Below are 72089 nucleotides of genomic sequence, written 5' to 3'. Positions count from 1 at the left end.
TCAAGTCAACCTAAGTGTTTCGCATGTGTCCCGAGGCCATGTCTGTACATGCTAGGCTCGTCAACACCCGTTGTATTCGAACGTTAGAATCTATCACACCCGATCATCACGTGGTGCTTCGAAACAACGAACCTTCACAACGGTGCACAGTTAGGGGGAACACTTTTCTTGAAATTTTAGTGAGGGATCATCTTATTTAAGCTACCGTCGTTCTAAGCAAATAAGATGTAAAACATGGTAAACATCACATGCAATCAAATAGTGACATGATATGGCCAATATCATTTTGCTCCTTTTGATCTCCATCTTCGGGGCTCCATGATCATCGTTGTCACCGGCATGACACCATGATCTCCATCATCGTGTCTTCTTGAAGTTGTCTCGTCATCTATTACTTCTACTACTATGGCTAACGCTTTAGCAATAAAGTAAAGTAATTACATGACGTTTATGTTGACACGCAGGTCATAAATAAATTAAGACAACTCCTATGGCTCCTGCCGGTTGTCATACTCATCGACATGCAAGTCGCGATTCCTATTACAAGAACATGATCAATCTCATACATCACATATATCATTCATCACATCCTTTTGGCCATATCACATCACAAGGCATATGCTGCAAAACAAGTTAGACGTCCTCTAATTGTTGTTGCAAGTTTTTACGTGGCTGCTATAGGTTTCTAGCAAGAACGTTTCTTACCTGCGTGAAAACCACAACGTGATATGCCAATTTCTATTTGCCCTTCATAAGGACCCTTTTCATCGAATCCGATCCGACTAAAGTGGGAGAGACAGACACCCACTAGCCACCTTATGCAACTAGTGCATGTCAGTCGGTGGAACCAGTCTCACGTAAGAGTACGTGTAAGGTCGGTCCGGGCCGCTTCATCCCACGATGCCGCCGAATCAAGATAAGACTAGTAACAGCAAGTAAATTGACAAAATCGACGCCCACAACAACTTGTGTTCTACTCGTGCATAGAAACTACGCATAGACCTAGCTCATGATGCCACTGTTGGGGATCATAGCAGAAATTTAAAATTTTCTACGCATCACCAAGATCAATCTATGGAGTAATCTAGCAACGAGAGGAAGGAGAGTGCATCTACATACCCTTGTAGATCGCTAAGTGGAAGCGTTGCAAGAACACGGATGAAGGAGTCATACTCGTAGCGATTCAGATTGCGGTTGATTCCAATCTAAGTGCCGAACCACGGCGCCTCCTCGTTCAACACACGTGCAGCCCGGTGACGTCTCCTACGCCTTGATCCAGCAAGGGGAGAAGGAGAGGTTGGGGAAGACTCCGTCTAGCAGCAGCACGACGGCGTGGTGTTGGTGGAGGAGCGCGGAACTCCAGCAGGGCTTCGCCAAGCACTGCGAGAGACGAGGAGGGAGAGAGAGGTAGGGCTGCGCCAAGAGGGAGATTATCTCGTGTATGTTGCAGCCCCCAATACCTCAAGTATATATAGGAGAAGGGGAGGGGCTACGCCCCCATCTAGGGTTCCCTCCCTAGGGGTGGCGGCAGCCCCAAAACCCATCTAGGGTTGCGGCCAAGGGGGGAGAGAGGGGGGCGCACCTAGGGTGGGCCTTAAGGCCCATCTGGACCTAGGGTTTGCCCCCTCCCGCTCTCCCTTGCGCCTTGGGCCTTGGTGGGAGGCGCCCCAGCCCACCTAGGGGCTGGTCCCTTCCCACTATTGGCCCATGTAGGCCTCCGGGGCCCGTGGCCCCTCCCGGTGGACCCCCGGACCCCTCCGGTGGTCTCGGTACACTACCGGTGATGCCCGGAACACTTCCGGTGGCCAAAACCATACCTCCTATATATAAATCTTTACCTCTGTACCATTCCAAAACTCCTCGTCACGTCCGGGATCTCATCTAGGACTCCGAACAACATTCGGTAACCGTGTACATACTTTCCCTATAACCCTAGCGTCATCGAACCTTAAGTGTGTAGACCCTACGGGTTCGGGAGTCATGCAGACATGGTCGAGACAACTCCCGGTCAATAACCAACAGCGGGATCTGGATACCCATGTTGGCTCCTACATGTTCCACGATGATCTCATCGGATGAACCACGATGTCAAGGATTCAATCAATCCCGTATACAATTCCCTTTGTCTATCGGTACGATACTTGCCCGAGATTCGATCGTCGGTATCCCGATACCTTGTTCAATCTCGTTACCAACAAGTCTCTTTACTCGTTCCGTAACACATCTTCCCGTGATCAACTCCTTGGTCACATTGTGCACATTATGATGATGTCCTACCGAGTGGGCCCAGAGATATCTCTCCGTTTACACGGAGTGACAAATCCCAGTCTCAGTTCGTGCCAACCCAACAGACACTTTCGGAGATACCTGTAGTGAACCTTTATAGCCACCCAGTTACGTTATGACGTTTGGCACAGCCAAAGCACTCCTACGGTATCCGGGAGTTGCACAATCTCATGGTCTAAGGAAATGATACTTGACATTAGAAAGCTTTAGCATACGAACTACACGATCTTTGTGCTAGGCTTAGGATTGGGTCTCGTCCATCACATCATTCTCCTAATGATGTGATCCCGTTATTAACGACATCCAATGTCCATGGTCAGGAAACCGTAACCATCTATTGATCAACGAGCTAGTCAACTAGAGGCTTACTAGGGACATGGTGTTGTCTATGTATCCACACATGTATCTGAGTTTCCTATCAATACAATTCTAGCATGGATAATAAACGATTATCATGAACAATGAAATATAATAATAATAACTTAATTTATTATTGCCTCTAGGGCATATTTCCAACACAACGCTGGCACCAAATAACAATTATTTAGGTCTAAAACTAATCCGAAGGTAGATGTAGAGGTAGCGTTTCAACGGCAATCACATCGACTTTGGAACCATTTCCCATGCGCATCATCACCTCGTCCTTAGCCAATCTTCGCTTAATCCGTAACCCCTGATTCGAGTTGCAAATATTAGCAACATAACCATTATCAAATACCCAGGCGCTACTGCGAGCATTAGTAAGGTACACATCAATAACATGTATATCAAATATACCTTTACATTTGCCATCCTTCTTCTCCGCCAAATACTTGGGGCAGTTCCGCTTCTAGTGCCCAGTCCCTTTGTAGTAGAAGCACTCAGTCTCAGGCTTTGGTCCAGACTTGGGCTTCTTCACTTGAGTAGCAACTTGCTTGCCGTTCTTCTTGAAGTTCCCCTTCTTCCCTTTACCCTTTTTATTGAAACTGGTGGTCTTGTTGACCATCAACACTTGATGCTCCTTCTTGATTTCTACCTCCGCAGCCTTTAGCATTGCGAAGAGCTCGAGAATTGTCTTATCCATCCCTTGCATATTATAGTTCATCACAAAGCTCTTGTAGCTTGGTGGAAGTGATTGAAGAACTCTGTCAATGACACTATCATTAGGAAGATTAACTCCCAGCTGAGTCAAGTGGTTGTGGTACCCAGACATTCTGAGTATATGTTCACTGACAGAACTATTCTCCTCCATTTTGTAGTTGTAGAACTTATTGGAGACTTCATATCTCTCAATCCGGGCATTTGCTTGAAATATTAACTTCAACTCCTGAAACATCTCATATGCTCCATGACGTTCAAAACGTCATTGAAGTCCCGGTTCTAAGCCGTAAAGCATGGCACACTGAAATATCGAGTAGTCATCAACTTTGCTCTGCCAGGTGTTCAAAACATCTGGCGTTGCTCCTGCAGTGGGTTTGTCACCTAGCGGTGCTTCCAGGACGTAATTCTTCTCTACAACAATGAGGATAATCCTCAAGTTACGGACCTAGTGCGTGTAATTGCTAACATCATCTCTCAACTTAGCTTTCTCTAGGAACGCATTAAAATTCAACCAAACAACAACACAGACCATCTATCTACAACAACATAGACATGCAAAATACTATCAGGTACTAAATTCATGATAAATTAAAGTTCAATTAATCAAATTACTTAAGAACTCCCACTTAGATAGACATCCCTCTAATCATCTAAGTGATCACGTGATCCATATCAACTAAACCATGTCCGATCATCACGTGAGATGGAGTAGTTTTCAATGGTGAACATCACTATGTTGATCATATCTACTATATGATTCACGCTCGACCTTTCGGTCTCAGTGTTGCGAGGCCATATCTACATATGCTAGGCTCGTCAAGTTTAACAAGAGTATTCCGCATGTGCAAAACTGGCTTGCACCCGTTGTATGTGAACGTAGAGCTTACCACACCCGATCATCACATGGTGTCTCGGCACGACGGACTGTAGCAACGGTGCATACTCAGGGAGAACACTTGTACATTGAAATTTAGTGAGAGATCATCTTATAATGCTACCGCCGAACTAAGCAAAATAAGATGCATAATGGATAAACATCACATGCAATCAATATAAGTGATATGATATGGCCATCATCATCTTGTGCCTTTGATCTCCATCTCTAGAGCACTGTCATGATCACCATCGTCACCAGCTTGACACCTTGATCTCCGTAGAAGCATCGTTGTCGTCTCACCTACTATTGCTTCTACGACTATTGCTACCGTTTAGTGATAAAGTAAATCAATTACATAGCGATTGCATTTCCTACAATAAAGCGACAACCATATGGCTCCCGCCAGTTGCCGATAACTCTATTACAAAACATGATCATCTCATACAATAAAATTTAGCATCATGTCTTGACCATATCACATCACAACATGCGCTACAAAAACAAGTTAGATGTCCTCTACTTTGTTGTTGCAAGTTTTATGTGGCTGCTATTGACTGAGCAAGAACCATTCTTACCTACGCATCAAAAACCCCAACGCGGTATAGTGATTGCTTTTTGATCTTCAGACAGAACCATGTTCATTGAATCCAATTCAACTAAAGTTGGAGAAACTAACACCCACCAGCCACCTGTGTGCGAAGCACGTCGGTAGAACCAGTCTCGCGTAAGCGTACACGTAATGTCGGTCTGAGCCGCTTGATCCAACAATACCGCTGAATCAAGAATCAATTAGTGACGACAAGCAATATGTATATACCCACGCCCACAACTCCTTTGTGTTCTACTCGTGCATATAACTTCTGCGCATAGACCTGACTCGGATGCCACTGTTGGGGAACGCAGTAATTTCAAAGAAATCCTACGCACACGCAAGATCTATCATGGTGATGCATAGCAACGAGAGGGGAAGAGTGTTGTCCATGTACCCTCGTAAACCGTAAGCAGAAGCATTATGACAACGCGGTTGATGTAGTCGTACGTCTTCACGATACGACCGATCCTAGTACCGAAAGTATGACACCTCCGCGATCTGCACACGTTTGGCTCGGTGACGTCCCACGAAATCTTGATCCAGCTGAGTGTCGAGAGAGAGCTTCGTCAGCACGACGTCGTGATGATGGTCATGATGATGCTACCTACGGAGGGCTTCGCCTAAGCACTATGACGATATGACCGAGGTGGATTATGGTGGAGGGGGGCACCACACACGGCTAAGACAGATGTCTGTTGTGTGTTCTAGGGTGCCTCTGCCCCCGTATATAAAGGAGCAAGGGGGAGGCCGGCCGGCCCTAGGGCGCGCCAAGGAGGGGAGGAATCCTCCTCCTAGTCTCTACTCCTAATGGAGCAGTTGGTAGTCTTGCTTCCAGGTTTTTTTGTCCCACCTCCCATGGTTTTTTGGTACCTCCTCCCACCTCACACTGAGCCGCCACGAATCAAAAAAACCTCATACCGAGGCCCCCACACGCCCCCACGCACTCTAGGGCCTAACCTCCGACCGCACCCAAGACAGATGAAGTAAATAAAATCTATGAAAAAAACCAACAAAAATTAACGGGCGAAAAAACCTAAACCAATCGCCCGCACGAGAGGCCACCCCTCCCATCGTTTGTACTTTGTTTCATTCGCTCGTACCCTCCCCCTCCCATCAAACGAGAGGCCACCCCTTGATCCCATCCCACTTCCACCGATTTTTTTGATTTTTTATTAACCAAGACAATCCCCAAATAAACCCCACAAAGGCCAAACAATATTAACCGATGGCATCATTTCCAAACAATATTATCCTTTCGAAATAATACTTTCCATACACAACAGGAATCAAATATTAACCGATAGCATCCTTTACAAATAATACTTTCCATAGACAATAGGAATCAAATCGCATCGCAGTCGCAAACAGATATACAACACCAATCAATATTTCTGTTCTTTCCATCTTACACCTCCCTTGCACAAAAAAAACTTCCATACAATATGATCCTTTCCATCTCACACCTCCATGCCCAAAAATAGCTTCCATAGCGGATCCCTTCGCCGCCACCGAGGTCCTAGAGGAGTCACCACCGCCTTCATTGCGGACCTCCAGGTTGCCGTTGTCCGCTGAGGTCCGAGAGGGGGCCGCCGCCACCTTCATTCCAGAAATGGAGGTCTGCACCAAACCCTAGGGAGATTTGCATGTCCATACATCCATTAACCCCAGGCAAAGCGGCGTTAGGTATTTTCATGCACGCGTAGGTTTCTCGCTGCCTTCATTATGTGAGCCATCAGCCATTAACCACAGTACATCTGGAACATCTGAAACTGGCTGGGTGCTGATGTGTTGTGTTGTGAGACCTGCTGGCTATTGTGTCGACCATTTTGTCCACTTGATCCATTCTCAATCTGATAAGTCTACCTGGAGATGAGAGTACCAAAAACTGTATCAGTAGGTAATACACTCTTTTTGTAAATAGCATAAAGTCTGTTGGGGACTTTAATTTGCAACAAAGAGCATGTATCAATCCATTAGGGTACAACTTTATTTTGTTTCATATATCAAGCAATGTTTTTTTGGTCTCATGAAGCTTCAATTGATAGGTATGTATGGGGAATTCAAAAGGCAAGGCAACTGAACATACAACATCCTCAGATATACCTACAGGTATATGTTCCGCTATCAGATTTTGCTATACATGGCAAACATCATGCCCTTCTCACAATGGCATTGTGTATACATAATGTGTTACAGGCCATATGGATGGGACAAATGTTGGCGAATACAACACAGAGATTATACCCGTAGCTGGCAATGTTGACAAGAGTTACCCAATGGTCCAGGTATAAGTCTCTGTAAATATTGTCAACATACTTTTTTACCTGTATCAAAGACTTTGTATGTGATCAATCATACCTTGCAGACTTGGAGGGGGGCAACAACACATCAGATGGATCAAGCGTGCTACATGTAGGAATGCATAGTACTGAAGGAAATATGCCCTAGAGGCAATAATAAAGTTATTATTTATTTCCTTATATCATGATAAATGTATATTATTCATGCTAGAATTGTATTAACCGGAAACATGATACATGTGTGAATACATAGACAAACAGAGTGTCACTAGTATGCCTCTATTTGACTAGCTCGTTGATCAAAGATGGTTATGTTTCCTAACCATAGACATGAGTTGTCATTTGATAAACAGGATCACATCATTAGGAGAATGATGTGTTTGACTTGACCCATTTCGTCAGCTTAGCACTTGATCGTTTTAGTTTACTGCTATTGCTTTCTTCATGACTTATACATGTTCCTATGACTATGAGATTATGTAACTCCCGATTACCGGAGGAACACTTTGTGTGCTACAAAACATCACAATGTAACTGGGTGATTATAAAGGTGATCTACAGGTGTCTCCGATGGTACTTGTTGAGTTGACATAGATCAAGATTAGGATTTGTCACTCCGATTGTCGGAGAGGTATCTCTGGGCCCACTCGGTAAAGCACATCACTATAAGCCTTGCAAGCATTGTAACTAATGAGTTAGTTGCGGGATGATGCATTACAGAACGAGTAAAGAGACTTGCCGGTAACGAGATTGAACTAGGTATTGAGATACCGACGATCGATTCTCGGGCAAGTAACATACCGATGACAAAGGGAACAACATATGCTGTTATGCGGTTTGACCGATAAAGATCTTCATAGAATATGTGGGAGCCAATATGAACATCCAGGTTCCGCCATTGGTTATTGACCGGAGACGTGTCTCGGTCATGTCTACATAGTTCTCGAACCCGTAGGGTCCGCACGCTTAAAGTTCTGTGACGATCAGTATTATGATTTTTTGTGTTTTGATGTACCGAAGGTAGTTTGGAGTCCCGGATATGATCACAAACATGACGATGAGTCTCGAAATGGTCTAGACATAAATATCGATATATTGGATGACTATGTTCGGACACCGGGATTGTTCCGGGTGATTTTGGAGAAAACCGGAGTGTTGGAGGGTTACCGAAACCCCCGGGAGAAATAATGGGCCTTATGGGCCTTAGTGGAGAGAGAGAGGGCTGGTGAGGGAGTCCTGGATTAGGGGGTGTTCGGGTAGCCGGACTATACCTTCAGCTGGACTCCTGGACTACGAAGATACAAGATTGAAGACTTCGTTCCGTGTCCGGATGGGACTTTCCTTGGCGTGGAAGGCAAGCTTGGCGATGCGGATATTCAAGATCTCCTACCATTGTAACCGACTTTATGTAACCCTAACCCTATCCGTTGTCTATATAAACCGGAGGGTTGTAGTCCGTAGGCAATCAACTCCATACACAACAATCATACCATAGGCTAGCTTCTAGGGTTTAGCCTCCTTGATCTCGTGGTAGATCTACTCTTGTACTACCCATATCATCAATATTAATCAAGCAGGAGTAGGGTATTACCTCCATCGAGAGGGCCCGAACCTGGGTAAAAAACATCTTGTCCCTTGTCTCCTGTTACCATCCGGCCTTGACGCACAGTTCGGGACCCCCTACCCGAGATCCGCCAGTTTTGACACCGACATTGGTGCTTTCATTGAGAGTTCCTCTGTGTCGTCGCCTTTAGGCCCGATGGCTCCTTTGATCATCAACGACGATACGGTCCAGGGTGAAACTTTTCTCCCCGGACAGATCTTCGTCTTCGGCGGCTTCGCTCTGCGGGCCAATTCACTCGGCCACCTGGAGCAGATCGAAAGCTACGCCCCTGGCCATCAGGTCAGGTTTGGAAGCCTAAACTACACGGCTGACATCCACGGGGACTTGATCTTCGACGGATTCGAGCCACAGCCAAGCGCGCCGCACTGTCTCGATGGGCATGATATAGCTCTGCCGCCGAACAGCGCCTTGGAGGCCGCATAGACATCGGTTTCGACCATTGATTCGGAGCATATTGCGCCGATCGAGGATCAGCGGTTAGACGCTGCCTCAGGGGCTGCAATCTTAGAGGCGATCGAGCCGAACTCCAGCCCCGCACTCCGCATGGCCCGTGACTCCGAGGATCCGGACTCCTCCCCGGACTCTGAACCCCCCGCGCCCCTGCCAATCGAATCCGATTAGGCGCCGATAATGGAGTTCACCGCCGCAGACATCTTTCAGCATTCGCCTTTTGGCGACATCCTGAACTCTCTTAAGTCTCTCTCTTTATCAGGAGAGCCCTGGCCGGACTACGGTCAGCGAGGGTGGGATACGTACGATAAGGAAATTCAAAGCCCACCCACCACCCACTTTATAGCCACTGTCGACGATCTAACCGACATGCTTGACTTCAGCTCCGAAGACATCGACGGCATGGACGACGATGTAGGAGACGAACAGGAACCAGCACCTGTAGGGCGCTGGAAGGCCACCTCGTCATATGACATATATATGGTGGATACTCCAAAAGATGGAGATGGTGATGGAATAGTGGGGGATGACGCCCCCAAGAAACAGCCGAAGCGTCGGCGTCAGCGGCGCCGCTCTAAATCCAGCCAAAGCAAAAACGGTGATTCTGGCACGGGAGATAATACTACCCCGAATAACGCCGAAGAACACCCACCTTAGCAAGATTCGGCATAGGAAGATGGAGAAGCCAGCCCTCATGAGAGAGCGGCAGACCGAGAGGTCGAGGATGATAACTATACGCCTCCCTCCGAAGACGAGGCAAGCCACGATGACGACGAATTCGTCATACCATCAGACCCCGCCGAACAAGAGCGTTTTAAACGCAGGCTTTTAGCCACGACAAGCAGCCTCAAGAAAAAGCAGCAACAGCTTAAAGCTGCCCAAGATTTGCTAGCTGACAGATGGACTGAAGTCCTTACGGCCGAAGAGTATGAACTCGAACGCCCCTCCAAGAGTTACCCGAAGCGCAGGCCGCTACCCCGATCAGAGGAGGAAGCACCTACATCACCAGCGCATGACATGGCAGACCGGCCACCTCGCGGCCGCGACAGAGAGGCCTCTCGGCCCTCCACCCAAGCCATGCCCCGATGCCGCTCAACTAAGGCACGGGAAAATCCGCCCGACCTGCGAGACATACTGGAGGATAAGGCAAGACAAACAAGATCGATCTACGGATCGCGCAGGCGCCCTACGGCATGTGACAATGACCTTCACTCCGGATACAACAAATCCGGCCGGGCCGAACACAACAGACATAGCGCTTCCGAGCTACGTCGTGATATAGCCCAGTATAGAGGCGCCGCACACCCGCTATGCTTCACGAATGAAGTAATGGATCATAAAATCCCAGAGGGTTTCAAACCCGTAAACATCGAATCATACGATGGCACAACAGACCCGGCAGTATGGATCGAGGATTATCTCCTTCACATCCACATGGCACGCGGCGATGATCTACACGCCATCAAATACCTCCCGCTCAAACTTAAAGCACCGGCCCGGCATTGGCTTAACAGCTTGCCAGCAGACTCAATCGGTTCTTGGGAGGACCTGGAAGCCGCATTGCTCGACAACTTCTAGGGCACTTATGTGCGACCGCCGGATGCCGACGACTTAAGCCACATAATTCAGCAGCCAGAGGAATCGGCCAGACAATTCTGGACACGGTTCCTAACAACAAAAAACCAAATAGTCGACTGTCCGGACGCAGAGGCCCTAGCAGCCTTCAAGCATAACATCCGCGATGAGTGGCTTGCCCGGCACTTGGGACAGGAAAAGCCGAAATCCATGGCAGCCCTCACGACACTCATGACCCGCTTTTGCGCGGGAGAAGACAGCTGGCTAGCTCGCAGTAACAACTTATCAAAGAACCCTGGTAATTCAGATACTAAGGACAAAAGTGGCAGAACACGTCGGAATAAGCAAAAACGCCGCGTTAACAGCGACAGCAATGAAGACACGGCAGTCAATGCCGGATTCAAAGGCTATAAATCCGGTCAGCGGAAAAAGCCATTCAAAAAGAATACTCAGGGCCCGTCCAGTTTGGACCGAATACTCGATCGCTTGTGCCAGATACATGGCACCCCCGAAAGGCCAGCCAATCACACTAACAGGGATTGTTGGGTGTTCAAGGAGGCAGGCAAGTTAAGGGCCGAAAACAGAGACAAGGGGCTGCATAGCGACGACGAGGAGCCCAAGCCGCCGAACAACAATGGACAGAAGGGCTTTCCTCCACAAGTGCGGACGGTGAACATGATATACGCAACCCACATTCCCAAGCGGGAGCGGAAGCGTGCGCTATGGGACGTATACGCGATAGAGCCAGTCGCCCCAAAGTTCAACCCATGGTCCTCCTGCCCGATCACTTTTGATCGAAGGGACCAACCCACTAGCATCCGCCATGGCGGCTTCGCCGCATTGGTTCTTGACCCAATCATCGACGGATTTCATCTCACAAGAGTCCTCATGGACGGCGGCAGTAGCCTGAACCTGCTTTATCAGGATACAATGCGGAAAATGGGCATAGATCCCTCAAGGATTAAGCCCACAAGAACGACCTTTAAAGGCGTTATACCAGGTGTAGAAGCCAACTGTACAGGCTCAGTAACACTTGACGTGGTCTTCGGATCCTCGGACAATTTTCGAAGCGAAGAGTTAATCTTCGATATAGTCCCGTTTCGCAGTGGCTATCACGCCCTGCTCGGACGAACCACATTTGCAAAGTTCAATGCGGTGCCGCACTACGCATATCTCAAGCTCAAGATGCCAGGTCCTCGAGGAGTAATTACGGTCAACGGAACCACCGAATGCTCCCTCTGTACGGAGGAGCATATGGCGGCTCTCGCAGTGGAGGTACGAAGTAGCCTTCTCAGGCAATTCTCCAGTCCGGCCATTAAAAAGCCAGACACTGCCAAGCGCGCCCGGAGTAACCCACAGCAGGACCGCCTGGCACACTCTGAGCAAGCGTAGCAATGCGGCCCCAACCCCAGCTGTCGCGACATAGCGAAACCAGTACCTCACGTACATAACTACGCCCTTGAAATACCATGGGCATAGGGGAAGGGGCACAATAACGGCACGCCCGGAATACGACTTAAAACGTACTAGGGGCTGCCGGATTCTCTTTTTAATTTTTTCTTACCTTCAGGACTCCATACTTCGGACGACCTGTTCGGCAATTCGACTGCCGCACAAACGATGCAAGATCCAGGGAGGCAGACAAGCCATGCCGCACTATGGAACTCCCAGGTGGTCTCTGTTATGAGCGCTATACCTGTTTTAAATACAATTCCGCGGCCTGCCCCCGGTCAGGACATACTGAATAGTCTAATATCTTTTGCTTACCGCACTATTTGTATCGTTCGGCTTTGATAAATAGCCTTTATATAAACAATGCATAGCTTTTGTCTATTTTCTGCATTACTATCTTTTATATATGTTCATTAATGACATGTTGCACCCGTACACTGTGGTACGGCAAGTACGCCAGGGGCTTCAGTACCCTTTAATATGGTGTGAGAAGTCCGTACACTTTCACAAGTGCGGCACCCCAAACTTATAGCACTATATGCATCGGCTCCGAATCATGATTTGGGTCAATAGTTGGGTTTTCCCGGCTCCTATGTTTTGGTGCCTTACGTTCCGCTATATCGGCTAAGGTAGCACTAGGAGAACCACTGCGATTGTGCCCCGGTTGAGCTGGGTTAAGCACCTCAGTGGAGAAAGCTAAAACTGACTGTCATGATGAGGCGAGAGACCGGTCGCTGTTCGAGAGGTTTTTTCGAGTCCCTAATGACTTATGCCGCTTCGAGCGAGGAGCCGGATTTGTCCGGCCAAGGCATGGATAGCGCCCCGAACTCGGTCTTCCGAACTAGGGGCTTCTCTGAAATTTAAAATTATAAAGTTCTATGGCTAAGTGAGAGTGTTCAAGCATTATAGTCCGATTGCCTGGTTCATTGTGCTGAGCGCCTCCCTCGAAGGACCCAACTATGGGAAAAAGAGCGCTCAGGTTTATCCCAAACACCCCAGCACTAGTGGCGTGGGGGCAGAAGCCGACGACTGGCCATCTCTCAATTTTTTGATAAACGGCCGCACAGAAAATAATATTTTAAATTCAACAAGCATTGCTTAAGCGCCTATGAACAAGTTTTCAGCGCACAGGAAAAAAACGAGCGAGTTTATTCAAAAATTACATCCTTGGTACATTCATCCGCCACAAGGCGGGCACCCGCAAGAACATCCTTGTAATAGTTCTCGGGCTTGCGATGCTCCTTCCCCGGCGGCGGCCCGTCCTTCAGAAGCTTCTCACCGTCCAGCTTACCCCAGTGCACCTTTGCACGGGCAAGGGCCCGACGGGCACCTTCGACGAAGACGGAGCGCTTGATGACCTCAAGCCTTGGACAGGCCTCCACCAGCCGCCGCACCAGCCCGAAGTAGCTCCCAGGCAGGGCCTCTCCGGGCCACAGCCGAACTATGAAGCCCTTCATGGCCTGTTCGGCCGCCTTGTGGAGCTCGACCAGCTGTTTCAGCTGGTCGCTCAAGGGCACAGGGTGTCCGGCCTCAGCATATTGAGACCAGAACTCCTTCTCCGTCGAGCTGCCCTCTTCAGCTCGGTAGAATGCGGCGGCGTCGGATACGCTGCGGGGAAGATCTGTGAATGCCCCTGGAGAACTCCGGATTCAGGTAAGTAACAAGTAGTTTACTTTTATATTTCTGCTTTGCATAAAGAATGCCTTACCTGCTGCTATCTTCTTCATCTCCTCCAACTCTTGGAGGGCCTTTTGGGCTTCGGCCTTGGCAGACTTGGCAGTCTCAAGGGCCGCCGCGAGCTCGGACGCTTGGGTCTTTGACTCAAGCTCCAAACTCTCATGTTTTTTCATGAGAGCCTGAAGCTCTTGCTGCACCTCGCCGACCTGAGCCCCAAGTTTCTCTCGCTCGGTGCGCTCCGCGGCTGTTTTCTTGTCGGCCTCGGACAGCGCCTGCTTGAGGGTCGCCACCTCAGTCGTGGCCCCTATAATAAGCAGTGCAATCCTGTTATTTTTTGCAATCACGCCTCTCTATAGGCACTTTTTCTGTAAGGTATTTCCTACCTTCTTTTTCCTCGAGCTGCCGCTTGGCAAGGCTGAGCTCTTGCTCGGTCCGCTTGAGGTCCTATTTCAGGACACCCACCTCCGCAGTCAGTGCGGTGGTGGATAGCAGCGAAGCCTGCACACGCATATTGACTCTTCATTGTTAGACTCCTGCGAAATTTACTAGATCCTCTACTCGGCTTTTCTTTCCGAACGCCAAACAGAGCATCAGGGGCTACTGTCTATGCGGTACTATTTTTATATATTTTTACTTACCTCGAAGCCTGTTAGAAGGCTAGCGCAAGCTTCAGTCAGTCCGCTCTTGGCGGACTGAACCTTCTGGATCACCGTACTCATAATAGTACGGTGCTCCTCGTCGATGGAGGCGCCGTCAAGCACCTCAAGCAGATTGTCCGGCACCTCCGGTTGGACGGAGGCCGCCGGTTCAGAAGGCTTGCTTCTCTTGGAAGGAGTTCGCCTACCGCGGTCCGGAACTGATGAAGATTCCGGCGCGGTGTCCGGCACAAAGCCGGACTTGGAGCCCTGGGGGGTCTTGTCCCCTTTACTGCTGGGGTCCGGGAGGTCGCCTTGCGGCTTCTCCAGGACCACCCCCTCCTGCCCCGGAGCTTGTCGCGATGCCACTTTGGCGTAGTCCGCAGTGCGGGGGGAGACAGCGGGTGGAACTGAGTTCACGTCCGATGAGTCCAGGGAGCCGCCCGACGATTCGTCGAATTCGGCCCGGGGCGGACTGCATAATTACATTCGACATTAGGGAAAGCTGTGCAACAAAGGAACATCATGAGTTATTCTGATATTCGAACTTATGATTTCGCCGGACGCTTGGCCCTGTTTGGCCACTCCTCTTTTCCCTCTTCGGCGTTGGGGGCGTAGTCCGGCGGAGGGGTCTTCCTTTTCCTAGACCCCTCGGCCTCCCCCGTTGGGGTGGCCTTCCTCTTCTCTCCTCCCTCCGCTGGGGGGAGAGTTTTCTTCTTCCTCCTCCTCATTTTCGCGGGAGGAGGGCGTCTCGGACTCGTCAGATGACGAGTCCGACACCACCACATTACGGGCACTCTTTCGAGTCCCCGTGGCCTTCTTCTTCTTGGCCTTCTTCTCCGGCACCACATAAGGCGCCGGAACCAGCAGCTTCACTAGGAGAGCAGGGGCTGGGTCTTCGGGCAAGGGAGCCGGACAGTTAATCGATCCGGACCGCGCCTGCCAAGCCTGTCAAAGGTGAGGGAGTTTAGATCCCGCATAGAGTCAAACTATGAAAAAACTTAACATCCTGTAAAAGGTGAAAATAGCTTACCTCGCTAGCGTGACGCTGCGAGCTGTATCCGCGGTCCTCGGAAGCGGATGTGGGAGCCTCGGCGCCTTTGGTTAGCACCATCCAAACGTCTTCATACGTCGTGTCGATGAGCCTGTTAAGGGTTTGATGCTGCGCCGGGTCGAACTCCCACAGATTAAAGTCCCGTTGTTGACACGGGAGGATCCGGCGGACGAGCATAACCTGGACTACATTGACGAGCTTGATCGGCTTGCTCACCAGGGACTGGATGCATGTCTGCAGTCCGGTCACCTCTTTTTCGTCGCCCCATGACAGGCCCGTCTCTTTCCTGGACATAAGCCGCGTGGGGGGTCCGGATCGGAACTCGGGGCTGCGATCCATTTCGGATCGCGCGGCTCGGTGATGTAAAACCACCACGATTGCCACCCCTCCAGGGTCTCCACGAAGGAGCCCTCGAGCCATAGGACGTTGGCCATCTTACCCGCCATGGCACCTCCACACTCCGCCTGGCTGCCGTGCACCACCTTGGGCTTGGCGTTGAAGGTCTTGAGCCAGAGGCCGAAATGGGGGCGGATGCGGAGGAAAGCCTCGCACACGACGATAAACGCCGAGATGTTGAGGATGAAGTTTGGGGCCAGATCATGGAAATCCAGGCCATAGTAAAACATGAGCCCCCGGACAAATGGGTGGAGTGGAAAACCCAGTCCGCGGAGGAAGTGGGGAAGGAATACTACCCTCTGATGGGGCCTTGAGGTGGGGAGAAGCTGCCCCTCCTCGGGAAGCCGGTGCATGATGTCTTTGGACAAGTATCCGGCCTTCCTTAGCTTTTTGACATGGCCCTCCTTGACGGAGGAGACCATCCACTTGCCTCCCGCTCCGGACATTGCTGTAGAAGGTTGAGGTGGGAAGTGCGGGCTTGGGCGCTGGAGCTCGAGTGCGCAGGAGATGGATAGGCAAAGGAGGAAGAAGGCGTAGGTAAAAAGGTGGATCCTTATCCCCTTATATGGGCGGATGCGGTTGTGCGTCCCCACCAGCCTAGTAAAACTCGCTTGCCTCCCAAGCGCCATGATAAATGGCGCAGTTGGGTTACCCACGTCCGTATTGATGAGAATCCCGTAAAGGGGGTACACGATCTCTGCTTTGACAAGACATGCCAAGGAAACCGCCTCGCAAAACATGCTGAGGTGGAAAAGTAAAAACGATTCGAGTAAAGGACTTGGCCGTAGTGTGATGACGCACTACGGAATACATCGGCAGATTTGGTTTGTGTCAATATTATTCTCTCTATGGCAATATGTGAAAACTTATTTTGCAGAACCGGACACTACTCTTGGTGTTTACAATATTCTATGAAGGACTTGGAGGAGGAACCCGCCTTGCAGTGCCGAAGACAATTTGCGCGCCGGACTCGTCGTCATTGAAGCCTGGTTCAGGGGCTACTGAGGGAGTTCTGGATTAGGGGGTGTTCGGGTAGCCGGACTATACCTTCAGCCGGACTCCTGGACTATGAAGATACAAGATTGAAGACTTCGTCCCGCGTCCGGATGGGACTTTCCTTGGCGTGGAAGGCAAGCTTGGCGATGCGGATATTCAAGATCTCCTACCATTGTAACCGACTCTGTGTAACCCTAACCCTATCCGGTGTCTATATAAACCGGAGGGTTGTAGTCCGTAGGCAATCAACTCCATACACAACAATCATACCATAGGCTAGCTTCTAGGGTTTAGCCTCCTTGATCTCGTGGTAGATCTACTCTTGTACTACCCATATCATCAATATTAATCAAGCAGGAGTAGGGTTTTACCTCCATCGGGAGGGCCCGAACCTGGGTAAAGAACATCGTGTCCCTTGTCTCCTGTTACCATCCAGCCTTGACGCACAGTTCGGGACCCCCTACCCGAGATCCGCCGGTTTTGACACCGACACCCGTATACAATTCCCTTTGTCTATCGGTACGATACTTGCCCGAGATTCGATCGTTGGTATCCCGATACCTTGTTCAATCTCATTACCGACAAGTCTCTTTACTCATTCTGTAACACATCATCCCGTGATCAACTCCTTGGTCACATTGTGCACATTATGATGATGTCCTACCGAGTGGGCCCAGAGATACCTCTCCGTTTACATGGAGTGACAAATCCCAGTCTCGATTCGTGCCAACCCAACAGACACTTTCGGAGATACCTGTAGTGAACCTTTATAGCCACCCAGTTACGTTGTGACGTTTGGCACACCCAAAGCACTCCTACGGTATCCGGGAGTTGCACAATCTCATGGTCTAAGGAAATGATACTTGACATTAGAAAAGCTTTAGCATACGAACTACACGATCTTTGTGCTAGGCTTAGGATTGGGTCTTGTCCATCACATCATTCTCCTAATGATGTGATCCCGTTATCAACGACATCCAATGTCCATGGTCAGGAAACCGTAACCATCTATTGATCAACGAGCTAGTCAACTAGAGGCTTACTAGGGACATGGTGTTGTCTATGTACCCACACATGTATCTGAGTTTCCTATCAATACAATTCTAGCATGGATAATAAACGATTATCATGAACATTGAAATATAATAATAATAACTTATTTTATTATTGGCTCTAGGGCATATTTCCAACAGTCTCCCACTTGCACTAGAGTCAATAATCTAGTTCACATCACCATGTGATTAACACTCACAGGTCACATCGCCATGTGACCAACATCCAAAGAGTTTACTAGAGTCACTAATCTAGTTCACATCACTATGTGTTAATACTTAATGAGTTCTGGGTTTGATCATGTTATGCTTGTGAGAGAGGTTGTAGTCAACGGGTCTTGCCATATTCAGATCCCTATGTATTTCGCAAAACTTTATATCGTAGATGCTGCTACCACGTTCCACTTGGAGCTATTCCAAATTATTGCTCCATTATACGTATCCGGTATCTCTACTCAGAGCTATCCAGATAGGTGTTAAGCTTGCATCAACGTAACTCTTTATGTTGAACTCTTTATCACCTCCATAACCGAGAAACATTTCCTTATTCCTCCAAGGATAATTTTGACTGCTATCTGGTGATCCAGTCCTAGATCACCTTTGTACCCTCTTGCCAGACATGTGGCAAGGCACACATCAGGTGCGGTACTCAGCATGGCATACCGTATAGAGCCTATGACAAGAGCATAGGGGACGACCTTCGTCCTTCCTCTTTCTTCTGCCGTGGTCAAGCTTTGAGTCTTACTCAACTTCACACCTTACAACTCAGGTAAGAACCCCTTCTTTGACCAATCTATTTTGAACTCCTTCAAAAACATGTCAAGGTGTGCTTTCTTTGAAAGTATCATCAGGCGTCTTGATCTATCTCTATAGATCTTGATGCCCAGTATGTAAGAAGCTTTATCCAGGTATTCCTTTGAAAAACACTCTTCAAACAACCGTTTATGTTTTCCAGAAATTCTACATTATTTCGGATCAACAATATGTCATCCACATATACTTATCAGAAATGTTGTAGTGCTCCCACTCACTTTCTTGTATATACTAGTTTCTAGCAAACATTGTATAAACCTAAAAGCTTTGATCACTCCATCAAAGCATATATTTCGACTCCGAGATGCTTGCTCTAGTCCATAGAAGGATTGCTGGAGCTAGCATACCTTTTAGCATCCTTAGGATCAACAAAACCTTTTATTGTATCGCATACAACCTTTCTTACGAAAACTGGTAAGAAAACTTGTTTTGACATCCATATGTAAGATTTCATAATCGAAAAATACAGCTAATGCTAACATGATTCCGACGGACTTAAGCATCGCTACGGGTGAGAAATTCTCATCCTAGTCAACTCCTTGAACTTGTGAAAAGACTCTTTCCCACAAGTCGAGCTTCATAGACGGTAACATTACCGCCCACGTCCGTCTTCTTCTTAAAGATCCATTTATCTCAATGGCTTGCCGATCATCGGGCAAGTCCACCAAAGTCCATACTTTGTTCTGATACATGGATCCTATCTCGGATTTCATGGCTTCTAACCATTTGTCAGAATACGGGCCCACCATCGCTTCTCCATAGCTCGTAGGTTCATTGTTGTCTAACAACATGATATCTAAGACAGGATCACCGCACCACTCAGGAGTAGCACATATCCTTGTCGACCTATGAGGTTCGATAGCAACTTGATCCGAAACTTCATGATCACTATCATTAACTTTGTCTTCAACCAACATAGGCGCCACAGAAACATCTTTCTGTGTTGCACCACTTTCTGGTTGAAGTAGAGGTTCAACAACCTCATCAAGTTCTATCTTCCTCCCACTCAATTCTTTCGAGAGAAACTCCTTCTCGAGAAAGGACCCGTTCTTAGCGACAAACAATTTGCCCTTGGATCTGAGATAGAAGGTATACCCAACGGTTACCTTTGGGTTTCCTATGAAGATGTGTTTGTCCGCTTTTGGGTTCGAGCTTCTCCGGCTGAAGCCTTAAGCATCGCAGCCCCAAACATTAAGAAACGATGACTTTGGTTTCTTGCCAAACCAATGTTCACACGACATCGTCTCAGCGGACTTACATGGTGTCCTATCTAAAGTGAATGCAGCTGTCTCTAACGCATAACCTCAAAATGAAACGGTAGATCGGTAAGAGACATCATAGATCACACCATATCTCATAAGGTTCGATTACGACGTCCGGACACACCATTACCCTGTGGTGTTCCAGGTGGCTTCAACTGTGAAACAATTCCACAATGTCTTAAGTGATTGCCAAACTCATAACTCAAAAATTCTCATCGATCAGATCGTAGGAATTTGATCTTCTTGTTATGATGATTCTTAACTTCATTCTGAAATCGCTTGAACTTTTCAAACGTTTCAGACTTGTGCTTCATTAAGTAAATATACCTATACCTACTCAAATCATCAGTGAAGATGAGAAAATAGCGATATCCACCACACGCTTTAATTCTCATTGGATCACACGCATCAGCATGTATGATTTCCAACAAGTCACTTGCCCGTTTCATTGTACCTGAAAACGGGGTCTTATTCATCCTGCCCATGAGGCATGGCTCGCATGTGTCAAGCGATTCAAAATCAAGTGACTCCAAACATCCATCGACATGGAGTTTCTTCATGCATCTTACGCCAATATGACCTAAGCGATAGTGCCACAAGAAAGTGGTACTATCATTATTAACTCTACATCTTTTGGCGTGAACATGTGTATTACCACGACCGAGATTCAATGAACCATTCACATAGGGTGCATGACCATGAAAGGTATTATTCATGTAAACAGAATAACCATTATTCTCTAATTTAAATGAATAACCGTATTGCAATGAACATGATCTAATCATATTCATGCTCAACGTAGACACCTGATAACATTTATCTAGGTTCAATACTAATCCCGAAGGCAGATGGAGCGTGCGATGGTGATCTCATCAACTTTGGAAACACTTCCAACACACATCGTCACCTCACCCTTAGCCAGTCTCCGTTTAGTCCGTAGCTTTTGCTTCAAGTCACCAATACTAGCAACTGAACCGGTATCCAATACCCAGGTGCTACCAGGAGTACTAGTGAGGTACACATTAATAACACGTATATACTTTGTTGAAGTTGCCAGCCTGCTTATCTACCATGCATTTGGGGTAATTCCGCTACCAGTGACCGTTCCCCTTACAATAGAAGCACTTAGTCTCGGGTTTGGGTTCAACCTTGGGTTCCTTCACTGGAGCGGCAACTAGTTTGCCATCCATGAAGTTTCCCTTCTAGCCCTTGCCCTTCTTGAAACCAGTGGTCTTGTCAAACCATCAACACTTGATGCTCCTTCTTGATTTCTACCTTTTGCGGTCTTAAGCACCGCGAACAGCTTCGGGATCAACTCCATCCCTTGCATGTCATAGTTCATCACGAAGATCTAGTAGCTTAGTGATAGTGGCTAGAGAACTCTATCAATCACTATCTTATCTGGAAGTTTAACTCCCACTTGATTTAAGTGATTGTAGCACCCAGACATTCTGAGCACATGCTCACTAGCTGAGCTATTCTCCTCCATCTTGTTGGCAAAAGAACTTGTCAGAGGTCTCACACCTCTCAACACGGGCATGAGCCTGAAATCCCAATTTCAGCTCTTGGAACATCTCATATGTTCTATGGCGTTCAAAACGTCATTGGAACCCCGATTCTAAGTCGTAAAGTATGGTGCACTAATCTATCAAGTAGTCATCAGGATGTGTCTGTCAGGTGTTCACAACATCCACATACGATGTTGTAGGGGTTTGCACATCGAGCGGTGCATCAAAGACGTAAGCCATCTGTGTAGCAGTGAGGACACTCCTCGGACTACGGACCCAGTCCGCATCATTGCTTACAATATCTTTCAACTTAATCTTTCTCTAGGAACGTATTGAAATAGGGAGCTACAACATGAGCTATTCTCTACAACATATTTGCAAAGACAATTTAGACTATGTTCATGATAATTGAGTTCATCTAATCAAATTATTTAATGAACTCCCACTCAGATAGACATCCCTCTATTCATCTAAGTGAAACATGATCCGAATCGACTAGGCCGTGTCCGATCATCACGTGAGACGGACTAGTCATCAACGGTGAACATCTCATGTTGATCGTATCTTCTATACGACTCATGTTCGACCATTCGGTCTTCCGTGTTCCGAGGCCATGTCTATACATGCTAGGCTCGTCAAGTCAACCTAAGTGTTTCGCATGTGTCCCGAGGCCATGTCTGTACATGCTAGGCTCGTCAACACCCGTTGTATTCGAACGTTAGAATCTATCACACCCGATCATCACGTGGTGCTTCGAAACAACGAACCTTCCGCAACGGTGCACAGTTAGGGGGAACACTTTTCCTTGAAATTTTAGTGAGGGATCATCTTATTTAAGCTACCGTCGTTCTAAGCAAATAAGATGTAAAACATGATAAACATCACATGCAATCAAATAGTGACATGATATGGCCAATATCATTTTGCTCCTTTTGATCTCCATCTTCGGGGCTCCATGATCATCGTTGTCACCGGCATGACACCATGATCTCCATCATCGTGTCTTCTTGAAGTTGTCTCGTCATCTATTACTTCTACTACTATGGCTAACGCTTTAGCAATAAAGTAAAGTAATTACATGACGTTTATTGACACGCAGGTCATAAATAAATTAAGACAACTCCTATGGCTCCTGCCGGTTGTCATACTCATCGACATGCAAGTCGTGATTCCTATTACAAGAACATGATCAATCTCATACATCACATATATCATTCATCACATCCTTTTGGCCATATCACATCACAAGGCATATGCTGCAAAAACAAGTTAGACGTCCTCTAATTGTTGTTGCAAGTTTTTACGTGGCTGCTATAGGTTTCTAGCAAGAACGTTTCTTACCTACGCCAAAACCACAACGTGATATGCCAATTTCTATTTACCCTTCATAAGGACCCTTTTCATCGAATCCGATCCGACTAAAGTGGGAGAGACAGACACCCGCTAGCCACCTTATGCAACTAGTGCATGTCAGTCGGTGGAACCAGTCTCACGTAAGCGTACGTGTAAGGTCGGTCTGGGCCGCTTCATCCCACGATGCCGCGCGAATCAAGATAAGACTAGTAACGGCAAGTAAATTGAATAAATCAGATATCGCCCCACAACTGCTTGTGTTCTACTCGTGCATAGAAACTACGCATAGACCTAGCTCTATGATGCCACTGTGGGGTACGTAGCAGAAATTCAAAATTTTCTACGCATCACCAAGATCAATCTATGGAGTAATCTAGCAACGAGGGGAAGGAGAGTGCATCTACATACCCTTGTAGATCGCTAAGCGGAAGCGTTCAAGTGAACGGGGTTGATGGAGTCGTACTCGTCGTGATCCAAATCACCGATGATCCTAGTGCCGAACGGACGGCACCTCCGTGTTCAACACACGTACAGCCCGGTGACGTCTCCTACGCCTTGATCCAGCAAGGGGAGAAGGAGAGGTTGGGGAAGACTCCATCCAGCAGCAGCACGACGGCGTGGTGGTGGTGGAGGAGCGCGGGACTCCAGCAGGGCTTCGCCAAGCACTACGAGAGACGAGGAGGAAGAGAGGTAGGGCTGCGCCAAGAGGGAGAGGATCTCGTGTGTCTTGCAGCCTCCAATACCTCAAGTATATATAGGGGAAGGGGAGGGGCTGCGCCCCCACCTAGGGTTCCCTCCCTAGGGGTGGCGGCAGCCCCCAGATCCCATCTGGGTGGCGGCCACAAGGGGGAGAGGGGGAGGCGCACCTGGGGTGGGCCTTAGGGCCCATCTGCCCTAGGGTTTGCCCCCTCCCCTCTTGGAGGCGCCTTGGGCCTTGGTGGGAGGCGCCCCAGCCCACCTAGGGGCTGGTCCCTTCCCACTATTGGCCCATGTAAGCCTCCGGGGCTGGTGGCCCCACCTGGTGGACCCCCGGACCCCTCCGGTGGTCCCGGTACACTACCGGTGATGCCCGGAACACTTCCGGTGGCCAAAACCATACTTCCTATATATTAATCTTTACCTCCGGACCATTCCGGAACTCCTTGTGTCATCCGGGATCTCATCCGGGACTCCGAACAACATTCGGTAACCGCGTACATACTTTCCCTATAACCCTAGCGTCATCGAACCTTAAGTGTGTAGACCCTACGGGTTCGGGAAACATGCAGACATGACCGAGACAACTCTCCGGTCAATAACCAACAGCGGGATCTGGATACCCATGTTGGCTCCCACATGTCCACGATGATCTCATCGGATGAACCACGATGTCAAGGATTCAATCAATCCCGTATACAATTCCCTTTGTCTATCGGTACGATACTTGCCCGAGATTCGATCGTCGGTATCCCGATACCTTGTTCAATCTCGTTACCGGCAAGTCTCTTTACTCGTTCCGTAACACATCATCCCGTGATCAACTCCTTGATCACATTGTGCACATTATGATGATGTCCTACCGAGTGGGCCCAGAGATACCTCTCCGTTTACACGGAGTGACAAATCCCAGTCTCGATTCGTGCCAACCCAACAGATACTTTCGGAGATACCTGTAGTGTACCTTTATAGCCACCCAGTTACGTTGTGACGTTTGGCACACCCAAAGCACTCCTACGGTATCCGGGAGTTGCACAATCTCATGGTCTAAGGAAATGATACTTGACATTAGAAAAGCTTTAGCATACGAACTACACGATCTTTGTGCTAGGCTTAGGATTGGGTCTTGTCCATCACATCATTCTCCTAATGATGTGATCCCGTTATCAACGACATCCAATGTCCATGGTTAGGAAACCGTAACCATCTATTGATCAACGAGCTAGTCAACTAGAGGCTTACTAGGGACATGGTGTTGTCTATGTATCCACACATGTATCTGAGTTTCCTATCAATACAATTCTAGCATGGATAATAAACGATTATCATGAACAAGGAAATATAATAATAACCAATTTATTATTGCCTCTAGGGCATATTTCCAACAGCGCGAGTCCCTTACAACAATTCCACCGCCATAAATTCACATATACACAAGAAAAATCACGGAAGCTTTCCATGATACGGAAACGCCCCAACCTCTTGTTCTTCCTTTGGAGATCTGATATGGAGTCTGTTTCTGACTCTGGAGAGGGAGATTCGTCGCCATCGTCATCGTCACCCTTCTCCAACAACAATTCTATGATGCTTCCACCCTTGTGTGAGTATTCCCATGTAGGCACATTGAGGTAGATAACAATTGGATGAGAATTCTTATGTAATCGATGTCTGATTTGTTAGGGTTTGATGCCTAGTATCCACTATGTTATGAGATTATTATTGCTATGACTTTGATATGTTTAATGCTTGTCACTAGGATCCGAGTGCCATGATTTCAGATCCGAACTCTCTATGTTTTCATGAATATATTTGTGTTTTTATCTTACATGCAAGTTGTATGCACATGCTATTGTTCTGAACCTTAGACTCCAAAGTGACAATAATTGGGATATCGATGGAAATGACTTTACCTTGAGGATTACATGTATTCACCGCATGTTAGTGCTTTGTTTCGGTTCTCTATTAAAAGAAGCGTCTTAATTACAATTTTCATTAGGATCCCGATGCCATGGGAGGGTAGAAGAATAGATGTTATGCAAGTTCTTACCGCAAGCACGTACAACTATTTATGAAATGCATGTCTACAAATGATTGATGAATTGAAGCTAATTTGTTGTTGCTCTATGTTATGACCATTCCATATTGAATCTCATATGAACAAAACCCACAATCTACTTCCATACCTACGCTTTATTTACTGTTGCTCCCGTTACAATTACTACTACTGTCGCACTTTGTTACTACTCTGCAATCTTGATACTCTTAGGGGTTGTTTGGATAGCAAATATTAGGCGTTGGTTTATAGAAAACGAGTTTTTAGCTGATTTTTAGCAAAACCAGTTTTACTATTATTTCGGTTAAGAATGAGTTTGTATAAGACTACGTTTGGGTTGGAGAGTGTGTTTGTCAGTTCCTTATTCGATAATGATTCAGAGTACTATTCCTATTCTACGGTGAGCTTCTTATTTTCCCGTCACATTCCGTCGAGGTACGCAAATACAGGAGAGTTGACTCATCGATCTCGCCGGACAGCCGTGTACACGCTCATGTAGAAGCTAGCTAATGAGGCAAGCGCTCGATCAATTCGATCCGCCTACTGCCGCACGCACGAAATTACGGCCGTGAACACGCACACAAATGTAGAATCTTGCTGCCTAGAGCGATGGCTGGATCAATTCTATCGGCCGGCTGCAGAACTCACGAAATGATGCCGCCCACATGTGTATCTAGAAGCTAGCTACCGACGGGAACAAGCTGGATCGATTTGATCTGCTGGCTTCCGAGTTCCGACGCATGTACACGCTCAAGGAGCTGACCTTGGCAGCGACAACGACAAGACGGACGGCGCAGAAGAAGCGGCGGCAGGCGGCAGGCGGCCGGTGGCTAGAGGATGACGGCGTCGAGGTGTGGCACACTAGTGAGAGCCCATCGAAGCTGTCGCCGGTCACGGGCACATCTGCAGATTCTAATTCTCTGGCTGACGAACGTGCCCACGAGGATCAGCGAGAGAGATATAGGAATCGCGTTTATAGAAAAATGACTAATAGTCGTTTTTGTACAAACCTGAAATTCCAGGTTTATAGGAATCCAGTTTTGCATATCCGTGGATTAGTTAGAAGACCCAAACGTGGTTTTAGTCGGTTAAACAGTTTTTTTGTTTTATATAGAACCGATTCTCTATATTCTATCTATCCAAACAACCCCTTACTGCCACTGCCACTGTATCATTACTGCTACCATATTAGAGCATCTCCAATAGCTTGTCTATATGGATGTCTATACTCGTTTTTCACGACGTGAGCCCAAAACAAGCGTCCAACAACTTGTCTATATGGTCGTTCAAATATATACATCCTCTAAATCGACCTCGACAATGTTCACGCCTGGACAATATGAAGGCGCCGTCTAAACTCAGCTGCGGCCACGATGTTTTGCTCTCCCCAACGATGGCCCACCTGTCACGGTCCCTGTATATAGACGTTTTGATGCAAAACTGAACATGTATACGAGGGAATCCTTTTAGACCATTGTCTATATGAATATATAGACATCCAAATATACACATGCTATCGGAAATGCTCTTACTTTTCTAGTAATAAATTATTGGAAGCAAGTTATCTATTCAGATGCAAGTTATCCACCATTTCTTTAAAAAAATTGCATTTTCCCTACGAGAGGACTAGGGAAAAAAATCTGGGCCTTTAAATGCAAAGTCGACGAAATATTTGACCAGAGCGGTGATAGAAATTGCAGCTCCCTTGCCCGGCTGCCCCCACCACACCAGAGCGCGGAGGCCACGCAAAGTAAACTTGACCACTTCCTCTCCTAACCCTTCTCTCGCTCTCCCCAGCGCCGCCCCATTTCCGGGAAGCTCGCCCGCCTGCCATGGAAGACGCCGAAGAAAATTCCATGTAAGTTCCTCCGATTTTCTTCCATAACTTTTCTCTCTTCTCAGCACATATATAACTACTTCCCGGCGCACTCGACGCACAAAGGCTTGGCCGCTTTCGCTTCTCCCGATCCCGCCCTGATTTGGTGGTAGAAAAGGAGAGGAATTTGGGAGAGAGATGTATAGAGGAGCTGAAAATGCGTGTGCGCTTTGAAGGTTCGAGACCAGCCATGTCCTCGGCGCGCTGCTGGCCTCGTCGCCGCTGCTGGCGCGCGCCTGGGACCGGTGCGCGGCCGCCGCCGCGATGGGCGCCGCCTCCTCCGGGTTCGCGCACGGCGACGGCGGCGGGGACGGGGGGACGGTGTACGTGGCCTTCTCCGGCCTGCAGGCCGCGCTGTCGGTTGCGCGCCCGGCGGTGGCGAGCGGCGCCGACGTCTTCGCGCCGGTCGGCCTCGCCGGCGACGCTGCCGGCGCGCGGGCCTTCCCGCAGCTGGCGGCCGCCGAGCCGGACGCGGCCGCCGCCGGGGAGCGTGTCGCCGTGCAGGCGCTGGCTCTGCGGTGCTTCTTGAAATTGTGCGGCTCCCCTGAGTTCCAGGTAAATTAGTCAATCAATTAGCCGAGAATTTCTCATCAATCAGCATTTAATCGAGTGTTTATCTCCTGAATTTCCCAGATTAATCATTTTTTCTTGTGATGATTGTTAGCGTGATGATCTGATATTTTTTTGGTTCTGGTCCTTTGGGCCAAGTTATGGTGATGTTGATGCGCCTGTCTTTAGTTGGTTGGTATGTCCCTGTGTTCACACTTAAAAGACTTCAGACTGCAGACATCAGTAGATGAGATAATGTACTACTACTTGATTATATTATGACAGTGTCAATTATTTGAGATTTCACTCGATAATAACTTAACAGCTTAACTGGGACAATAAATTTAATAACATTGTGGCTTGTGGAGTAATGAAACAAAAACTAAATCATTTGTTAGAAAGAAAACCAAATCTAAAGGTTGCATGTGAGATTGCCGTTGACTTAACCTTCTTTGTTTATTGTAGTGCCGTCTGAAATTGATTTTGTGTTGCGGTAGGCTAGTTCAGTGCATATCTTCTCCTTTCTGTGTGATTTTTTTACGATCAGTTTGGTGCCTTTGGCATAGAGTTTGTAAGTTCATCGAAAAGATCCAATCTCTCTCAAACTTGGCGGCCAGCTTGAGGTGCTGTGCGCCTGTCCACTTTATGTCACTGCAAACAAAAAGTACGGCACAGATGGCGCATTACGCATCACCCAACCAAGACTGTATGCTATTGCTATTTTGTTGTCACTTGCATGCAAGGAATTTTGGTGTGACCCACGGGCAACAGATGAGGATGATTGAGAGCAGCATGGAAGTATATATACCATACGGCTTTATTTGGAACGCATGAATTTGCTGGGAATTTTATGCAGTAATTTCACATGAAGTGGATGCAACAACTGCATTCCCATTAGAGTCGGGGGAAATTTCCTTGTTCTGGATGAGGGCTGCATCTAGAGCATTTATGAAATTCAGTGGTCCATGAAGAATAATAGTGCGTAGTTTACTGTCATCCAGAGTACATGCTGATTTTGATGAGATATACTCTTCATGGGCTGTCCAGATGTGAACAACTTTTTTTGAATTTGGTTATAATTACGTAGTATCATTTTACTCGGTCAGCAGGCATACGACCTTAATTGTTTCTTGACAAGTTCAGTAATGCTTCAAAGATCTTCACCTGTCTTCATCTGGTGCTATAATTCTCGTATCTTTCTTGCTATTCTAAATAAAATTTGTGGCCTGTTCCTTATTTATGAATCAATCTGGATGTTTGTATTCTCCTTGATCTTTCTCCTGAAAATAGTATTTGCTATTTGCAGTTATGCATCAGAAGATTTTTTTTTTCTTTTCTAGCTCAGTATTGTAGTGGTTTGATGCTTTTTCATTGCTGAAAATTGTTTCTTACTCATTGCATTCGGTTAATGACAATACAGATGCTGCTAAATCAGATCCAGGGCAAGGCAGTGGTGTTCACCGGCCACTCACTTGGTGGAGCCATCGCCGCTCTTGCGGCGCTGCACTACCTCTGCATCTCATCGTTAAGCTCGCCATGCAGTCCATCTCCTCCTGTGCTGTGTGTCACATTCGGGAGCCCACTGATCGGCAACGGGGCCCTGTCCAGGGCCATCCTGCGCGAGCGGTGGGGCGGCAACTTCTGTAATGTCGTCTCACAGCACGACGTCGTCCCGAGGCTCCTCTTCTGCCCCCTAGACGCTATCCCTGTGCGCGTCATCATCGGTATGCAGCTGCAGCAATGGCCAGGACACACTCACAACACGGGTGTAATGACCACTCGTGTTGTGGACGCCGAGCGGGATGGGCTGCGTCAACTGATACAGGCGCATGTCCGCACGGTTGCCATGGAGCAGAAGCTCGTGGACCCAGAGTCGCGAGGCGGGAGCCCTTATCGTCCGTTCGGGGCCTACGTGCTGTGCTCGCCGGAAGGTGCAGTGTGCGTTGACAACTCAACAGCGGCAGTCCAGATGCTCTATGCCACATTTGCCGCTTGCTACGCGCGGGGCGACACGACATCCCTGGAGGCCGCACACTCTTGCTACGGCGATCTTGTGCTGAAAATGCCACAGAACTTGCTCCTCAAGCGGCGCCCGCATGCCATGGACGTGTTGGCGTCCATGTCCAACTCCAACTACGACGCTGGCATCTCCCTGGCTATGGAGGCCTCCGGCATTGGCAGCGAGGCAATGGAGGCCACGACGACGCGATACTGGCTGAAGGCGTCTAAGCGAGCGGGTCGCAGCCCAAGCTTGAACTGCGCGGGACTCTCAACACGGCTGGGGCGGATCACTCCATGCCGGGCACAGGTCGAGTGGTACAAGGCATCATTCGACGGCGACATGGGGTACTATGACGCATTCAAGCAACGGAGGTCACCTAAGAAGTTCAACATGGCCGACATGTGTCGCATCAAGCTGGGCCAGTTTTGGGATGGTGTGCTCGCAATGCTCGACAACAGCCAGCTGCCGCACGACTTCCATCGCCGGGCCAAGTGGGTGAATGCCGCCCGGTTCTACCAGCTCCTCGTCGAGCCACTGGACATCGCAGACTATCACCGCAAGAACTTCCACAAGACCAGAGGCGGCTACATCACCCATGGCCGGGACAGCAGGTACTCCCTCCGATCTATAATAAGTGTCGCAGTTTTGAACTAAGATTGAGGGAGTATGTTGGATCTGCATACACCATTTGTTCATGCTTGGTCAGTGAGCTCACAGAGATCTACACTTCACAGGTATGAGCTGTTCGACAAGTGGTGGAAGGAGAAGGGAGCCTTCACTGGTACGAGCACCGGTGACACGGCTGCCACAGCGAGGAGCAAGTACGCCGGGCTGACTCAGGATCCATGCTTCTGGGCGAGGGTGGAAGAGGCATGGGATCAGACTGAAAGCGCCCAGGCTGAGCAAGACGTGGCGATGTTGGCGATGAAGCTTGGGAGGCTGCGGGAGTTCGAGCAGTATGCCAGGGAGCTGGTGGAGAGCAAGGAGGTGTCGATCGACGTCCTTGCGCCGCAGTCCAGCTACACCCGCTGGGTGGAGGAGTGGAAGAAGCTCTTGCTCAGAGACGAAGCCAGAACAGCGTCCTTGTTTTAGTTCTGATGATGAATTAGCTGGAGCAGCTCAAGAATTCTATTTTTTTTTTGCCACTAGTTTTAGGTAACTTAGTATAGCCCTCGTATAGGCGGTTGTAAATACGCGTAGGCTTGCAGACCGCAGTGGCACTGCATTATGTTGTTGTATCAGTTCTTGCATCTTGATGCTGATTTATTCAGTTGTTTCTTCTTCAAGGCCATCGTTGATCTGCATTATTGAGCATCTGGGTGGTATAGTGTCCCTGTATGATCAGCGTCTGATATCAAACTTTGCATGACACCGTGATACCGCATCGCAAATTCAAATCTGCAAGTTTTAAAAAAATTCCAACATGTGTCTACAATCCCTAAATTTCAAATCTAAATTAAAACTACACATCGTGAAACAAAAAAAGCAAAGGGATTGTAACACATGTATCTTGTGAATATTCAAATTTTCAGATTTTTTTGAGAACTTCTAAATTAATATTTGGAGACATGTATTCTAAATGAAGCAAACTGTGTGAGATGAGTCTTTCGAATCGAAAGGCGACATTTTTGCCATGATGCTTACAGTATTCTAGATCATCGAAATCTTCAACGCCACTCACTGCACTGATGGAATCTCTCTGTCGCAGCTGAACAGCTTAAGAGAAATTACAGGGTTTTTACTCAGGAAGAACGAAGAATTTTTGGAAAACGCTGTCACAAACTTACAGACTACAGCATTCTGAATCAAAATGACATTTTGGAACACAGAACATATCTGATTGACAACGAAGCGATTCAGTGATCATCAGCCACAGTGTTGCTTGTATTCAGCGCTGATGTGCATATGTCAGGAACAGACTAATATCAGCACCTAGGAAAATGCCATGTCGCCGGCGCCTCCTCGCCCTTGCACGATCCTCTAGGAAGCGGCGAGCGGACCGACTCATCACTCATGTCGAATATCGCGTACGAGCTCGGCGCGCTCGGCGCATGCTTCCAGTACCACTGGCAACGGTCGTCATCCAGGAAGAAGATGCAGTTCCCCTTCAGATTGTACTGGGACGCACAGACAGACTTGGAGCATCTTGGCCCAAGAAACAGCACCTGGTCGTCCCCCACGCTCCTCTTCTCAACCCACTGAGACGACTGAAAGTCTGCCTCACACACCTCGAATTCAAACCGTACTGCTCTGATCTCGAACCTGGTGTGGCTGCCGGCAGGTGTGTTGCCATAGATGGTCCCGCGGACCAGCAGCAGAGCGCCGCGGGATTCAGCCAGGTATGTGTCAAATACGAGGAGGAAACCCGGGAACCGCCTGAAGGGCCAGGGAGGACCCTCGATGATGCGCTCGATCCGGGAAATGAGTAGGCTGCCATTGTCACTGTCCTCCTCGACATCGATAACGTAAAGGTTCCTCCATCCATCAACAATGAGCAACTTGCCTCCGTGGAGAATTATGTCAAGGGACCTGTCGTAGCCAAGCGCACTTACAAACCATAGGTCACCTCCCGGTCGGCACACCGCAAGGGTGCGGAGGTCCCCAACGTCAACGATGGCGGCAACAAGGAGCTCTGAGCACATGATTACCTTGTATATTGACATGGTTGCATTCAGGTCCAGACAAATGTAGCGTATGCTGTGACCGTTGATAACTTCGTCAGGCTCCTCGATGGGGTCGTACATGTCTAGGTCAGGGAGCTTCAAGGTGGCCTCAGAGAAGGTGTCTACGAGGTAGCAGATGTCGTCACATGCAAAGACAAGCCACTCACCGCAGGAACTGTGGAATTCGGCACCGTTGGGGATCTGGAAGGATTCACTGTGGGGTAAGGTGAAGAAGGTTCCACCGGGGAGTATGAACCACGGCAATGGCGGAGGCAGCTGATGCTGCCTTGCGGAGGCGCACCAATGGCGGCATACAGCTGCGAAACGGATGCGGTCAGAGTGGGCAGGGAGGCGGAGGAGGACCAGGCCAGCAAGCTCTGGTGGTATGTCCGACCATGATCGCTGGTACCTTGCCATGCTGCTGCTTCCAGGAATCTGCTTCAGAACAAAAAATGGGGGACTCTTAACAGGGAGTCATATTGTATCATTGCAAAATGAATCACAGTAATCTGGATTAGGCAGTATGAAACATCAGGAATAGGCGATTAGATGTGCTCCAGTGCTATGTGGGTGAAATTGAATGACTAATTTAGTGCCTCTGTTTCGAAGTGTGAAGTCCATTTTCACTGTCCAACTTTCATCTTCAAGCTAAAATTTCCATTTATTGTTATTCAAGTGGTTATATAATCACAACGAAAAGAAAGTGTTCAATCCAATGGTGCCAATTTCCTGTAATACAACTCACATACTATCATACTCCATTTCTAAATCAGAGGGAATATTATTTCTACATCGAGCAGGCTTTATGTCCATTTTGTGCAGTTCTTATAATCGCTCTTCTCTGCTAATAACTGAATGAGATTCAATTTATTTTTCTCCTTCACCTCCTTTCCACACCAAGAAAGTGCACACATACAAACACGGTTGGCTGTCTAAGAGATAATGATCATTGATCAATATGATTCTCTTTTTCTGGCTAATACGAGCAGTCACAATCCATCAGTTCCACCCGTTAATCTGGGACCAAATCAAACCCTAGGTAGCAGCAAAACGAGCTGCAACATTTACGGGAGACGACGACGCTAAACCAACCAGCGAGGGCAAGCTATCTGGAATCTGCCGGATGAAAATATGCTGATTTGGCGTTACCTCTACGACTTACGTTCCTCGACGGCGACATGCATCCGCCACCGGCCCACCGCTGATCTAGCCGCCGCCGGTGCGCGCGTGAGGCCGTGTGCTCTGTACGACTGTGCCGGTGTACAGTTTTTTCTTCTGAGACAATCCGGTGTACAGGTACAAAGGCTTCAGAAAATGGGCTGTAAAACTGGAATTAGGCTGGGTGCGGTGTCTGCTGGGCTTGAGGCATCTTTGGGCCTACTCGCCGTCAGGTTTGGACTGGACCTTTGAGAAAAGAGTCTGCATCTGGGAAGGCCGAGAAAACGCTCGACGCGCCCTCTGGAAGGCCGAGAAAATGTATGGGTGAACCACTTCCTACAAAACTGGGACCTAATATAAACATGCATTTTGAAAGAACTATACTAAATTGACACTTCGGTAAAAGATGGGTAATTTCTGTTAGCTACCATGGCAATTTTAGTGTTTAGTCCATGCCATTTTTAGTAAGTAGACAATGACATATTCAATTTAGGTAGCATGGTATTTTTATTCTTTCAGAGCATTACAATTTTAACAGTTAGACCATGACAATTTTAATTTAGATAGCAATGACATTTCTTATTCTTTAGAGCATGACCATTTTTTGTGTCCTAACTCATGGCATTTTATAAAAGATATTTATGTTCACATGCCAAATTCATTTTGGACCCTGAAAAGTGGTGTCAATTTTTTTTCTAATTCATGGCAAACTTTTTTCGTGCGAGTATGTAATGCTAACATGGCAAAGTTTTTTTTTGTAGTTTTTTGCACTGTCACATGGCATTTTTGTACTGATCCATGGAAAAAAATAAAGAAAAAATGTTTTAATAAACATGCCAATTTTTTGCACAGTGACACGGCATGAAACATTTTTTTGTTTTGTGAAAGAAAAAACAACACAGTTTGGCCCAGTTTTCTTGATTTTGTTTTCAGTTTCAGGCCTTTTTTGTTGCTTTAAAAAAACTTTTTATTGTTGCTATAAAGCTATGCCTTTTTTTCCTCAGTTTTTGGCACGTGATGTGTGGTTCGCTGTGGGGATTCTTTCCAGCGAACGTAAAACGTTCGATGGTTCCCTCCTTCTGAGGAAACGATTTGTTCGCGCGAGGGGCTTCCCGCGGGAACATTCCCGAGTTAATTATTCACGTCCATCGAAAAAGCTAGCGTGTAATCCTCATCAAAAAACAAAAACTAGCGTCGAAAATAATTAAGAAGGAAAGAGAGGTTGCCGTCATCGATCGATCACGAAATTGCGGCAATCCCGCGAGGGCTTGTATCTCGGTTCGCTTGCATGCGATCGTGGCTGCCCTACGACGACGAGTACGACGCCGCCAAGGCCGGCCGGCCGGTGCCGATCGAATTGGCGATGACCACCATGGACTCCCTCAAGGACGACAACGTGGAGGAGATCCTGCTCCGCCTCCCATCGTGGGCCTCCCTCGGACACGCCGTGCGCGCCTCCGCCGCGTCGCCTCCAGCCCCGGCTTCCTCCGCTGCTTCCGCGCACGCCACGCCTCGTCGTCGCCCCACAGCTTCCTCGGCGTCTTCTCCCGCTGGCAACCCTCCGGCCTCCCCCTCTTCCACCTCGCCGGCCCAGCCCGGTCCGACCCCGGCCTCGTCGCCATCGCGCACGCCGGCGACTTCCTGCTCGCCCGCCTCGAGGACGACCCGGGGTGGCCGCCTCCTCCTCTCCAGAGGCAGAGGCAGATCCCTCTCCGTCTACGACCCCGTCTCTCTCTGCCGCGTCGACATAGACCGCCCGCACCACGACCCCTTTCCGGACGGCTACATCGCCGACGCCAAGTGCCTGGTCGACGACGACGGCGACGCTTCCTTCCGCGTGGTCTCCCTGCAGGTAGACGATCGCCGCAGGCTGCGGGCCGTCGAGTACGACTACAAAGCACACGGGTGGCGCTTCCACCCTTGGGCGGCGGACACCGTCACGCCGCCCCCGGCGTACCAGACGATGTACGCGGCCGGGCTCATGTTCTGGAACCACGACGGGGACACCGCCGGGGCCTCGTCGCTCTTGCTCGACACCCGCACGAGGGACTTCTCCATGCTCCCTCTCCCGGCAACCATTTCGGAGGCGGGCTCGAATACCACAAGGTACTCCATCGGAGAGACCGACGACGGCAAGTGCTGCCTTGTGTGCGTCAAGGACCGCCGGCTGCAACTGTGGCTGCTCAAGGAGAACCGTGGTGGTCGCAACCGCAATATTTGGGTGTTCGAGAAGGAAAAGCCATGGATCAAGCTGCTTGGCGGATTTTGCCAGGTGCAGCACGTCGGGAAGGTGGTCGCCGGACTGGTCATCGTTTGGGCAGGCAATCCCTCTGATGGCGGCGGGGAGTCGTTTCATCAATCATCATTATGCCATTGACATAAAGAGCCTCAGCCTCAAGGCCAAGCTTTCCGTTGTTGGAGGTGGAACGGTGGTTCATCCTTTCATACTACCATATCCGCCTGCTGGGTTCTTGACGCCTGCCACGCCACACACGCCTCAGATGGATATTTGCAAAGGTATGTATATATGTGTGTGAATCTCATTTTTCTGGTGTCTACTTACTGTCTAGATCAGCTTGCTAGGAAATATATATGTGTGTGATCAGTAGTTGCAAAAATTAATCAAATCGGTGCTTGCCATAATATTTTCAATCAAACTGGATTACGATTAGTTCTGTTAGATGGACATCGTGCATCATGCATGCATGTATGCAGAATTCTGAGAATAAAATTCTTCATCATCTAAAAATGGTTGGGCTGGTAATTCCTAAACTGAATTGACAATATATAGTACTCCCTATGTAAACTAATATAAGATCTTAGTATTAGTTTACAAGGGAGCACCAGCTGCAATGACAGTATATATAATGAATATTCTTTGAATATTTTTGGAGTGGATCGAATTTTGAGCAGAAAACTAACATGTTTACTGCATGTGCTTCATTAACATTTGCAGATAATGAGACGCAACAAGAACCGTCTTCTTCCAGGAAACGTAGGAACGCCCTCCCGCCCACCCTTGAGCTCCTTCAGCCGCCCATCATCACCATCTCCGACGACGCTAGCACCGTGGCGGCCTCCGCTGCTCCCAGAGCCGCCGCGCCCTCTCCTTGCCGCAGCTCGCGCATCCAGAAGTTATACAACGGGGCATGTGTTGGCTCCATTGGGCGCTTCTCCAAGCGCAAAGCCGCTGTTAGCTCCTCTGACAGCGGGATGGTGAACCGCTCATTCTCCTCCTCCTCCAGGCGGAAGAAGACCAAGGTTCAGCACGCGGCTTCCAATGCTGCGACCTGAACATCGACGCCATCCTCACTGGTGCGTCTCAGAGCTCTTCGGCGGGCATCCGCGACTGCTCGGACTCTTCTGCATCCTCCAGGTCAACCCCATGGCTAGCCGTCACCACTGCGATCACTCATTTGAGGTTGTTGCATTATGCATGCATTTCAGGAGAATCAAGTCTTTTGGCTTCAGTCTCTTCCGTCAGGTCATGTTTAATCAGTGTCAGGTTTCATGTTTAAGTAGTGTCAGGTTTCAGTTAAGCTTTCTCTTAGAGAAACCCTCTGCATGTGCTGGCCAGCCGCACTTCACGCGCTTGTATCTGCATCCTTTGCATCGTATCCAAGTGTTATTCATCCGCGCTTCAATCGCTTGAATCTGCATCCATGCACGCTCTGCCAAGTTCAGTTTCGGATCAACATGCAAATTTTGACATGAAAAGTCCAGGCGTCGTCGTATTAATTGGGCTATGATGGATGGAAAGCTTCAACAGCTGGATCAGAGACCATGTGATGGATGATATTTGATATTGCTAACCGCAGCTTCACATGGTCGAATGAGAGACGTGAGCCAACACTAGTAAAGTTGCACACTGGACAGGGTTTTAGTTAACGCTAACCGAAAGCTGAGCTTTCTTCAGACTACAGCCACAGCAATTGCAGCAACAACTTCTGACCACACTCCCGTACGTCGCAGTAGATTTCAACAAGGAAACACCCAAGAGGAGAGTGGATGTCCTGCACGCAGCGGCAGCTGCACGCAGCGCATCCACGGCTGCGCGTTCGCGTGGTGATGCGTGGAGGTTGATTTGCAAAACGGGTAAAGCGGAGATACATCGCTGATACAGATAAATACACTGCCTCTCGTCCGTGCAGTGGGCTCGGGCCGTTGTACCTTCTGACATGGGAGAGGGACGTGCCACGTACGGCGTGCACAGTGGGACATTATTTTTCTGCTCCACGGGCCCGGTGGTTGTGCCAGCCGTAGATGCGCTGCGTGCAGCGATGGACTTCTCCACCCAAGAGCAAACTCTTCAGGTTTGAGAATCATTGGCTTGAGATTGAGGAGGTAAGACCGTAAGAGAGATTGTTTCAAATGGGTGATGGGCGTTCCTCCCTGATCGGTTTCAAAATGACAAGGATCAGGGCTGCTATTCGAAAGTGTCTGGAGAAATGTCAACTGCATCCAAGGGAAATCCAGGGCCGGGCACTTACATCAATGTAAGCTCCTTGCGATTCGGCACAATCAGTACTGATAATTGTTGTTGGCTTCGTTTTATGATGAAATGAGACCGGAGGAAACCCCTCTTTTCCAAAAAAAATTAAAATAAATACTAGAAGTAAAAATAATAATTCAGTTTGAGCAAAGAATTGCTTTCTAACAAAAGAAATACCCAAATGATAAGTGCCACACGTGTGGCATGAAGCACTCCGGCCCCGACGACGGTTTTTACAACTAAAGTTGTCATCCGAAAAGAGAACAAATCCAAAGAAAAAACAGAAACTTGCCATTCGAAAAGAAAGTTGTCATGCTTGACAACTAAAGTTGCCATCCTCGCGTCACTAAACTTGCCATAAAAAACGTTCGAAGTTGTCATGTGTTCGTGCCATAGGTGTGACACTTATCAGGGTCCAAGAAATATCATTTGGGGGAGATACGGGTACCATGTCATCAATAACCATACCTTGCTTTGCCAGTGTTTTCTGAACTTACTGAATCTTGCGCCGCAGAAAGTACCGACGAAAGCACCGCCTTGCCGATTACAAACACAGTGGAGTGGTGGCGTCACTGTTTTCATCAGGCGCGGCACCTTCTTGCCACAGATGGCAGTGAGAGAGATCATGGAAGCTTCGTGACGACAAGAGGCATGCCGAACCCAGGCTCGACGGTGAGCCGGAACAACGGCGCGTGCCGGTACCCGGGCGACGGTGAGAAGGCGAACTTGCTCAGCAGGCGCACGAGCACCACCTTCAGCTCCATCATCGCCAGGTTCTGCCCAGCACAAATTCTGGGCCCGTGCCCAAACGGCAGGTACATGTGTGACGGCTCGCACGCCGCAGCGGCGCCGTTCGCAAACCGATCAGGCCGGAACTCACCGGCGTCCTGGCCCCAAACATCCTTGTCGAGGTGCAGCATCGCTATGGCTATCTGGATGATCGTCCCCCGTGGGATGTCGAGCCCACCGAGCTTGAAGTCCTTCAGCGTTTCGCGCATAATCAATGACCCCGGAGGGTACAGCCGGAGAGTCTCCTGGATCACCATGGTGATCTGGAAAAGGAATGTAGTAATGGTTATGCCAGCTTCTCGAGACTGATTGATGCATGACGGGATGCTTTCTCACCGTTTTCAGTCGCCGGAGGACGTCGACGTCGAGCTCTGTGCCTCCACGGCACACCTCTAGAGCCTCGGCACGGGCACGGTCCTGCCACGCCGGGTGTGTGGCCAGCAACATCAGGCACCAGGTGACGGTGACGGCTGTAGTCTCGTGCCCAGCAAAGTAGATGCTCTTGCAGTTGTCGACGATGTAGTCCTCGGCGCTGCCACGGAAGCTGGCCGGACAATGGCGAGCACTATTGACAATCGAGCGGAGAAGGCCATTGTGTTTAGTCTTTATGCAATCGTCGTCTTCGCTGCTGCTGCCACGGCTGTGTTCCTTTGCGACATTCAGGATGAGTAACCGAACTTCTTGCTCCAGCTTTTGTATCTCTCGATTGGCCTTGGTCGGCAAACTCTTCCTGTAATCACGCACAAAACATTATGACTATAAGTTTCACTTTTTACCCCTTGAGACAGATTTTCCCCTATTTAACATATCTTGCCACATTTTAATCATTAGTACTGAACTTGTGACATTATGTCCCCGAACTGAAAAGCTAGATCCACTTGTTAGGAAGACATGGTATCTCACTACTCGTAGAAGATATATATATACCAAATTATGAAAAATCCCTCTGGTTCAGTCAAGTTCTATGAAAAATTGTGTTAGTTTTGCTGAATAGGTACTGCTAGCTGCACGGCTGCACCACACTGCTCATGCCCCATATCAGAATGAGAGTGGTTTTTCTACACCCACCCTTGATGCACCCACGGTGCACCCACGCAAGAAAACATATGAAAACATTTTGAAAAAATCTGAAACTTTGTGGGAATGATCATCAACAAATGTTAGAGAGGCTTGCAAATTTTCATGGTCAAATGACATCCAGTGAGCTCTATACAAAACAGACAAAATTACTCAAATTTACTCAAAATGTAAGTGCACTGTTTGACCAAAATTTGTAATTTTGTTATTTTTGTACAGTTTTCCTCGGATGTCATTTGACCACCAAACTTGGCAAGCCTCTCTAACATTTGTTGATGATCATTTCCACAAAGTTTCAAAAAAATTCGAGATGTTTTGGTATGTTTTCTTGCGTGGGTGCACCGAGGTGGGGTTCAGCCACTACACCCCCGGCGATTATGAACCTGAGTTGTCCACATAGTCAGCTGCATTGTCAGTCAAGGGAAATATAAATAGGATAAAAGCCATAACAAAGGTCACAACTGAGTAAAATGTGGCCAGGTATTTTAAAATAAAGTAACGTTGTCACAAGATTGCATCTACTGGGTAAAAAGTGGAAATCACTACTCCCTCCGTCCCATAATATAAGAACACTCTTGGGACGGAGGGAGTATTAATTTTATGACAGGACTGGACTAGACTTTGCCCTATGGAAAAGAGTTATCTTAGTTTGAGCAACCAGACTATTTTGGGGAAAAACATTTCGGATATTTACATCACAATTTCAGTGATTCCTGTCTGATGAATGAGAATGAACCTTATTTACCCTATGGAAAAGACTTATCTTATTCACTTCTTTTTTCATTTTCTTTTCACTATGTTAGATATGTATACTTACCACACCGCGGATAATCCAACAAGTGCATCTTGCTGAGAAATCGCCTTCTGAAGCTGCCTGAGCTTGTAGAATATTTCTTCCCCTGTTGCGAAATTGCTGCCAAAACATGCCCTGGCGATTACATCCGCCGAAAAACTCCGCAAATAACCATCCACATCTATCTCTCTACTCCCTCCCATGCCGTCAAGCATACTATCCCATGCTTCTAGCAGTGGGGCAGAAGCCTCCACTATTAGTTCTATCATGACCTGCAAACATCATTCTTGCAATTATAATGACTTTTTACAGAAATTCCAACTATAATGCCGGATCATGTTCTTAGTATTTCAACTCATATTTAAGCATGAAGAAGCTGACGTCACCTTAATCTTCTCCATGAAGAACTCTTGTGCAATGATCTTTCTCTGATAGGCCCATATATTGCCATTTGCCACCAAGATGCCTTCACCGAAGAGTGGTTTGCGAGATTTCTGTATAAAAATAGGCTTTCCGAGCTCAGATGATGTGCAGTGGCTCATGTCCTTGACCATGCCAGGGTCAGAAACATACAGAATCTCCACAGCTCCTGTTGAGTAGAGGAATACCGACCCTATTCCAAATTCACAATCCAATAGCATCATCGCCATAAAAAGAATGGACTAATATAAGAAATACAGCACGAATAAGTACTGCAAATACCATTGAGATAAACCGAATAATTTTATATCAAATACTGTATATGTTCGCTAATTATATCTGGCAAAAAATTCAACTTTACTTTCCACTGGAGCGAAATTCCTTATTATAAAAATTAGTTACAAATGCACGGTCTTCATACAAAAAAGATTCCAGCATTTTCAGTCAACAAGCCAACTACTGATCACTTCACGCATTTTGTTTTAAGGCATAGTTGAACAATATTTCATAGAACAAGACAAAAAGATCTATAGACAGACACTTAGGTCTCGTAGGAGGCCAGGTTCCAAGAGAATTATTATATCATTAACCAAAATACTACTCCCTCCGATCCATATTAATTGTTGCTGCTTTAGTATAACTTTGTACTACAATTAATATGGATAGGAGGGAGTAGTATTTTATATCATCAGTATTCCAATGTTCAAGAGTAAATTTCAACATCAAGAGAAAGCTGTCAGGGTTCGACTCGAACCTAAACCTGAGCTTCAGTCTGAAGATGGTGTCAACTAGAAGTCGACACTAGACGGTTCAGTTAACGGCTCAGATGCAACTGGACAAAAGAGTGACCAAAGTAAGAAAGGAGAACAAACTAGATCTTATGTAGCTTAGGGTTCGTCCTTCTTCCCCTATCGTGTCCCAATTTCAATCTTGCTCAAATCCACACACAATTCGTCCCCGATTGCAACAGCAGTCCTTCGGGGCACCACAAAAGCTTATGTAGCTTTCAATTATCCGAGTTGTTCCTGACTTTTGACTTTTGGGAGACCATTTATATACCCAGCTAAGGTTGGTAAGGATGTTCCTTTGTCACTAACTACGAGCAAGAAGACAGTGCGGAACATGTAAGTGAGTATAATGTGGCTTTATCTTTTGGATGATAGGGTTGCTAGGGTGGATGCCTTACATCAATGAAATGTACAAAGCATAAATAGCAACAGAGACGAGATGCACTGCCAACAAACTGTAAAATGTAAATTTTGTGATCTCACAGTCTTATGTCACAAGAATAGAAACATCCATGGGCCATCTAATCACTAACATACTAAAAATGACTTGTAAGCAAAGAACAAGTGTTACTGTTAAAATAGACCAAACCAGAGACTATGCGTGCATGAATTGAACTTTTGACTACATACCATATGTTTCCCTCCAGATCATGAACTGAGGGAAGAGGGTGGACATGTAGTTACTGGTGTCTTGCTTCTGCGCAGGCAATGCCTCTTGTCGGATCCTCTTTATCTCCTGGGTGTTGCCATAGAGCAAAGTAGGCCTGGGACCCCTCACACCTTGCTTCCTTAGTTTCTTTCTTATCCTCTCTGGCCTCAGCCATAGTATCTCACAGATGTACAACAGAGGTAACCCAAGAAGTACAGGAAGAAGCAGAGCTAGCAGATGAAGTTTCCCCATGGCAGAGTGAGGAAAGAGGGAGGACTTCTTGTCACACTATGTAATCCACAAGATTCCCATCTGTTTAGAACTCTAGGATATAAATGCTGTTTTTGTCTTCTACAGTTTCTGATTCTTTATTATCTTGCTTTCTGATCTTGGCATCTACTGACAATATTCTGCCAAGTTGAGGTTTTTATATATTAATTGATAAGCTTTTGGCTTAGCTGCCAAAGTATACTTTTAAACAAAGGAGGCAAATTTATACCTGGTCACAAAATAATAGTACTAAAAGAAACATTATTACCTAAAAGAATGGACTCTTGCATAGTTCATTAATAGGTGCAGCTCATCCTCCGCTGAACTGTGCAAAGTGGTGGGGAGAAAAGGTGACTAAACCCAGTAACAAGAACAACCAGGTGGGTGAACTCAGAAAAGTTTGAAAACCTTTTATCAACATTTTTACAGAGACAACACCAGCACCAATCACGTTCTGTCCACGGATCAAATTAGCTTTTTTTTCTAGAAAAAACGATCAAATTCCATTTTAGCTTGTATGTCAATAAACATTTTTTTTCAACAATCCACCACGGAGAGGTATATCAATAGCATAGAAGAAGAGGGGACACGACGCCTTTTAGCATATAACGCTAAACCAAGAGGTTAGAAACCACACCCACCATACTACAAGTCTACAACGGCACACAGCTCACCTTGTCCAAACTCAGGCCAAGGCCACTAATGGCGAAGAGGCAGGACACAAAGCACCAAGGCCGCATCACAACCGATGTCAGATACCTCAGAAGCACGACAAAGATTTCAGACCAGACTGGGTCAACGCACCCTATGATGTGCAGTTGGGAAGAGTCTGATTTCTATGAAGCAGTTGACGCCAATCGCAGCATGCAGCCTCTGTACTCTGCAGTAATCACGCCGCATTCGCCAAAGTGTATAAGTGTATTGCCTGAGCAGGAATCTGAAGATGGTGTATCAACTAGGAGAATGTCTATGAAATCAGACTGCAAATGCGACTTGACTCGATACCTAAGATGGAATCATGGAAGAGCAAGAAACCAGGGCAATAAACTGGATATCTAAAAAAATCATCATCAGGCTGATGAGCAGAGCTGTTGTGGGAATGCGTCAGTCCTCTTATAATCCCTCACTGCAAATAGCTGAAGCTTCGAAGTTACCCACAGCAAAAGGTCCAGTACAAACTAGGGAATGAACATCTCGTTGACTGGCGGTGCCGGCCAGGAACGCGTCGTTGCTAAACTGCCGACTCCGTCGATTGCGAGCACCGCGCCGACGAGAAAGAAGCAATGGGGATTAATCCAGCTTGCGGCAGATACTACAAACACATAAAGCTGCGAGAATCGTGGAGAGTGAGAGATCAATCAGCTACGAAGTTTACCAAGATGACGGGAGCAACTAAGAACGGCGACGTCGATGAGGAATCGCAGAAGGAGGGGCGGCGCTGGCGGAGGAAGACGACGCCGGACGGACGGAGTGAGGTGAGACTGGGTTTGGGGCTTGGAGAAAAGCATAGCGGAAGTGGGCCTGCTCGAGATATCACTCTCAATCAGCACATCCCCTCGGTGGGCCGGCCACCTTTTACGACCGTTTGTCGGCTTTATAATAAAGCAAACCATTACTGATTACATTCTCCCCTAAACAAAAAATCACTGATTACATTCGAGTAGACCAATACAAAGACAGGACAAAATTACTGTTATGACCTAAAGAGCTAACAAAATCGTGATTTGACCTCGTTTCCAAAAAAAAAAAATCGATTCTGACCTTTTTGGGAGACGCCAACATCCCTGGCGTCTGGGTTGCGAAGCAGACGCCAGGCACCCTGGCGTCTGGCCCCTGGCCCGCACTGCCCGCCTGCCCGTTGACCTGCTGACGTGATAAAGGGGCCAGACGCCAGGAACCCTGGCGTCTGGCCCTGGTAACTGGATAACTCACGGGAGAGTGTGTGGGACCCACCCCAAACACTTCCCCAATCCACAACCCGAGCTTGAAGAACACTTGGAGCTCTCACACTCTCTCCTACCCCTCAAGCTCCGCCTCAAATCCTCTCCAAAAGGTGCATCCCTTAGGTGGATCTTTCCATCACTTTATTGCTCTTGGTAATCTCCCCCAAATCATCCAATTATTTTTGGTTAAATCTTGTTATTTTGGTTGCATTTTATACATGTTGGTGGAACCCTAGTTCATGTTTTCTCCCTTATGTTAGTGTGAATGGCTTGGTTAACTTTGATAATATAGTGATATGCGTGGTGTGTAGTAGGAATATATGCTTGTTGAGTAGAAAGATTGGGGGTTAGGGTTAGTTAGTGATTAGGGTTAACTTTGCTTAGTGTGTGTTAATTAGTGATACTTTTGTGGACATCACCAATAATTTAGTGTTGATATGATTTGGATATAATGAGATGTATTTGGATAAACACCAATTCTCATTGAAGTCTTAAATGCATTCATGTTATTTTTAGATGGAGAGACTTGTTAATGTTCATTACATGGACAAGGAGGCATTCTTGAGTAACAATGCCGACACGGGTGAGGAACCATTGGTTTTTGATACAAGCCCTAGCTATGAGGATGTTGTTGCAAAAGTGAGACAAGTCTTAAAGTGGATGGACACCAATATTGATGTTAAGTTAATAGGAAGGTATGATGTTGGAGTTGGAGCCAAATCTCGCTTGAAAAGTATGCCTATCACCTCGGATTTGCATTGGGATGTATACAAGAAAAAAGTTTCCCAATCGGAAGACAAGTCACTTGAATTGTTTGTCACCAAGGTTGAATCTCCTCGGTTTACCTTTGATTTGAACCGGCATGTCTCTTCCCCAATGGATGACATGAGCGAGAGGACAATGGTGCCACTTGTTGAGCATAGGGTTGTGGTTGATGCCCCCAATGCTTATCGCCAACCACGTCCCCGTGTACCATCTATTAAAGCAAATGAAGTTGAGTTGTATGCCCCCAATGCTTCTAGCCAACCACCAACTAGCCAAGCAAATGACGTTGAGGTGATTGGTAGTGACGAAGTAATTCAAGAGGATGAAAATGCTTATGATGACGATGAAGAGCAAGAGGAAGGGTTTCATGGTAATAATGTTGGTGACTTGGATGCGTACATAGCGCAAAAGGACATGGATCATGACTTGCCTTTTAGGCGTCAATATGCGTATGACTCGGATGACGAGGGTCCAGTTGAAAAGTTGGACGAGGATGGATTCACAAAGGAGGAAAACCAAATCCACTTTGAGCTGAGGGGCTTAGAAAAAAGAACTCACTTGTTTAAAGACCTCAGCCTTGCCCATAAAGTTGTTGTTGACGGTGGAATGAGAATGACGGTGATTGAGCCAACACCATGCCCGGATCTAGGAGAACCAAGGATGGAGAATGAGGACGAGAATGCTTATTTGGAGAAAGGAGTGAAGTTTCTGAGCTTGCCTATGCTGAAGTTTTGGTTGGCTGACTATGCCATTCGGAACCATAGGCCAATTTATGTTGAGCACTCCGACATGAAGTTGCGTTACACCGTGAAGTGTGAGCAAGAAGGATGCCCATGGAAGGTTCATGCAAGAAAGCTTAAAGAAACCGAAGAATGGGTGTTAAGAAGTTGTGTTGCCACTCATAGGTGCAAACCGCCATCTAAACGACTTTGAACGACACACCGTCAACTCACATCTGAGTATTTCGGATACAAATGGATGAAAGACATAGGCTTTGATCCCACTGTGAAAGTGAGGTTTCTCATGCGGACGGTGAAAAAACAATTTGGTTATGAAGTCAAGTATGGGAAGGCATGGAAGGCAAAGGCAAATGCTATTAGGATGTTGTATGGTGGTTATGAAGAAGCATACAACCAGCTCCCAAGGTTGTTGGCCGCGATTGCACATAAGAACCCGGGCATGTTTCATGTGGTCGAGGATCACGATGGAGTGTTCCACCGTGCCTTCTGGAGTTATGGACAATGTGTGGAGGCATTTCAGCATTGTTGTCCGGTCTTGTCTATAGATGGCACGTTCTTGACTGGTAGATACAAGGGCACACTAATGGTAGCAATGGCGCACTCATAAAACGACAACGTGTTGCCGTGTGCATTTGCTTTGGTGCCTTCCGAGCACCAAGACAACTGGGAGTGGTTCATGGATCATGTTAGGCACAACGTGATTGGGGCTAGGGAGGTATGCATCATATCGGACCGGCACCATGGCATACTCAAGGCAATGGACATTGTTATTCTAGGATTTCCAAAGCTTCACCACAGATGGTGCATGAGGCATTTCGTGGCCAACTTTTACCAGGTATGTAAGAGCAAGGAGCTCAGCAAAGACCTTACCCATGTATGTGTGGCCTTCACCACCGAAGGTTTCGATGCTCGGTACAACAAACTCTTTGCAGCGGTGAACGAAGGGGGAAAAGAGTTCTTAACTAGGAATTTAAGTGAGAAGCACAAGTGGGCACACACTCATGACGATGGTGGTAGGCGATATGGCGACATGACGAGCAATCTGGTAGAATGTTTCAACAATGTGCTGAAGGGTGCTCGTGCATTGCCGATGACTGCAATAGTGGAGTACACTTTCTTCAAGCTTAATGAGTACTTTCAGAGGCATTCTGAAGAGACTGCAAAATGGATAGGTGAAAAAAAGGATTATCCGGAAAAGATTGATGAATGGTTGCAGTTACAAGCAAGCAAGTCTTCACGGCAACAAGTTATCATATTCGACAGAATTGAAATGATCTATCAAATTGATGAGCCAGGTGGCACAACACGAGACGGTTTTCAATATGATGGTGCTGCATTTGAGGTGCGTCTGAAGACTCGGTGGTGCCAGTGCAAGAGGCCTAGTAAGTATCATTGGCCATGCTCGCATTTGATAACGGCGGCGAAGGCGAGAAACATACCTGTTTGTGATGGAAAAACCGTGCGGATGCAAGAGTTCCATGTGGAAGCTATTAGGTTGACATGGGCGCCAAGATTTCACCCTTTCTTGGACCAATCACAGTGGCCTGAGTACCATGGCCCTCATATTAGGCCAGACCCTCTTCTGAAGGTGGATACCAAGGGTAGAAGGAGAACTAAGAGGTTCAGGGGTGATATGGATGACCTGGCTGGATACACTGGCATGAAACAATTTGGTAGCGGTCATTTCATGGAGGCTCCTGACACTATCAACTGTGGAGTGTCCGGTCAAAGGGGACACAATGAGCGGACATGCAAGAAAAAGAAAACCAAAAAAAGAAAAACAAGTCGTGGAGGTGGCACCGATGGTGAACGAGGTGGAAGAGGTGACGGTGGTGGTGGTCGAGGAAGCACAAGTGTCAGAGGTGGTAGTGGTGGTCGTAGAGGGAGCACAAGTGCTAGAGGTGCTAGTGTTCGTAGAAGGAGTACAAGTGCTAGAGGTGGTGGTCGAGCTAGCACAAGTGCTAGAGGTGGTGGTCGAGCAGGCACAAGTCCTAGAGGTGGTGGTCGAGCAAGCACAAGTGTTAGAGGTGGTGGTGGTCGGAGAGGAAGCACAAGTGCTAGAGGTGGTGGTGGTCGTAGAGGAATGGTTGATAATGGATCGGCCTTCGGTTATTTGCTTAATCCAGATGGTTGATCTAATAATAATGGTATATTATTTGTTCATACAATTCCTAGCATTTATTGATTTACTATATTTACACATGTACTCTCTTTGTGTCTTGTGCTAACAATTGTTCTTTTTGTAGGCATGGCTTCATCCGGTTTCAGGACGAGGCCGGCGTGCGCGGACCAAGAGGACATGCCGAAGACGTGGATGGAGGCCAGGTTGGACAAGGAGAAGGAGAAGGATGTGCCCACACCACCATGTTGGTGTGGTGATGTTTGCAAGCTGAAGGTGTCCACGGACCGCAAGAAGTCATGGACAGAAGGTAGAAGGTTTTTCGTGTGTCCCAACTATGCACATGATCGTCGAAGGCCAACTAACGCATATGACATACCACCGGTATGTTAGGTGTACATACAAAAAACCTCATCAAGTTTGAACTCATATTACTAACAAAAACATGATTTTTATGTAGTCGCCTCCTCCACTTTGCAAGTACTTTACTTGGATAGATCACGAGGTACCAAAGATGTCCAAGAGGACCAACATCGAGATTACTTACGGAGGCAGCGCCTGTTCGAGGAGTCCTTTGCACGGGGATTGGAGCATGAGCGTCGTGAGAAGGAGAAGAACGAGCGCAAGAAGCATGAGCAAGAGAGGGCACGCAAAGAGAAGGAGGCTCGTCAAGAAGAGAGGGCAAGAAAACTTGCAAGGGCTCGCGATACACGAGAGGAGGACGAGGCACGTGACAAGAAGGGAAAGTGGCCCCGTACTACTCAGTAGACAAATGGAAAGGCACCAACGTTGATGATGGACTGTCGAGACTTTGTTTAATGTATGAACTTATCATTCGAGACCTTGTGTGGTCATGAACTACTTATGTCATTTGAGACATCGTGTGTGAACTTGTTATTCAAGACCTTGTGTGGTCATGAACTACTTATGTGCAACCTATTTGAGATTATGTGCAAACTATGCTTTGTTCATATTTTTGTTTGATTTTCAATGTTTAAAAGTGTGTGCAACAAGTTGCCAAGCAAAAACATTAACAAAATAAAGAACTCTGGGCCAGACGCCACGGTCCCTGGCGTCTGGGTCCCTATCCAGAGAGCAAAATTCCAGTTTGCAAATATGCACACCCAGACGCCATAGTCCCTGGCGTCTGGGTCCCTATCCACAGAGCAAAATTCCAGTTTGCAAATATGCACATGTAACATCCCAAAATTCTAAATTTTGAAATGTTATAATAAATAGATAGATGATTGTTTGTTTGATTGTTGTGTGATTGATTGAGTGAAATTCAAAACTTTTTGAAAGTTAAATGAGAGGGAATAAAAGAACTTTCCCAAACTTTCACCTTTTTGCATTTTGATCTCTTTGAATTCAAATTCTTTTCAAATACAAAACCCTCGAGAGAAGATGATATGACTTCTTTCATTTAATTAAATGAAAAGGGGTTTTTGAAAAGATTTGAATTTTATTTGGAAATATTTCAAATTCAAAAACTTTAAGCAACTCAATGATTATCATGAGAGAAGATAAAATGACTTCTTCAAAACATATGAAATATGAGTTGGGAGTTTCAAAGAAACTCAAATTTAAAATCCATTTGAAATTATTATTTTTCAATTTGGGTTATTTGAGTTTTATTTAAATTATTTTTCTCCAAAAACAAAATACATGGAAAATAGGGTAACATGATTCCCTACAATAGAAAATTGGAGAAAAATTAATTTGAAATCATTTTGATATTTTAAAATGATTTTTAGTGGGTTTTATTGAATCAGTAGCATTGTTTGATTTATTTGAATTTTTGTAGCTTTTATTTAAAGTTATAAAAATGTTCACGTTGTAGAACATCTTTTTCTGAAAATTTTGATATATTATATGCCTATATAATACTTTTATTTATTTCGTTTTTATTTTTCTTTGTCTGGAAAAATGTTTTAAAAAACTTCTTAGCCAGATCGGGCTAACTTGCCGAAGCCCAGCCAGCCGGCCCAGCCCAGTCCCACGCGCTGTCTCTCTCCCGAGCGGGAGACCTGCCGCCGCACGCCATCGTCGCCTCGGCGTCCGTGCCACCTCCGGACTCCGCGCCCGCCGCCTTTGCCCTGCCCCTCCTCCACGCAACACCTCGCCCCCCTATATAAGCCTATGCCGCCGCCGCCCTCTCTCTCTCGCGCCGTCGCTTCCGCCGCATCTCGCGCGCACCGCACCGCTGCCGCACCTCCCGCAGCTCGCCACCTACCCTCGCCTTTCGCCTGCGCCACCGCGCCGCTCCCCGCGCTGCCCTTGCCCCTCGCCACCATTCCGCGCCGGAGCCGCCGCCTTGCCTCGCCCCGCTGGCCGGAGCCGCGCCGCCCTCGCCGGAGCTTGATCGGATCCGCCGCCGCCGGTTTATTCTCGCTAACCGGTATAAACCGCCGCTTGACCCGGTTTTTATTTTCGGTTTTTTTATTTTAATCGGTTTAGTTATTTAGGTTAGTTTAATTTGTGGACGTTCGTCCGTTAGGTTCGGTAGAAAACGATTTCATTCGTTAGTGTTCGGTAACGAACGCTCACTATTTAGACTTTTTCTTTTTATTTTTAGTTTTTTGCCAGGAACCCGTCTGTGAATATTTTTTTACAGAATAGTCTCTGTTCTTCAAACGATCACAACTTACTCGTTAGTCCAAATCCAACGAAACCAACGCCCACTTCTTCGTTATGATCCCCTCTATCCAGTAAAACAACTTAAACATGTTTTTGAAGGTTTTAAAATTTGAATTAGAACATATTTGAATTCAAACTTCTTTTGATCATAACTTAAGTTTTATAACTCCGATTGAGTTGATTATTTTTGCAAATCGAAGCTCTTGACCTAAACTTTCTGATAAGGACAAATATACATAATTTTGGTATTGTTAGAAATTGTCTTATGTTGCAAAGAGTTACTTGCTTGGTTTTGAAGCTTTCCGAATTGTGTTCTTCATTCTTCCCGATCTTTTGAGTGATTTGCTTATGTGTGGTTACTATTGATTGCTTACGATAGATTGACCGGAGTGTGACGAGTAGACCTATCAAGAGTTATGAGTGCGAATCACCTTCATCAACAGTACAGACAAGTTCACACTTTGATCATATCCCTTTCATACCCAGTTTTTATGCATTAGTTTCACCCTCAAACATTGCATGGTTAGGAATTTATAACATGTGGGTATCGGAAAGTAGTTGATGAGGTAGGAACCTATTACCCTGGATTCAAACCCTGGGAGTTACTATTACATTATGCTTATGCTGCCATGCTATGCTCGTAGACGTGGATTGGTTTGAGTGAATTCATGACAGATGTGAGAGTTATTATTTAATGGTTAACTTAAGGTGGCTACTTTAATACACATCTGGGTGGATTGGTTGGGGCACCCTGGAGCACCCAGTGGTTTGCCCGGGCACCTGGAGAACCCAGTGTTTGCCCAAGGGGGTCCCGGAGGACCCGTGTGATCACCCTATGGAATATCACCCAGGCTCAAAGGGATCATAAGATTATTCATGCTAGAAACTTCCGTGTGCAGCCACAAGCTATTATGGGCTCTAGCATAGTTGAGTAAGTTGCGTGAAGCTCTTGAAGAGATAGACTAGCAGGTAGTGGGTTGTAGGTGGTATAGTCTATCCGGAGTAGAGAGTTAATGCTTCTGAAAGACTGTGTCTCGGTCATCCGTTTCTCAAACATCATGTAGTGCGAGAAATCCAATGGAGGAGATCGATTCTTGTGGGGGAAAGTGCGCAAACCTCTGTAGAGTGTACAAACTGATGTAGACCGAACCCTGTGGCGAGATCCGATCCGTTGTTAAGGCCCGACCTTTCACGACACTCTACCTTCAACAGTAGCAACCTCTCGCCCGCGCACGCGATGTACACGAAGTAGAGGGTTTGAACCTTGCGGCCCAGCACGAGAAAACCAATCTCAACGACGGTACTCACGCACAAAACAATTTCCACGAAGAGAAATTGCAACAAAGAGGTTTTCTAAAGCTTCCTCTAAAATTTAGGGATTTTTCAACAGCTTCCCCCAATACTCGATATGGGTATTTACCCTAAAAACACATCGTGTTTATTCATAAAAATATAGCTTGTCTTACATGTGACGCGCCTTGGCTTTATATATCAGCCGACTCCTAACAAAGTTGGAAACCAAATATATTTCTATCCTAGACTTGCACGGCCAAACAATAAAGGGAAACTTTAAACTGACTTGGACTCTACTGAACGGATGACTTGATGCATCTCTATCCGCAGGTGGGCCCCATCCGACTTCTTTTAAGGTAAGCTGATCACGTATAAACAATCCAATCCAGACATGCTCCTTCCATGGTAAGAAGAGGAATACAAAATAATATATATATTTGATCCTCACGTGGCAACCAATCTTTGCTAGCAAACACACAAGATCCATGGTGGACTCCTTAAGCTTGATGCCTCCTTGTAAACGTGGCTCACCAGAATAACTGGAATATTATTTTTCTTGTTTTCCTTCTAATGCGTCTAACGCACAAGAAATTATTATCTCAACCTGAACATGCTTCTCATCTTTCCAAATCCACATGGCCTGCAACGATTGAGCATGCGTGCAAGTATATTTTATGGGTGGTTGCTCATCTTCGTAACTCAGCAGTAGGCACTTTGATATATACCCAGTGTACTTTTGCGCCATATTGTCTTCAGTTAAAACCGTAACGACCTCTGTATTTAAATTACCCGGGGTTACATCATCCTCTCTCCCTTGAAACGAAACCGTCCTCGGTTTCAAGTCGTTCTCTGCAACAATAGCTTTACTTGTGGATTGAACGATGGCCGTAAAATTTTCAGTAGGTTCTTCCTTCCTCTTTTTTCCTTCTAATGCAGCTTGAGAAATATCTCACTTCTGACGATCAGCCATATACTTCTCCGATGTGTACGAGTCAAGTGGTAGGAATTGCCCCTTCCGAACAAACGAAAACTCACCAACAGAATGATATGTTAATTGTCTCTTGTTCTTCCATGGTTTGCCTAGTAGTATAGAGCAAGCATGCATGTGCATAGGAAGCACATCACACACGACCAGATCATAAAATCCGCATAGAGTGAACCGTACCTCAACGTGATGCATGATCTTGATAAATTTGTCCTTCCACCAAAGCTCGTATGGCTCTGGGTGTTCAACCAAAGGCAGATTCAAAGCATCAACCATAGTCTGACTCACCAAATTCAACGTTGCACAACTCGCCGGTCCGACACGCACACGCGTGAAGCATTGGTACCAAGGCAAGGCACACAATGGATCCTTCTCCATCGACATCATCATTTGCGAACTACAATATTTTCTCATGATAAAAAATTCAATAGTAACCCGGAAAAAAATTGTACCATGAACAACCTTTGCTCTGATACCATCTGATGTAGATCGAACCCTGTGGCGAGATCCGATCCGTTGTTAAGGCCCGACCTTTCACGACACTCCACCTTTAGCAGTAGCAACCTCTCGCCCGCGCACGCGATGTACACGAAGTAGAGGGTTTGAACCTTGCGGCTCAGCACGAGAAAACCAATCTTGACGACGGTACTCACGCACAAAACAATTTTCACAAAGAGAAATCGCAACAGAGAGGTTTTCTAAAGCTTCCTCTAAAACTTAGGGATTTTTCGACAGCTTCCCCCAATACTCGATATGGGTATTTACCCTAAAAACACATCGTGTTTATTCATAAAAATATAGCTTGTCTTACATGTGACGCGCCTTGGCTTTATATATCAGCCGACTCCTAACAAAGTTGGAAACCAAATATATTTCTATCCTAGACTTGCACGACCAAACAATAAAGGGAAACTTTAAACTGACTTGGACTCTACTGAACGGATGACTTGATGCATCTCTATCCGCAGGTGGCCCCATCCGACTTCTTTTAAGGTAAGCTGATCACGTATGAACAATCCAATCCAGACACGCTCCTTCCATGGTAAGAAGAGGAATACAAAATAATATATATATATATATATATATATATATATATATATATATATATATATTTGATCCTCACGTGGCAACCAATCTTTGCTAGCAAACACACAAGATCCATGGTGGACTCCTTAAGCTTGATGCCTCCTTGTAAACGTGGCTCACCAGAATAACTGGAATATTCTTTTTCTTGTTTTCCTTCTAATGCGTCTAACGCACAAGAAATTATTATCTCAACCTGAACATGCTTCTCATCTTTCCAAATCCACATGGCCTGCAACGATTGAGCGTGCGTGCAAGTATATTTTATGGGTGGTTGCTCATCTTCGTAACTCAGCAGCGGGCACTTTGATATATACCCAGTGTACTTTTGCGCCATATTGTCTTCAGTCAAAACCGTAATGACCTCTGTATTTAAATTACCCGGGGTTACATCACAAACTAATCATGGTTAGCCGTGTCCCCGGTTATGGACGTCTTGAGTATCTGGTTCTTGGATTATCATATTGATCTCATCACGTTACTTAAATAATTTGTTGGGTTATTAATGTTAATTTGGGATTGAGTTGGAGGAACCTTCTCAATATTTTCAACCAACTTTGTAGTTAAATAAAATATATTCCTTTGTAGTAGGGAAAATTAGCTTTTCGCAAAAACATTATAACCATAGAGCTTTTCCACCAGCCAAATATGCATGTAGTGATAGCGTTTATTCATCATTATCCTATGGTGTGAATTTGCCAGTACATTTAGTGTACTGACCCTTTGTGGCTGCAACGTCTCATGTTGCAGGATTCTTACGACGAGTAAGTGGTACGTTAGGGTTACGATTTCTACACTCAACTTTGCCGTTGGTGTTAATGGGAATCCACAACCTTGTTGTTACTTCCGCTATTTGGATTGAGGTAATAGTATTTATGTTATTTTATACATGTGTTTTACCTCTATTATAAATCCTCGAGTACTGTGTGTGTCGGCATACCGATCTAGGGATGACACTTAAGCACAGAGACTTGACCGCCTGAGGTCGGGTCGCTACAAGATGGTATCAGAGCACATGTTGACTATAGGATGTGACCCCTAGAAATTGGCAAGCCCATAGGAAAGATTTTCTCTAAAACTTTCTTTTCAAACAGATCTTTTACCTCTCTTCTCTTCTGAGCTTATTCAAAAAAAATTCTTTTAGTGGGACTATACCCCTTTCCCCTTTTGACCACGAGGATTCGACTGATGATACCACTCCAAGAAGTACAAGATATCGGACAACTAAGACCACTTCGGAATGAAGAAGATTTTACCATGCATTATAATAATGGAAACTGCAACGGTTGAAGACTCCGAAGACTCGGAGAATTTGAAGACTCTGAAGAATTTCCAGAGTGGTATGACCTAGGAAAGTTACCCTTATGGAACTTGGCAGACTATGGAAGTTGTCAATACCCGAGATCGAGGTGTATCGGAGAAATACTGGAACATGGAGCGTAAAACTCAAAGTTTTGCCAAGAAACCTAAGGCAGGAGATATCAACTATGGAATGATAGCTCATGGCAATGACAAGGGAAGAAACACGGTTATCCGTGATGTCATCGCCACTGATACTATGGTCACCGAGCTGAGCTAAGCATGCATTTCTTCAGAAGGATTGGATGGTAGAAGGCTGATGGAGCATCTATCAGCAAAAAATGAAGTTTTAACCTTAGCCGGTGTATCACCAGGATCTGGAGTAGTACATTAAGAATTTTAAGATGGAGCTCCAGGAAGCCGTATTAGACAAGGAAGCATTTCGTGAAGAACTCAGGAACCATAAGCTGAAAGTAGCCAAGATGGAGGAGCTACAACCTCGAGATACCGGAGATTTGTCAGGAACTGAAGGACAGTAGGACCATGGTTCATGCCAAGGAGATTGAAATCCAGAAGTTTGGAATGCAACCCCAGAATATTGAAGGACGTCATGAGAGACTTCGCGTCGACACAGATGATCTGGCAAAAGAACTTGAGAAGGACAAGCACGATTGGAAGTAGCCATCAGAGACATGAACAAGATGTGAAGAGTTTGATGACTTTGAAGATTCATTGACCTTTAGAAGACCAAACCCCTGATATACCTACGTTAGATGCGACGATTGTGAGCTGTCATTTGTTTGATGTTTTCCCGACAGCCACAAATAAAATCTTTTGTCTCTTCAAAACTATTGTTTGCATTGTGTGTATCCCTCTATATCTCTCTTATCTCACCCCGAAACCCATGGACCCAATAGAGGATGAATGGAGATGAGATTGTATTTTCTGGACCGATGAGTCAGTTGGAGACAGACCGATGGATTGAGAACATGGAGGATCACATGAAGAATAACACTATAGCCGGAAAGGATATGGCCCAGCATGCTCTTTGGTGGACGGTGTACCAAACCATGAATGGATGGCAAGGAGTAACCACTTGGAATGAATTTAAGTTGACTTTGCCAAAGTCTCGGTTTGTGTCCCAGAAGTTGAAGCCTTATGGAAATGATATGAAGAAGCATTGTGCATGCAAGCTCTGTGGAGAAATAGGACACACCCATAAAGAACACAAGGATGAATGCCCTAATTGTGAAGGAAGTCACCCAGCTGAAGAATGCCCCACTAGGCAGATCACTTGTTTCTTGTGTGAAGGGACTACCCACTACCCTTCTCAGTGTCACATTTACCCCATGGTACGAACAACCGTACAACAGAAGCAAGAAGTAAAGAAAGGAGCCCTTATGGAAATTTTAGAAGAACCCGTGATGAAGGAAGATGTCGGGGACACACCCAAAGAAGAACCAATTAAACCCTGCACCAAGTCATGCTATTCATGTGGAGAAGAAGGACACATCTCCCAGAATTGTATGAATGGGGATCTAGTAGAATTCTCGACGGAGGAAGTAGAGTATGACCCACAAGAAATAGAAGCCATGATTGGCATGGAAAAGTCCAGGAAGAGAAACCGATTGGAGTCCAGGAAGGATCTGAGTCATATCACCTGCTACAGGTGCAAGGAGTCAGGGCACTACCTCAGCAGTTGCCCAAAAAGGAAGCCAAGGACCCAAGGAGGCTTTGTAATCACAAGGAAACCTCAAGACTTGTCAGAAGTAATATGTTTTCGTTGTAATGAAGCAGGGTACTTTGCCAGGGATTGTCCCAAGGAGAAGGAGACTTGTGATAATTAGTTGTGTCTGTGAGAACTAATGTAGTAGTAGTACAAGTAGTGGGAACAACTCTTTTATATCAAGGTGTTGAGTTGAGGCATTAATGGAAGTGCATGAGATTGTAATACTTTGAGAATCAATAAAGTTAGTATCATGGGTACTATTTGGATTTTATGAGTTGTTACTCTATGAAGAAAGCTTTTGACCATTTTCGAGGATATGAGAAATATGGTGTATGGAAGATTGGAGCATTTTAAGGGTGGTAGTACCCTGTGAGGGCCCTTGACCCCTGGAAAAAGATAATGATATTCCACGGAGTGGATTCCAGACAAAATAAGAATGAGTTTTGTCTCGATAAGTGGGATATCCCAAGAGTATGAACGGATGAAGTATTATTGGCTATAAAGGAGGTATGATGTTGGAAATATAGAGCAATTGTAACTCCATGATGAGTCTGAGTAATCACGTCTTGGTTTGGTGCCAATAGAAGGAAGAGATATAATACAATTGGAAGGATTTAAGAATGCCAGGAAGCTGGGTGTTTGGAAAATAATCAGTTGCCCCTAGGATGAGCTCAAGGATTACAAGTAATGAGATGGGCCATAACCCACAGGCCCCAGGACCTGCCAAGGAGCAAGCACACTCTTGCTGAAGGAAAAACCCTGGAAGAAGTTACGTTTATCGGCAGACGATCTTATAGAGTAACGCAAAACCTGAGAGTTGTGAAGAACGATAGATGTTTGTTTGGCTTGCAAAATCAATGGATTTATCCGAACTTAGTTCGTTGACAAGAGAAATTCGGCAATGCTTGTGAGGATGACCGAGAGTTAGAACGTGAGATTCGCTAAACTGTATACATGGTAATGATTTGGGTGCGGGATGGATTGATCACCGTACCGACTTACTCTTATTATTCGCCTTGCTATATGGGATGGTAAATCTATGTGACTTACCTATAGTAGAGAGACGACAATATTAAACCTTGTTTAAACCTTAGAATGGTATAAGAATTTTTCCCTTGTACACGGCAGCTTCTGCCAACCGTAGGTTATACGGTGAGGATCAACCCAGACCCATTTCCTGCGGGAGAAACCATAATTGGATGGCCGCCATGAGATATCGATAGTTGATTAGTATTGGCGCCAGACCCGTCAGCTAAGAAGACCCAATCTCAGAATAACCTCACCAAGATGAAAGGACATAAGTATTGTGGTAAAAGTTATGCCGCTACCGGAAGAGCCCAGAGAAGGAATTTTCCCGAGAATCTAAGAAGACCGACACTGTTAATAATATGGATGAAGTATATGAGTTTCGATGGAACCATAACCATGCTTATAAGGGTGGTAGAACCCCAGACCCCCTCCTGCGACAATTGATGGATTTTGAGGAGACCCCCAAACCCTAACATTTTTCTTGCTAGCCTCTCCGAACCTCGAGGACGAGATTCATTTTAAGGGTGGTAGGTTTGTAACATCCCAAAATTCTAAATTTTGGAATGTTATAATAAATAGATAGATTGATTGTTTGTTTGATTGTTGTGTGATTTATTGAGTGAAAAAGTTAAATGAGAGGGAATAAAAGGACTTTCCCAAACTTTCACCTTTTGCATTTTGATCTCCGTGAATTCAAATTCTTTTCAAATACAAAACCCTCGAGAGAAGATGATATGACTTCTTCCATTTAATTAAATGAAAAGGGTTTTTTGAAAAGATTTGAATTTTATTTGGAAATATTTCAAATTCAAAAACTTTAAGCAACTCAATGATTTTCATGAGAGAAGAAAAAATGACTTCTTCAAAACATATGAAATATGAGTTGGGAGTTTCAAAGAAACTCAAATTTAAAATCCATTTGAAATTATTATTTTTCAATTTGGGTTATTTGAGTTTTATTCAAATTATTTTTCTCCAAAAACAAAATACATGGAAAATAGGGTAACATGATTCCCTACAATAGAAAATTGGAGAAAAAATAATTTGAAATCATTTTGATATTTTTAAAATGATTTTTAGTGGGTTTTATTGAATCAGTAGCATTGTTTGATTTATTCGAATTTTTGTAGATTTTATTTAAAGTTATAAAAATGTTCACATTGTAGAAAATCTTTTTCTGAAAATTTTGATATATTATATGCCTATATAATACTTTTATTTATTTCGTTTTTATTTTTCTTTGTCTGGAAAAATGTTAAAAAAAACTTCAGACCGGGCCAACTGGGCCGAAGCCCAGCCAGCCGGCCCAGCCCAATCCTGCGCGCCGTCTCTCTCCCGAGCGGGAGACCTGCCGCCGCACGCCATCGTCGCCTCGGCGTCCGTGCCACCTCCGGACTCCGCGCCCGCCGCCTTTGCCCTGCCCCTCCTCCATGCAATACCTCGCCCCCCTATATAAGCCTGCGCCGCCACCGCCCTCTCTCTCTCGCGCGCCGCTGCTTCCACTGCATCCCGCCGCCGCCGCATCTTGCGCGCACCGCGCCGCCGCCGCACCCCCCGCAGCTCGCCGCCTACCCTCGCCGTTCGCCTGCGCCACCGCGCCGCTCCCCGCGCTGCCCTTGCCCCTCGCCGCCGTTCCGCGCCGGAGCCGCTGCCTTGCCTCACCCCGCTCGCCGGAGCCGCGCCACCCTCGTGGAGCTCGATCGGATCCGCCGCCGCCGGTTTATTCTCGCTAACCGGTATAAACCGCCGCTCGGCCCGATTTTATTTTCGGTTTTTTTATTTTAATCGATTTAGTTATTTAGGTTAGTTTAATTTGTGGACGTTCGTCCGTTAGGTTCGGTAGCAAACGATTTCGTTCGTTAGCGTTCGGTAACGAACGCTCGCTATTTAGACTTTTTCTTTTTCTTTTTAGTTTTCTGCCAGGGACCCGTTTGTGAATATTTTTTACAGAATAGTCCCTATTCTTCAAACGATCACAACTTTTTACTCGTTAGTCAAAATCCAACGAAACCAATGCCCACTTCTTCGTTATGATCCCCTCTATCCAGGAAAACAACTTAAACATGTTTTTGAAGGTTTTAAAATTTGAATTAGAACATATTTGAATTCAAACTTCTTTTGATCAAAACTTGAGTTTTATAACTCCGATTGAGTTGATTCTTTTTGCAAATCGAAGCTCTTGACCTAAACTTTCTGATAAGGCCAAATACACATAATTTTGGTACTGTTAGAAATTGTTTTATGTTGCAAAGAGTTATTTGCTTGGTTTTGAAGCTTTCCGAATTGTCTTCTTCGTTCTTCCCGATCTTTTGAGGGATTGGTTATGTGTGGTTACTATTGATTGCTTATGATAGATTGACCGGAGTGTGACGAGTAGACCTATCAAGAGTTATGAGTGCGAATCACCTTCATCAACAGTACAGGCAAGTTCACACTTTGATCATATCCCTTTCATACCCAGTTTTTATGCATTAGTTTCACCCTCAAACATTGCATGGTTAGGAATTTATAACATGTGGGTATCGGGAAGTAGTTGATGAGGTAGGAACCTATTACCCTGCGTTCAAACCCTGGGAGTTACTATTACGTTATGCTTATGCTGCTATGCTATGCTCGTAGACGTGGATTGGTTTGAGAGAATTCATGACAGATGTGAGAGTTATTATTTAATGGTTAACTTAAGGTGGCTACTTTAATACACATCTGGGTGGATTGGTTGGGGCACCCTGGAGCACCCAGTGGTTTGCCCGGGCACCTGGAGAACCCAGTGTTTGCCCAAGGGGATCCCGAAGGACCCGTGTGATCACCCTATAGAATGCCACCCAGGCTCAAAGGGATCATAAGATTAGTCATGCTAGAAACTTCCGTGTGCAGCCACAAGCTATTATGGGCTCTAGCATAGTTGAGTAAGTTGCGTGAAGCTCTTGAAGAGATAGACTAGCAGGTAGTGGGTTGTAGGTGGTATAGTCTATCCGGAGTAGAGAGTTAATGCTTCTGAAAGACTGTGTCTCAGTCATCCGTTTCTCAAACATCATGTAGTGCGAGAAATCCAACGAAGGAGATCGTCTTGTGGGGAAAAGTGGGCAAACCTCTGCAGAGTGTACAAACTAATCATGGTTAGCCGTGTCCCCGGCTATGGACGTCTTGAGTATCTGGTTCTTGGATTATCATATTGATCTCATCACGTTACTTAAATAATTTGTTGGGTTATTGATGTTAATTTGGGATTGAGTTGGAGGAACCTTCTCAATATTTTCAACCAACTTTGTAGTTAAATAAAATATATTCCTTTGCAGTAGGGAAAAAATAGCTTTTCGCAAAAACATTATAACCATAGAGCTTTTCCACCAGCCAAATATGCATGTAGTGATAGCCTTTATTCATCATTATCCTATGGTGTGAATTTGCCAGTACATTCAATGTACTAACCCTTTGTGGCTGCAATGTCTCATGTTACAGGATTCTTACGACGAGTAAGTGATAGATTAGGGTTACGATTTCTACACTGAACTTTGCCGTTGATGTTGATGGGAATCCACAACCTTGTTGTTACTTTCACTATTTGGATTAGGTAATAGTATTTACGTTATTTTATACATGTGTTTTACATCTGTTATAAATCCTCGAGTACTGTGTATGTCAGCATACCGATCCAGGGATGACACTTAAGCACAGAGACTTGACCGTCTGAGGTCGGGCCGCTACAACACACCCAGACGCCACGGTCCCTGGCGTCTGGGTCCCTATCTAGAGAGCAAAATTCCAGTTTGCAAATGTGCACACCTAGACGCCACGGTCCATGGCGTCTGGCTCGTTTTGGTCACGCTGGAGACCAGACACCTATCTGATGTGTCTGATGCCTCGCGGCGACCCAGACGCCACAGACCATGGCGTCTGGCTCGTTTTGGTCACGCAGGAGACTGGACACCTGTCTGATGTGTCTGATGCCTCACGGTGACCCAGACGGCACATACCATGGCGTCTGGCTCGTTTTGGTCATGCAGGAGACCAGACACCTGTCTGATGTGTCTGATGCCTCGCGGCGACCCAGACGCCACAAACCATGGCGTCTGGCTCGTTTTGGTCACGCAGGAGACTAGACACCTGTCTGATGTGTCTGATGCCTCTGGGTCCCTATCTAGAGAGCATTTTTGGTGTTTGCAACTGTGGTCACCTAGACGCCAAGGTCCCTGGCGTCTGGGTCCCTATCTAGAGAGCTTTTTGATGTTTGCAGTTGTGCACACCTAGACGCCAAGGTCCCTGGCGTCTGGGTCCCTATCCAGAGAGCAAATTTCGAGTGGATAAGATTCTTTGGGCCCACCTCTAGCCCTCTCATCCATTCATCTCCACCTCTACCCCTCTCATTCCATTCATCTCCACTCACTCTCACCTCTAGCCCTGCCAATGTCACTCCCTCTCAACCACCCTAACCCCCCTCAAATCTCTCACGAATCGGTCCGGTTTCACCGTTGGATCTTCAGGATTTCCAAACAAGAAGGTAAACCAACTCCACCCCGATTTTTGGTTGGTTCAATGTATCATAGTTTTGTGCAAACCCTAGTTTGTTTTCCTCATGGTTTTATGTATCATAGGTTAGGTACTAAGAGATTTGTGTGTTGTAGATGGCTAATGGTACTCAGTGGGTGCTTAGCCCTGTTGTTCATGTCCAAGGCTTGTCTCCATGTGTTGTGCAAGTTAGTGAAGTGGACCTCACTTTCGATTGGTTGAAGACTAAATTCATGTTGAAGCAAGGGTTGAAGGAAGAGGATTTTGTGTACTACGTCAACAAGAAGCAGTCAGATGGCCCCGGGGAAAGAAAATTGATTGACATAACTGATGATGGCAAGATTCAAGAAATGTTGCAAGAATGGGAATGGAAAAGGGTTGTTGACTTGTGATGACCCACAAGTATAGGGGATCTATCGTATTCCTTTCGATAAGTAAGAGTGTCGAACCCAACGAGGAGCAGAAGGAAATGATAAGCGGTTTCCAGCAAGGTATTCTGTGCAAGTACTGAAATAAGTGGTAACAAATAGTTTTGTGATAGGATAATTTGTAACGAGCAACAAGTAACAAAAGTAAATAAAGTGCAGCAAGGTGGCCCAATCCTTTTGTAGCAAAGGACAAGCCTGGACAAACTCTTATGTGATGTAAAGCGCTCCCGAGGACACATGGGAATATCGTCAAGCTAGTTTTCATCACATTCATATGATTCGCGTTCGGTACTTTGATAATTTGGTATGTGGGTGGACCGGTGCTTGGGTGCTGCCCTTACTTGGATAAGCATCCCACTTATGATTAACCTCTATTGCAAGCATCCGCAAATACAACAAAAGTATTAAGATAAACCTAACCATAGCATGAAACATATGGATCCGAATCAGCCCCTTACGAAGTAACACATAAACTAGGGTTTAAGCTTCTGTCACTCTAGCAACCCATCATCTACTTATTACTTCACAATGCCTTCCTCTAGGCCCAAACAATGGTGAGGTGTCATGTAGTCGACGTTCACATAACACCACTAGAGGAGAGACAACATACATCTCATCAAAATATCAAACGAATACCAAATTCACATGACTACTAATAGCAAGACTTCTCCCATGTCCTCAGGAACAAAAGTAACTACTCACAAAGCATAAAGATGTTCATAATCAGAGGGGTATTAATATGCATATAGGATCTGAACATATAATCTTCCACCAATTAAACCAACTAGCATCAACTACAAGGAGTAATTAATACCACTAGCAACCTACTAGCACCAATCCCGGACTTGGAGACAAGAATTGGATACAAGAGATGAACTAGGGTTTTGAGATGAGATGGTGCCGATGAAGACGTTGATGGAGATTGCCCTCTCCCGATGAGAGGAGCGTTGGTGATGACAATGGCAATGATTTCCCCCTCCGGGAGGAAAGTTTCCCCGGCAGAACAGCCCCGCCAGAACCCTAGATTGGCTCCGCCAAGGTTCCGCCTCGTGGTGGCAGAGTTTCGTCCGAGAAGATGGCTTATGATTGTTTTCCCATCGAAAGAGTCCATATAGCAGAAGATGGTCATCGGAGGGCCACCAGGGGGCCCACGAGGTAGGGGGCGCGCCCAGGGGGGTAGGGCGCGCCCCCACACTCGTGGGCAAGGTGTGGCCCCCCTGGTGAAGTTCTTGCGCTCAATGTTTTTTATATATTTGGAAAACATCATCCGTGAAGTTTCAGGACTTTTGGAGCTATGCAGAATAGGTTTCTAATATTTGCTCCTTTTCCAGCCAGAATCCCAGCTGCCGGCATTCTCCCTCTTTATGTAAACCTTGTAAAATAAGAGAGAATAAACATAAGTATTGTGACATAATGTGTAATAATAGCCCATAATGCAATAAATATTGATATAAAAGCATGATGCAAAATGGACGTATCAACTTGCATTGCTACAGGAAACCGAGTTATATGTGATGTTCATGTCGTTTCAACTATCGTGGACCATCGTGGTCATGAACTAGTTATGTCATTCGAGACATTGTATGTGATGAACTTCTCATTCGAGACTATTTGTGTAATTTGAGATTATGTGATAAATATGTTTGTCATTTGCTATTATGTGAACACTAATGTTTGTCATTCGATACTATGGGGTGTTTGCTAGAACAAAATATCTATGTCACTCGATACTATGCTTTGACAAAATATGAACAAAATGAAAAAAGTACTACACTAGGGCCAAACATGGCATCTGGCGGCCCTGTTTCTGCTGTCCAGGACTCTGCTTTTGCTTCCAGTCGACCACCAGACGGCAGAGACCGTGGCGTCTGGTCCTCTGACTTGAAACCAGACGCCAAGGACCCTGGCGTCTGGGACCCTGTACATTATTTTGAACTTGCTGTTTGACACAAGAAGATAGCACATATATATTCATATGACAGGTTCATACAACACAGAAGATAGCACATTTCACAGAACTTTCACCACGACAAATTCTTGCGTACAAACGACAACAAGTTCACAGATTTTTCATCACGACAAATTCATGCATACATAAGACACCAAGTGCATACATAAGACACCAAATTCAAGACAACCTTAATAGTTTTTACCACAACACCAAGTTCATGCATACAAACGCCACCTAGTTCATGCACTTACAAACAAGAAGCTCACTTCCTCGTTCCTCTCTTCACAAGGGTTGCAAGTGTAGGCTCCTCCTCTTCGCTAGCCTCCTCCTCCTCTTTGTTGTATGCCTCCTCCTCCGCCTCAATGTTGGCCTTATATCTTTGCATTCCTGTTGGGATAAGCTGATGAGGATACTCCGGACTATGGAATTGTGTGTTCCATGTCTTCTTTCTACCTTCCTTGCCTGGTGTCTTAGCTATGGCTTTGCCTTTCCTAGAGCGAGCATTGCCTTGTGTCGGTTGTGTAACCTGTGATGGTTGTGGAGCATCAACATCATACTCATGATCCTCTTGATGTGTTGCATCATACTCATGCTCCTCATGATGTGTTGGCTCCTCTTGATGTGTTGGCTCCTCTTCATGGACCTCCTCCTCCATGTCCTCATCGTTCTGGAGATAACACCGTCTATTAGCTCTGGCGACGCGGCTACCAGGTGCATACACGTCACTGGACTGGCCCGCGCCGTTATCCACTTACCAGGGCCAGATGCCAGGGTCCTTGGCGTCTGGCCCCTTTGCCACGTCAGCAGGTCAACGGGCAGGCAGGCAGTGCGGGCCAGGGGCCAGACGCCAGGGTTCCTGGCGTCTGGTTCGCAACCCAGACGCCAGGGATGTTGGCGTCACCCAAACAGGTCAAAATCGATTTTTTTAAAACCAAGGTCAAATCGGGATTTTGTTAACCACATAGGTCAGAACAGTAATTTTGTCCACAAAGACATGCCAGTATTGCACACAACACACTCAAGACAAGATAGAAAGGTGTCGCGCACCGTCACACCATCCCACTGACTACCAAGCAAACTACAAATGTGCAAAGAAGGCCGCTTGGAGCCGACGGAGATCACCATCATGAACAATCCACAACGGAGAGGTGAGACGGACAACGGTGAAGTCAGGACTCCAAAACGATGCCTTCCAAAAGGGTACGATCATGGATAGCAGCCACTGCCCAATCCCGTAGATCAAGTTTTCACTAGAAGCAAGATGAAAGGAGTGGGAATGCCGCGATCAACGGATGCCGCTACCGTCGATCAGTACAAGGACTGGGCAAGTGATGTACCCCGGCGCTCGCACCTCTCCCTCACACCCTAACTCTGTCAACCACCCGCAACCAAGCCACTCGCGTAGCCATGGCTGCCCCGCCCGCACATGAGACGCACGCTCCGCCCATGAATGCCACACCTCCCGCCATCAGGGTCGTCGTCCTACATTCAAACATCCCCACGACCAGCCAAAGTGATCGGCTTTGGTCCAAAGGAAAAGTGATCGGCTTTGGTCCAAAGGAACGCCCCCGCCCGACGAAACTGCAACCCATGTCCCGCCTTGAACATCGTCGGAGCTGCATCCGCGCGCAAAAGGACCGGGAAAAGGGGAGGAGGTGGAGCAGACGCATCCACGGCCGACACAACCCCGTGCTGACGACAGGCAGCCCTAGCGTCGACGCCACTTACCCTCCACCCAACCTCCCCACCGAACACCACGTGTGTCGCCCCACTGCAGCGATCGATGCAGATCCACGCAAGGCCACCAAGGAACGCCCATCCACTGGCAAGGGGGCCAAAGACCACCGCCCACCGCCAAGACTGATCACCAGTAAGCCCATCCATGCCGCCCACCATCGACCAGCATCAGATCTGGTTAGAACCCGGCCAACACGCGGCCAGATCCGCCACAGAAGCGCCGCTACCCCCACCAGCCGAGCGTCAAGGTAGGGGCGGCCGGCACCCCCACTGAGCAGGGCTAGGCCGCCTCCTTGGCCACTGTCCACGTGCACTATGCGCAGCAGTACGCTGCCGCCCCGACAAACACGACAAGGCACGCCGCCACCAGCCGAGCCGCGCCCCGATCCAAATTCGTGTCATGGCGCCGCCACCTTGAGCCGCCGGAGAGGAGGAGGCCCGACGCCGCCACCCTAGCGTCCGCCCCGACGCCGGCGGAGCCCTTTGTCCAGGGCCAACGCGCCGCACTAGTCGGACCCCTCACCATGTGAGAGGAGGAGACCCGCCGCCGACGCGAGCCGAGTGGGGGTTTTCGTCTGCGCCGGCCACCTTTTATGCCGTCACGCCCTCCTGCTGCGCGGCGCCCACACCTCCCACCACCGCCGCCCACCAGGCCGTCGGGCTGAGCCTATGCCTCATTTGCTTTGAAAAATGTAATGCTATCATCTGCAAATAATAAATGATTAACACATGGTGTCGTAGGTACCACTTTTATACATGCTACATCATTTTTGTCCCCCGGCCCTTTTATCAAGCGTGAAAGTTCTTCGGCCGCTAGCAAATACAAGTAGAGTGAGATAGAGTCACCTTGTCGGATACCTCTAGTTGGTTTAAATACTTCTAGCTTGTCTCCATTAAAGATAACTGAGAAGGACACCGAGACAACACACCTCATTACCCTTTCAAACCAACTAGCATTAAAACCAAGCTTGAGCATAACCTCCATCTGATACTAGGTCTTCATCATATCGAGCTTTAGAGCACAACAAATATTCTTCTTTCCCCTTCCAATTTTCATGTAATGTAGGCATTCATATGTCGTGATCACATTGTTGTAGCGAGTCTACCTGGCACGAAATCAGTTTTTCGACAAAAATAATCTCCGATAGAATAAGCTTCAGACAATTACTCTGATAGAATAAGTTTCAGCCGATTAGCAAGTACCTTCGAGACAATTTTATATATCACATCCCACAAGCTTATTGGTCGAAACTGAGACAAAAGTGTCAATTTTGCTACCTTAGGGATAATAATGATGAATGTTCTGTTTAACTATTCCATGGAGTCCTCTCCATTGAGAATCCGCAAAACCATACCAGTCACCTCTTCGCGACAAAGATTTCGTTTCTTCTGAAGAAAATGTGCAGGCAGTCAATCCGGCCACGGGCTTTTGTTGGAAATATCTAAAATAAAACATCTTTTACCTCCTGCTCATAAAACGGGGCGTTGAGCTGCTGATTCATCTCCGGGGAGACTTTCCAAGGTATGTGTGAAAGAACTTCAATTGCGATTCGGCAGATCAGCATTGATGTTGCACTCCCTTCGTCTACTCGATCATCGTCGTGGAGAGCTCCCGAGGATCGCATGGGTTTGACCCTTCCACTGGGCACGGCTGATGAGCACCGACGTCCGATTGCTCGTAGCCAACACCAACTGGTTGAGCAAAGAATGAAAAATCTGCGATGTTTGGCTTGTAGCTTTAGGCTAGTTTTGATTCGGTTGGTTTTGTAATAATTTGAACATGGCCTTAGTCCGTTCGGCTACTCTGGGTTCAACCCGAGCACTAGAATTGTTGTTGGCTTCGTTTTATAATGAAACGGGGCAGGAGGGAAACCCCTCTTAAAAAAAAAAGAATGCCACTTTGAATCTGAATTAGTCCATTTTAGATGAATTTTGGACCGATCGAATGGCCCAGATAAGACAAGATTTGCATCCACAGTTGATCATGATGACTTGCACCAGTCGTGCTTCAACTACTCAACAGAAAATAAAAGATTTTGATAGGAGTAGCTCTGCAAGAAGCCAACAGCAGTTGATTTATGATGGCGGCTTCATACATTTCGTGAAGTCATGCATTCTTGCTTTTGAGCAGCACATCAGACATCAGTGAGCCTCGCTAGCGATGAAAATCTACCACGGTCTGAAAACATATTATGCAAAAACAATAATCAAAACTAACATTCAAACTCAGCATTTACAGTTTGATTTGCTATATAGAAGTACTAACGCCAAGGCTTTACAAAAATAAGCTCCACATGTGAGCTTCAGACATGCCAGAAAATAATAGACTAATTCTGGAAAGAATATCTGAAACAAAATAACAGTAAAATACGAGATCAAACTGTTTTCTTAAAAAAAAAAATCTGAAGCAAGGTAACAGGGTAATACTAGATCAATAGGTTTCTGAGCACATTTAGCAATTCCACTAGTGCTTGGTTGTGCTCCTTATAACAAGTTAATTCTCATAACAAAATCATGTTCTCTGTTTTCCAATGCCATATCACTCAGTTTAAAGTAGCACATACAGAACAGTGTATAGCAAGCTATATACATTGATCTAACTATCAAACATTACTTGCATTATGATTAATTGTCCACAGACCATAACGAACTAATCAAGCAAACATACTGAGGCTGTAAAGAAAAAACGCAGGGCAACAGACAAGAAGCAAAGGCATACCTGGAGTGTAGAAGCCCATGTAGGGTAAGACGCTGAAGTACTTCCCAGACTCCGCGACCTTCTTAACCAGCCCAGAATTTAGCTTGATTGTGAACAAGCCAACATCTGCTCACGAATATGACACCCACACCCTCTGCACATCCGACAACGACTGGTTCCTCATCAGGATTGGCTACAGGTATAACTTTCTCCAGCTTGATGGCCCTGCAGCGCATCCATTCTGCATCTCCTTCTGCATTCACCTTCCTTGAGAACAGACAAAGGCTGGAATTCTCAAGGCAGGGAAACCCCAGTGAACCGTCCTCCATCGCCATGAGGGCAACGTCGTCGTACACATTCGGGTCCGGTGGATCAACCATGGATATGCAATTCTTGGCCCAGTCATATTTGATGATTGCGTTACCCTCACGAAGCGTGAAGTAGGTTTCATCTCCAATAACGACACCCCGCCTAGGCTCGACATAGGGGATATAGTAGAATGATCCATCAGCAGCAAGAACATCTCGCCTGTGCCGAACATAGGATTCACAGCCGTCGTCGAGTGTCACTGGCGTGCTCCACGCAGCTGTCCCTGATGAGTACACTGCCGCCTTGACTAGCTCGTCGTAGTCGTCGGTGGCCACAAAGACAACCCGGAAGGGGCCGCCGTGGCAGTCAAGGTGGCCGCAGCCGGCCACAGGGCAGAACACGGCGGCGGTGTAGATCAGCCACGGGATGCCGGGCTCCGGGAGGCTCTGCTGGTCGCCGGTGACGGGGTCCCAGACGGTGAAATGCCAACCCCTGCCCCTGACCCACACGTGGAGGAGGACGCGGCCATGCCGGCAGTCAAGCGCCCGCGAGCGGTCGCAGTCGGGGTAGGGAGAGAGGGGCGCCGATGTGGTGGGGGCGAGCCGGGGCGCGGGGTCTCCTTGGATGACCTGGAGCCTGTGGAGGAGGCCCAGAAGCGGAGGGGTGCCGTGGAAGGTGCGGTACCGGCGGCGGAAGCCGGGGTCGCGGAGAACGCGGAGCCAGGGCTTGCAGACGAGCGCGGCGCGGAAGAGGTGCTCGGGCTCGTCCGGCGGCAGGCGGAGGAGGATCTCGGCGGTGACGTCGTCGATCAGCGGCGCCATCGGTGGTCGGCGGCGGGTGCGAGGGTTTGGCGGGGTTTCGGGTTGGTGCGCGACGGAGGGAGACCGGCGCACCACACGGCCTCTCCTAGTCGGTTGGGTTCAACCAGATTGAGCTGTGCTGGGTCACGCTGCCTCGCTCCCCCAACCCTTCTAATCTCTCCACTACTATTAAACAATCAAACAAAAAATTTCTTACGTGCACCCAACAATTAGTCCCACAAAACGCACAAACCAATCATCACCACACAATCAGTCCTACGTGTCTCAATCTAACAGCCATCGTTTATCTGGTAGATTTATGGTGTGGACTTGGCAAATTCCAATGACTCACCGTACTCCACCTCCACCATCCACCCACGAGAAGAGAAATGTGCAACAACCGGCCTTGCGTCCATCCCCTACAATCACGCAGTTCTCATCGCAAACTAAGGAAACTAGAACGAAATCAGCTCCCCTCGCCCTTAACCTCGACGCCGCTCACCAACAGCGCGACCTCGCACGATCACCATCGCCATCGCGAGCAGCGTGGCATCCGTCCGCGAGATCACCACAGCAGGGAGGCGATGCGACAGAACACCCAGGACCCTGCCATATCAGCGTGTCACCCGTCCGCGGGATCGCCAGTGCCAGGAGCCTGTTGACTCCCGATCCAGTCTTCCCAAAATTGTCATTGCCAGCCCGCCGCCTGCCGCCGCTCCTCTGCTGGCTCGAGTGAACGGAGCCAATTGGTGGAACGAAGAGATGGGCGGCGGCGGGTGAG

General features: G+C 46.8%; 3 protein-coding genes and 1 pseudogene across 9 annotated transcripts; 1 reads left to right on the top strand and 3 right to left on the bottom strand.

Annotated features, from left to right (window-relative positions):
- The first annotated feature begins 27429 nt into the window (after positions 1-27429).
- LOC125550769 (lipase-like PAD4) lies at positions 27430-31444 on the top strand. Its single transcript, XM_048713856.1, has 4 exons — positions 27430-27589; positions 27784-28162; positions 29577-30769; positions 30893-31444. The coding sequence occupies exons 1-4, from the start codon at positions 27564-27566 to the stop codon at positions 31248-31250; spliced, it is 1956 nt and encodes a 651-aa protein (XP_048569813.1). The 5' UTR covers positions 27430-27563; the 3' UTR covers positions 31251-31444.
- On the bottom strand, positions 31267-33286 carry LOC125550770. Its single transcript, XM_048713857.1, has one exon. The coding sequence runs from the start codon at positions 33236-33238 to the stop codon at positions 32084-32086; it is 1155 nt and encodes a 384-aa protein (XP_048569814.1). The 5' UTR covers positions 33239-33286; the 3' UTR covers positions 31267-32083.
- Positions 33287-38582: 5296 nt separating this feature from the next.
- LOC125550767 (cytochrome P450 714C3-like) lies at positions 38583-44780 on the bottom strand. Of its 7 annotated transcripts, XM_048713854.1 has the most exons (7): positions 44633-44724; positions 43526-43582; positions 42969-43397; positions 41517-41743; positions 41155-41402; positions 39597-39990; positions 38583-39523 (listed from the first exon to the last, which is right to left on the bottom strand). In XM_048713854.1, exons 3-7 carry the CDS (start codon positions 43237-43239, stop codon positions 39095-39097), a joined length of 1569 nt encoding a protein of 522 aa, XP_048569811.1. In that variant the 5' UTR covers positions 43240-43397; positions 43526-43582; positions 44633-44724; the 3' UTR covers positions 38583-39094. The 7 variants fall into 7 exon arrangements, with proteins under 7 accessions (XP_048569811.1, XP_048569810.1, XP_048569807.1 ...); XM_048713853.1 differs by lacking the exon at positions 43526-43582 and having other exon boundaries at positions 44633-44762; XM_048713850.1 differs by lacking the exon at positions 43526-43582 and having other exon boundaries at positions 43932-44757.
- Positions 44781-68092: 23312 nt separating this feature from the next.
- LOC125554619 lies at positions 68093-71460 on the bottom strand (annotated as a pseudogene).
- Between the last annotated feature and the right edge of the window lie 629 nt (positions 71461-72089).

Source organism: Triticum urartu, chromosome 4 (genome assembly GCF_003073215.2).
Source record: "Triticum urartu cultivar G1812 chromosome 4, Tu2.1, whole genome shotgun sequence".
NCBI lineage: Eukaryota > Viridiplantae > Streptophyta > Magnoliopsida > Poales > Poaceae > Triticum > Triticum urartu.
The sequence above is the reverse complement of the archived record's forward strand: the minus strand, read 5'-3'. Positions and strand labels throughout refer to the sequence as shown.

Bases quoted from the DNA above. Each gene is read 5' to 3' on its own strand.
- LOC125550767 (XM_048713853.1), bottom strand. From the start codon at position 43,239: ATGGGGAAACTTCATCTGCTAGCTCTGCTTCTTCCTGTACTTCTTGGG. The intron at 41,744-42,968 runs GTATGTAGTCAA...AATTTGGAATAG, and splicing joins GATCTGGAGGGAAACATATG to GGTCGGTATTCCTCTACTCA. The intron at 39,524-39,596 runs GTGAGAAAGCAT...TTCCTTTTCCAG, and splicing joins TCCTCCGGCGACTGAAAACG to ATCACCATGGTGATCCAGGA.
- LOC125550769 (XM_048713856.1), top strand. From the start codon at position 27,564: ATGGAAGACGCCGAAGAAAATTCCAT. The intron at 27,590-27,783 runs GTAAGTTCCTCC...TGCGCTTTGAAG, and splicing joins GACGCCGAAGAAAATTCCAT to GTTCGAGACCAGCCATGTCC. The intron at 30,770-30,892 runs GTACTCCCTCCG...TACACTTCACAG, and splicing joins ACCCATGGCCGGGACAGCAG to GTATGAGCTGTTCGACAAGT.
- LOC125550770 (XM_048713857.1), bottom strand. From the start codon at position 33,238: ATGGCAAGGTACCAGCGATCATGGTCGGACATACCACCAGAGCTTGCT.